Below are 72,089 nucleotides of genomic sequence, written 5' to 3' on the forward strand. Positions count from 1 at the left end.
ACCATAGAGTTGTGGGTTTATTTTTGGGCTTTCATTCCTCTTCTATTGGTATATTTTTGTGTCAGTACCATACTGTCTTGATTGGTACAGCTTTGTAATAAAACTTCAAGTCCAGTGGATGGGGAGATGGGTTAAATAGGTGATGAGGATTAAAGAATGCACTGGTTGTAATGAGCACCAAGTGTTATATGTAAGTGTTGAATCACTAATTACACACCTGAAACTAATATTACACTGTATGTTAACTGGAATTTAAACAAAAACTTTAAAAAAAGATAGCACTACTTCCTGAACTGATTTACAGATTCCATGCAATTCCAATAAGAATTCCACCTAGTCTCTGTCCAGAAATTGACAAACTGATTCTAAAATTCATAAGGAAACTTAAGAGACCCAGAAGAGCCAAAACAATCTTGATAAAGAATAAAGTTATGAGTCATATTTCCTGATTTAAATAATTACGGCAAAGCAAGAGTAATCACATCTGTATGATCATGGCATAAGAAGAGATCTATAAACAAATTGAATAGAATTGAGAACCCAGAAATAAAAATTCACATATACAGTCAAGAGATTTTTGACAAAGTTGCTAAGACAATTCATTATGTAAAGGACAGTTTGTTTGTTTGTTTCTCAACAAATAGTGCTGTGACAACTGGATAGCCATATGTGGAAGAAAATGAAAACGGATCCCTATTTCACACCATATATAGAAGGTCAATTCAAATGTATCAAAGACCCGAATGTAAGAGCTAAAATTATAAAACTGTTAGAAGAAATCATTAGTGTAAATCTTCATGACCTCGGATTTGGCAAGGTATAATTTCTTGGATAGGACACTAAAAGCATGAATATAAAAAAACATAAATTGTATATCATCAAGTTAACAATTGTGATTCAAAAGACACCATAAAGTGAAGATACAATCCAATGAAGGTGAGGATATATTTGCAAATCATATATCAAAGCATTTATATCTAGAATATATAAAGAACACTTACATCTCAATAGTTTAGTCTAAGAAGACAAAAAAAATTGAGCAAAGGATCCAAATTGATATTTCTCTTAAAAAAGAAATACAAATTGCCCACCAACATATGAAGAAAAAAAAGTTTAGTCATAGGGTAGCTTTGTTTTCAACTTTCTAAGGAAAGTTCATACTATTTTCCAGAGTGGCTGCACCAGCTTGCATTCCCGCCAATAGTGTAAGAGGGTCCCCCGTTCTCTGCATCCTCTCCAACATCTGTCATTTCCTGATGTTAATTTTAGCCATTCTGACAGGTGTGAGGTGTTAGCTCATTCTGGTTTTGATTTGTATTTCCCCGATGCTGAGTGATGTTAAGCATTTTTTCATGTGTCTGTTGGCCATTTTTATGTCTTCTTTGGAGAAATATCTGTGTATGTCTTCTTCCCATTTCTTGATTGGATTATTTGTTCTTTGGGTGTTGAATTTGATAAGTTCTTTACAGATTTTGGATACTAAACCTTTATCTGATAAGACATTTGCAAATATCTTCTCCCATTCTGTGCATTGCCTTTTGGCTTTGTCAACTGTTTCCTTTGCTGTGCAAAAGCTTTTTATCTTGATGAAGTCCCAATAGTTCATTTTTGCCATTGTTTCCCTTGCCTTTGGAGATGTGTTTAGCAAGGAGTTACTGCAACCGAGGTCACAGATGTTGCTGCTTATGTTCTCCCCTAGGATTTTGATAGATTCCTTTCTCACATTTAAGTCTTTTATCTATTTTGAGTTTATTTTTGTGTATGGTGTAAGAAAATGGTCCAGTTTCATTCTTCTGCATGTGGCTGTCCAATATTCCCAATACCATTTGTTAAAGAGACTCTTTTTTTTCCATTGGATATTCTTTCCTGCTTTGTCAATGATTAGTTGACCATAGAGTTGAAGGTCTTTTTCTGGGTTCTCTATTCCATTCCATTGATCTATGTGTCTGATTTTGTGCCAGTACCATACTGTTTTGATGATTACAGTTTTGTAATATAGCTTGAAGTCTGGAATTGTGATGACACCAGCTTTGGTTTTCTTTTTCAACATTCCTTTGGCTATTTGGCGTCTTTTCTGGTTCCATACAAATTTTAGGATTGTTTGTTCCAGCCTTGTGAAAAAAGGTGATGGTACTTTGATAGGGATTGCATTGAATATGTAGATTGCTTCAGGTAGCATAGACATTTGAACAATGTTTGTTCTATGACCCAGAAATTGCAGTACTAGGTATTTACCCCAAAGATACAAATGTAGTGATCTGAAGGGGCACTTGCACCCCAATGTTTATAGCAGCAATGTCCACAATAGCCAAACAATGGAAAGAGCCAGATATCCATTGACAGATGAATAGATAAAGAAGATGTGGTACACACACACACACACACACACACACACACACACACACACACACACTGGAATACTACTCAGCCATTAAAAAGAATGAAATCTTGCCGAGTGCAAAGATGTAGATAGAATTAGAGGCTATTATTCTAAGTGAAATAAGTCAATCAGAGAAAGACAATTATCATATGATCTCACTCCTATGTGGAATTTAAGAAACAAAACAGGATCATAGGGAAGGGAGGGAAAAATAAAACAAGACAAAATCAGAGAGGGAGACAAACCATAAGAGACTCTTAATCATAGGAAACAAATGGAGGGTTGCCAGAGGGGAAGGGTCGGAGGATGGGGTAACTGAGTGATGACCATTAAGGAGGGCACATAATATAATGAGCACTAGGTGTATATAAGACTGATGAATCATGGAACTCTACCTCTAAAACTAATAATCCACTATATGCTAATTTAAAAAAGAAAAATTTTGATCATTTTGATAGATGCAAAAAAGTATTCAATAAAAATCAATATCCATTACTGATTTCTAAAAAAAAATAGATGGATAAACAAACAAATAAATAAATATCTGTATAAATAAAAATAAATTTATATTTGTATAAAAAAAGCAAAAAAGTTTAACATCATCAAGGAAATGTGAATAAAAACCAAAATGAGATATCACTTTATATACACAGAATGGGCATAATAAAAAAGGCAGGTAATAGCAAGTATTGGTGAGGATGTGGAAAAATCAAAACTCTCAAACACTGTTGATGGGAATGTAAAATAATATAGTTGCTTTGGAAAATAGTCTGGCAGTTCTATAAAAAGTTAAGGGTAGAATTTCCATATGTCCCATCAATTCCACTTCTAGATACATACATAAGACAAATTAAAATGTATGTCCATACAAAATCTTATACATAAATATTCATACTAGCTTTATGCATAACAGTCAAAGGTGGAAACAACCTTATGTCTATCAATGAACTGATTAATAAAATGTGGCATATCCAAACAATGTAATATCATTCAGCTATAAAAAGAAATGAAGTATTGATAAATGCTGCAGTATGAATAAATCTAAAAAAAAATGCACTAAGCAAAAGAAGCCAGGCATGAAAGACTATGTACTGTATGATTCTATTTATATGAAATGTCCAGAATTGGAATTTCTAGAGATATACAGTATATTCATGGTTGCCTAGTGCCGGGGGTGGGGAAGAATGGGGATTGACAGCTAATGAGTTTAAGGTTTCTTCTGAGGAGTGATGAAAATGGTCTAGAATTAGATTATGGTACTGGTTACACAACTCTGAATATATTAAAAAAACATTGAACTGTACACTTTAAATGGGTGAGTTTTATGATATGTGAATTGTATCTCAGTAAATCTATTACCAAAAAATTGGTACTATCAACCCTCAATATGCTAATACCTTTGGAAATTTAGAAAAAAATGGGCATATCTCTAGAAAAATGTGGCTACAAATCATGAGACAACAGAAAAACTTAGTGATATGCTTTTGAAAAAATGGAGTAATAGTTTAAAATTCTTCTTGCAGGGAGATTCCAGGCCTTGTTGATTTCACAAGTGAGTTTTATGAAATGTTCAAGGGACAGTTTATCCTAATATTTTATAAAAAATCTGAGCAACAAGAAAACAAAACAAAGCAAAATAAAATGATTACACAACAATTCATTCTGAGTACAGTATATGTTTGTTACCAAACCCAAAATGTTAAAGTGAAGGAAAAAAAAACTATAAAACTGCTTCTTGCAATGAATGCAGATATCAAAATCCTAAATAAAATATTTTACATGGATCCAACTCTGAATAAAAAAACAGTATGTCACAACCAAGTTGGATTGATCATATGTATGCAAGACTCATTCAACATTAGAACATTCATTAATATATTTCACCATAGTAACATATTAAAAGTAAAAGATCTCTGTAATTATCTAAATTTTGAAAAGCATTTAAAAAATTAACATCTATTCATGATTAAAGAGTTTTAGTCAATTAAATATAGAATGGAATTTTCTTAATCTGTAAAGTAGTTATTTTAAAAAAATAAAATACTTATGTAGCCTTCTAAATAAGAATACTTGAAACTCATTATTCTAAAGCAAGAAAAAGACAAATACGCTCACAAACTCTACCTCTAGTCAACGTACTTTTGAAGGCCCTAGCAAACAAAATAACACAAGAAAAATACATGATTGGCAAAATGATTGAAATAGACAATAAAATGGTTGTCATTACAAATTATATGCTCATTTAAATACAGGAGCCAAAAATAATTGAAAGACAACTTATTAGAAATAATAAAGAGTTTAATGAGGTTGCTGGATATATAATAGGACAAGGTTATTGTCAAGGTTTTAGATTGTTCTTATGAGTGGTGGGCTCATTGATGGTTATTATGTTATTAAAAAAATACCTAAATAAATGTAGGCTATTCCTTGGCCGATGATTCAAACGTGCCATGATCCAGGAATCATAATTAATTTACTTTTGTGCACCTGAGTCCAAAAATGGGTTGGGGATCATTTTAGAAAACCAAACCACTACCTAATATGTTGTCATAGAGCAGTAAGTGTCAGAGTGAATTTTGGTGATGCCCCCAAAATCAGCTACACTTATTTCTAGACCTAAGACTATGAAGGTAGGAGAGGTTTGTGAGACGGCCAAGAGTCAAGCACATTTGTTGTATGCAGGATATCAAAGTATCTATTGATTCCATCATTCAGTGAAAAACAATCAAACAATTATTTGGCACAAAGGAGACAAAAAGACATTGTCTTGAACTGGCTACACAAGTATCCATTATGAACAATAATAATTATGAAAAACTTTAAACTGGAAAATACACTGTGAAATTTGAATGACTCCATTGTGGGAAAATATAATAATTAACCTCTAGTTGAGTTCATTGGTTGAAGAGATATTTACTGCTCCATCACCAACTCAACTCCCATAAATTCTTCGGGGAACTTCTTCTTCACTTTTCTCTTAGTAGATTTTAAACCTCCTCTATGTTCACACAGCATCTGATACAAACATTAATCCTAGCATCAACAACGCTTCTTGTATTACTACTTACATATTTATTCATAAGACCAAACTAAACTATTTGACTTTCGGAGTCATTCTTATACATCCAGGAGCCAGTAGAGTGTGTATTAAGCATTCAATAATGATCATTTAATCAATTAATAAATGAATGATTAGACAAACAAATAATTAAGTTCTCAGGTTGATGCCATATTTTGTAAGAAACAATCCATTGTCAACAGATGATAGAACTAAGCCAGCTAAGGATTGCCAACATACTCAATATCTGGGACAAGTCCTCCTCATAGATGGAATATCCCTTTTTGTGGCCACTGGTTTCTACTAACATTATGTTCATTTTAGGACAGAGAATTTAAGCATGCGTCTACAATCTTCTATACCAGGCCCTAGTCCAGATTTTTGTCCTAGGTATAGGCTATAATCATTGGAGGGAGGCACTGATGGAACAGTAAGAACAATGTACAAAGAACTGGTTTTCAGACTTCATAACCCATAACTCAATAAACATTTCACCTGTTTCTCATACCCATGTGGTCCAGGATTGGGATATCAGGACTGGTTAGCTGAGGAAATCTGGACGATGGAATTTTGTAAAACATCTAATCACACTTTCACATTGTCTAAAACATTGAGCCTATTTGGAAGACCCAATATTTGGTTATTACTTGGTCACCAAAAGAAATTATTTAGTCCAGAAAAGGAACGATGCAACCAATGTTAAAACCCCACCTCTTCAAACCATCACTTGTTTTCCTATTAAATAAACTAAGAGAGATACTGAGTTGGGTCTTAGAAAAATAAGCTGAATGTCCCTGTGTTCCCTTTACTTAGAGTGTCTGATCCTTCCTTCTCCCTTCATCCTGTTTTCTTACTACCTCTTCTCCATTGTATTCTTCTTCCAAGCTGTTTGCTCTTATGCTGATGGACCAACTCTGAAGACTGGTTTTTTGATCATGTTTATGATTTGTAAGATTATGTTTTTCTTGTTTCTTCTCCATGTTTTATTGGTCTTTGGCCAATGTAGATAATACGTAGAAACAATAATGATAACATTGAGTACACCAGACGATATACTCCCTTTCTCTAGCCTAGAGGTTTGCATAGCCTCTCAGTTATTTTCATATGATGTTAACCCAAAGGATAGAAATGTCACCTTTAAAAATATCTCAAGGATCTAAACTGAATTCACTTTGAAACTTTATTACTGGACATAGACAAGCATGTCAAGTCCTCAATTAATAGATGAAATATTATCTCCTTTTTCAGTCTTAAATGTCTTCCAAAGCATTTCATGGCCATGCAAAATAGTTGGTTGATATTTTGGGGAGTATCCATGGAAGTAATTGAGCGCACTGGCTTAGAGTATTTTTTGCACTAATTAAATATTCCAAACTTCTATCAAGATTATTGTCACCTATTTAATGGCTCATTGAGTTTACGGGCTATGCAAGTTCTCTTTCATCAGTAGAGTTAGGACATCCATTCTTGAAATGATAAATTAAGGCACAGGCTAAAAAGATAAAAGAACATCTGAAGATTATTCACATTTCAGATTTCTAACATGGTCAATTCTGTTCATTGATGGTATTAAGAATCTGATGAGCTTGGAGGACTCGTTTTCTTCAAAGAGTCTACTCCCACTTTTTTACACAACTTAGGGCATTGAAAAGTTATGTTGTGGGAATATTTTGTGCACTTAAATGAAGTATATGCAAAAAAAATCTTTAATACAGTTGCTAAATCTAATCTTCAATAGAAGTCCTTATCACATGTACATAAAATGGTTGAAACATGGAATCATAAATATATTCCAGGATTTCTGGCACAAAAGAGGAAGAGAAAGTTGTCATTAGAAATTAGGCATTATAAAGAATTCATTCATTCATTCATTCATTCATTCATTCATTCAACAAATAATGGTAAAGCAATGGCTATTTGCAAAGGATTATGTTGTGCCCTAAGTATGCACTGGATAATAAAATGTGTATAAAAGATGGCTTCTTGTTGCTTACTATCTAGTTAAGAAAGAAGTAAATTAACACACAAATAAAAATATATTATGACTTTCGATAAGTGATATGAAGAAATAGAGATGTGGTACCATAAAGGAAGGGGAGTGGTACAGTGATATCTAATGGAAATAAGTTGATCCAGGCAAAAATTAAGGGGAAGTGTGCTTAAGGCATAGGGAATAGCTTATACAAAGGCCCTACGCGAGAAATACCTTGGTGCACTCAAGGGTCTGAAAAGCCATCGTTGCTGGAGTATGAAGGGCCAAAGAATGGCCAAAGACTAGGAGGGTATAGAGACCAAGATCTTGCCAGGTTAATCAGAACTTTGTAGACCATGGCAGGTAAATTGGTCAGATTTTATTCTAAGTCTAGGAAGAAGTGGTAAAATATCGCTTGGGTTGCTATTTGAAGAATAGATTGGAAGAGGCCAGTATTTGGAGCCGGGAGAGAAGCAGGTTGATTATTATTTGTGATAATCTAAGGATGAGATGCTGGTGGCTTGGATACAGTGGATGCAGTGGAGATGAAGACACATGGACAAACTCGTGGTCTGTTTTTGAAGGAGAAAGAATAGGAATTAATCATATGTGGGGTAGGGGAGAGTTTGTCAGAAGTGGTAAATGGGGGATATTTTTTTTTTTTACCAAGGTAGAGAAACAGATTTGGGGTGTGTGCACATATATAACTGTTGGGGGGACGCATTCTGGATGTCAAGGAGGCAATTGAGTGTATCGTTCTGAAGCTCACATGAGACTACTACCTTGAAAGTTATCAGAATCTAGGTAATCTCTGAAACTACAAGAATAGCAGACATCATTCCGACAGAAAATCTAGAGAAGGAAAGGAAATTAGCTAGAACAAAGCTTGAGGAATGCCAGCAGTTCCGGAGTAAAGGAAATGAGCCTGTAAAGAAAAGCGAGAAAGCATGGACACAAAGGTTGGAAAGAAAGAGAGTCATCATCGGGCAGGAATAGTCAAAGGGACAATTGCCATCTGAAGGCAAGAGGGGATGGGAGCCATAGCACAAGCCAAAACTTTGGTTTTTCACAGATGAAAGATTTTTCTTGTTTCTAATAGGAAATAAAGAGGTATTGAAGGGTATGGGTGAAAGAAAGATTTTGAATTAGTGAAATGGTATGCCAGGTTATACTTTCTCCATCTACTATGAGTCAGGGCCTTCAGACTTGGAGGAAAATGGGGGACAACAGGCATACAAAAAGGGGAAAAGGGAATGTCTGGCAGAAGAGAGAATATCAGGCTTGACAAGAACAGGAAAACAAATCTACTAGAAAAGTATAACAGGATTGATGGGCAGTGTAGCTTTGATATGGTTTGCACAGTGCTTTCCAATTTACAAAACACATTCATGCCCAAAGTTTATTTGTTCTGTAAACACCAATGAGAACCAGTTTCAATTAACGCTCATTAGAGCCTGTGGGGTACATAAGCCAAGTACTATTGTCTACAAACAACTGGCTCAGAGAATATCTACGTCAGTGGAAGTGCTTTCGCTACCACATGACAGGATAGAGGTTCCAATCTGGATTTTCAGACGCAAAATTACTGTCTTACTCCCCACCAAGGCATACTACTTAGATTCTGTTTTACCTTAAGTGATCATAGTAAAGCCTAGATACTTTAGTCTCCTATGAAATGCTCGGTTGTTATGATTAAAGATCAAAAGACACAAACGAGTCATTTAAAAAAGGCTAGCTCTATCATTTCTTATATAACCAATGCTGGGACACGGCTCTACACAGCTGTGGCCAAATTATTGCACAGGATCATACTTTTAGACTGATGTGAATGGTCAAGGCAGCTGAAGGACCAATTTAGTTGATTTTGTTCCACAAACTTGACTGGTCAGTGGGCTGACCTGACCAGAAGGCACTAGCATGCAAACACAGTGAGGGATGTGTTTCTGGAGGATGCAAGCTATGCATCAGGAACTGTCTCAACTATTTCAGATCGCTTGAGTAGCACTCTGCCACTGAAGTGACAACACATTTTGAATCTGCTTTGTATGAAGAATGTGGTGGTTTTAGAGAGATAAAATTAATATGTGGGTCTTCTCATCGGCATCAGTGGGGCCTCTTCAGTTGAAAACAACAGAAATTGATCCTGGTAGAAAGGAAGAAAGAAAGAAAGAAAGAAAGAAAGGAAAGAAAGAAAGAAAGAAAGAAAGAAAGAAAGAAAGAAAGAAAGAAAGGAAAGAAAGAAAGAAAGAAAGAAAGAAAGAAAGAAAGAAAGAAAGAAAGAAAGAAAAAGAAAGAGGGAGGAAGGGAAGAAGGGAAAAAAAGTAAAGAGAGACGTTAACAGGGGTATACTTAACCACCACACTCCTCATCAAAATCAGATACACAAAATCTTGGCCAAAAGAATGCTGACATTGGTAGACGCTGTTGGAAGCTCTTGGAAGCCTCGAGACTTCTTTGCTGTACTCCTTGTAAACCAATCTTCCACTGTTCATATTTAGCTTCTGGTACAGACAGAAAGTGAGGATACAGAATACTTCTCACTGTAAATTAATTTTTCTATTTCTAGAAAAAAAAACCCTTGGAGTTCAGATTTCTAGGTAGGCAAACACAAGTATATTAATTTCCTCTAAGGTAAGATGTATAGAAAGACCTTCCTGTGTTTTGCTTTGGGTTGTTGTTTTTGTTGTTGTTGTTTTCAAAATAGACTATTCAGTGGATTGAGACACGACCGATAGGAAGAATATATGCAGTTATATTCATTGCATTTGGTTAAAAATATTGTTTCCGTTTGTCACCAACTGATGGCCCAAATTAAAATGGAGGAGGCTTACCTCCAAAATAAAAGTTATTTACATTTCTATCTCTCACTCAAAATAAATACATACCTTCTGTCTGTACAATATGCAAACTAGAATCATTTAAATGAGGGGGGAAAAAAAGTAGACCTGCCGAAAATAATGTTTTGCAAAGTTTTCAGGGAAGTGGTCACAGCCTCTTGGGAACACTTTGAACCAGAGCTCAAATAAATGAGAGCATTGTCACCTCACACAGACTCCTAATCAGGCCTCCTTTGTTCTGCAGCTTCTATTTTCCCTAGAAGTTCCTTCCTCATACCTGCACATATTCTTCTATTCATATGTAAATTGAATTAAAGCTGTTATTCTTTCTTCCCCACAATCTGCTTTTAAAGTAATAATAAAATGTATGCGACAGTGCCAGGAGAGGTGGAGGCTAACGGACACTGGCGGGTTCTGACTCTGCACCGAGCCCCCGATGGCTGTCTTGAAGGAGAAGCTGTGCCTCTCCTTCCCCCAGGGATCTATTGGAACGCGAAGGGGTTATCATCACTGGAGCTGTTATTGGCTTTAGACATTTCCACTGATAGGACATTTGGATTCCAATGGCAGCTTTATGGCTCTCTAGACAGCCGTGAGAGGGGAAGAGGTGTGTACATGGCCCCGCTCCCTGTCAGGCGAGGGAAGGTAGTCCGTTGGCCAGAAGAGGACGGGGAACCACACACCCTGGGTTCAAATTCTGACTTTGCCGGTCACCTGCTGGAGGCCTTGAAAAAGCCACAGGAGATTCCTGGGCCCCCCTTTCTTCTGCGTGCAGGTTAATTGCCTGTGGCAAATGCTGTGTGCAAATTTCAAGGGCAATTGAGTCCTGTGTGCTTTCCTACTGCTCCTCTTTTGTTTATTTTCCTCTCTCTCTTTCTCTCTCTCTCCCTCTCCCCCTCTCTCCCTCTCTCTCTGCCTCTCTCTCTCTGTTTTGTTTTTAAGGTCATGAGATGCCAATTTTATGTGCAATTAAGTTGTGCACATCCCAAGCTAACTCGGGCACCTCAACTGCACTTTAAAAGCATCAATTATAAACGTATTCATGATAGCTGATGTCTTAAGGGAGTAACCTAATTCTGCTTTGCTCGAGTCATTTTATGTGGATGCTTCTTCCTATTTCTACAAGAATGTTGTAGTTATTAGTTTAAACCAAACAGGACATTCCACTCTTATTTGCCTTCCTTTCTCAATCGGTTAAGAGATGTTAAGAGATAAGGAAATGAAGCACATCTACAGAGAGTCTCAATTTGTAAAGAAAGGAAGGGGTTAATAATGCAGTTTCTGTTAATACGGAATAGCTACAGCTCCTGCATATAGTGTCCCAGGTTTGTGTTCCCTATTTAAAATGATACTTGTAAGTATAATTTATTAAAGGACTTGAATTAAAAAAAGAATAAAAAAATAAAAAAGAAAGAACTTGAATAAACTATTTTCTCATAGAGCTTTGTGTCAAGAGGGATAATTGCTGTTAAATCCCTTTTGTCAACTAACAACCGTAATTTTGAGAAAGTTACTCTCCTATAAGCCTTAGTTACCTCCTCCCTCAAATGAGGTGTGTGTATGTGGGGAGACTTACCTAGTAGGATAGCTGCACAGATTAAATTAGATAATAATGAAAAATCCAGCCTCCATCAGAAGCTCAGAAACAGTGACAGTCATTGTTCACAACCTCTCAAAAAGTTCCTTTCATTTTAGGAAGACCGTGTGCCGAGAACCATTTAGAATCATACTGAACGCACGGGGAAAGTTGTTCAGGGAAATTAACCAGGTCCTCCGACAATGGGCTGGCCAAGAAAATAAATGTATATTTCAACGTTTCAACCGTATAAGCGCAGTCGTGTGGGCAGAACGGTGGTGGTGGTCGTCACGCTTTTGTTCCCCTTACCAGCCCGCTTGCCCTGTTACAAACCCCAGAGGCAGAGCAACCAACACTCCTTCCAGGGATGGAGACCAAGATCGCTCCATCAGCTCTGGGTGCAGACCAAGTGTCCATGTCCGTATTGGTGTCCCCCTTCCCGCGTCTTCAAAAGCTTCCCCTTCAGGATTCATATATACATATAAAATATATAATTATTATAAATATATATATATATTTATATGTATACATATATATGTATATATATTTAAAGTATATTTTAAGTATATATATATATATATATTTTTTTTTTGTATAGTGTAAAATTTAACAAGTGATGTTAGACATAATAAATCCCACAACTTGCTATTTCTGTTTGAAAACCATGACACAGTGTGGTGAAAGCACCAAATAGTCTGGGGTTTGTTCCTGTTTGCAAGGGCTTTTGTTTCGCATATTTTACTGTCAGTTTCTTGACATTTTTGTCAGCTTAGAACTGGAGGGCATAGGTGCTGGCGGCAGGTCTCACCACATTTTTATTCTCTGTTGCATTTTCAGAGACTAGGAAAAAAATACAATAAAACCGGGGGGCAGGCAGCAATGGGGGCGCTGAGGAAGAACCTGGAAGAGAGGTGATGGTGTCAAAGGCAGAGCAGCGTGCAGGGCCGACTGTGAAAGTCAGAACGGGCGGTTTTTCCACTGGCAGCTGGTGTTCCCCATCCAAGGTGAGCCCCCCACGACCCCGCCCCTCATCCCCTCCAAAGAATCCTGATGCAGAAGCGCTGAGATTTGCTGTGAAAGACATGTTCTCATTTCCTCCTTATGCAAGGCAGAGGGAAATATTTGAATCTGTTTGCAAAAGAAATCTTTTTTTTTTCTTTCTTTTCAACCCTTGACCCCTCCCTCCAATATACCCCCCCCCCCCCCCCGCCCCAGACTGCATTTCAGGGCAGTGGAGGTGTCTGCACAAAACAGCTATTGTTTTCCTAGTAATATTAGCCTGGCTCAAATCAACCCTTAACATTTTCTGCGTTTTACAACTAGAAGCCTTTTTTTTTTTCTTGTTTTTTCTGGTTTTTAATTCATGTCAAAAATGTTCAGAACAGCATTCAAGAAGTGATAATGTTGGAACATCTTTTCTCCCCACCCCACAGCTTTTGTAAACAAAGGGGGAAAGAAAGAAATGAACAGACTGTCAAGGGGATCTATTCGATTTTGGCCCCCAATAACAGTTAAATAACAACAGTGGCATCAGCTATATTATATATAGTTCAGAACCATCTTTCCAAGGGACCCCACTTAAAGTCTGCTTTAATATCTCAACATTTTATTTTTTATTTACTTTATTCTCTTTTCTCTTATTTCTCTCTATGGGAAGATATTTCCCAACGTGTCCATGAAGGGGGGGAAATGTGTTTTCTTATTAAGTAAGTTTGGGTAATGCATATTCCCAAGGTTCACCTAAAATGGAGCCCATTTTATTCATCAGAACATGTATTAATATGGAAGAGGGGCACAGAGCTCTTCGGTCAAGGGCCTGTAATTCCAACAACGTCGTTCTAGTAGTCGCCTTTTTGAGCATATTGATGGTAGGCTTTATTTAGTGTATCTGATTATTTGCTTCCATTGCCAAGGAAGTTCAAGTATTTGTCAATTTCAGGGAAAGCCGAAAGTTACTCCATAAACCATTACCAGAGTATGGTGATGTCCTCTTGGATATTAGCACAGAGGATTGATGAAAGCTTTAAAAAAATAGGGAGACAAGTGTGAAAATAAGTAAAATAGCTTTTAATAGGCTGCCTAGATGACCCTGTTGACATTAACAATATAAACAAAGTAAGATGGGGAACGCGGTGAGGAGAATCACAGTACGAGTATCTTCGTGAACATCTGCACACACATCAGTAGGGTGACCTCCTATCAGCAGAATTATTGACTCCAAGGACTGCATTTTCACAAATTTGACAGATGTCACAAACCGCCCTCCAAGCAGGTCACATTGATTTATACTTCCCCCAAGATCTTTCTGTATGCCTATGGTTCTTTTCTGTTAATTTTTTCCCTTTCACATTACTTCATTTCTCTGTTGGGCTCTAAATGAACTTTAGCTGATATTTGGAAAGGATTATATCCAATCTATAGATTAATTTGGGGAAACTGACATCATTATAGCATTGACTCTTACTCCAAAGGAGCACAAAATCACTTTTTTTGCCCTTCATAGAATGTTAGTGTTCTGTAAATGGGTAGTGGATGATTCTTGAGGTGCTTAGGCATTTTGGATATTGCCTTGTTATTTTAGATAGGGGGTTGCCTATTGTTCTAAATAAAGCTTCTTGAAACCCAACCAGGCCAACATTTACATGCAGTCTACCCTGCTTAAAGTGTGTCCTTGCAACAGAGACCATATGACCTGCAAAGCTTAAAATAGTTACCATCTGGCCCTTTACTGAAAAGTTTGTTGACTCCTGCTTTACATCATTTATTTCCTTCCATTACATTTTCAGTATTTACTTCTACATAGAAACATTTTTATTTGTAACTTCTCATTACTAAATTCCCTTTTTTGTAGTAATTTCTGATGATTCCCCTGAGGTTTCTAGGAATGTAAGATACCATTCAAAAATAATTATAATTTTATTTTCATATTCCCAACGTATTTATCTATTACTTTCATTTGTCTAGTTCTATTGACATATATATAATAATGTGTGTGCTTCCTTTATTTATATATACAGGTATGTTTATTTCTCTCTATATATTATACTGTTTATTCCTATTTTATTAAAGTACATTTTAATCAAAAATGGATGTTGAATGTAGTCAAGTGTTTTTCCACAACCACTGAGATGTTCATAAATAATATTCTCCTTTGACCTTTGGATATGATGCATTTTATGAATAGATTTTTCATTTTGAAGCCATTGGGGATGAATTCCATCCACTTGGCTAGAATATGTTCTTTTTTAATAACTGAGCTGAATTTTCTTTGCTGATGATGTATTAAGACTCTGCATCAGGGGCCCTGGGTGGCTCAATCAGTTGAGCATCTGACTTGATTTCAGCTCAGGTCGTGATCTCAGGGTCATGAGACTGAGCCCTGCATGCGGTTCCATGCTCAGCAAGAAGTCTGCTTGCCATTCTCTCTCTCCCTCATCCTCTGCCCCTCCCCCTGCTTGCACTCTGTCTCTCTCTCTCTTTATAAAATACATAAATAAATCTTTAAGAAAAAGACTGCATCAATATTCGAAAGTAAAATACACCTGTATTTTTATAGTCTTTGGTTTGTAATTTTAAGATGTTAATGTCATGTTGGGTCTGTAAAAATAGGTTGACTATTTCCTCTCTTCCCATGCCTTGGATTAGTTAAGAGCATTGGAACTGTTTTTTCCTTGAATAGTTAAAAGAATGTACCTGTGAAACCATTTGGGCAGTGGGGTTTCCTGGGCAATATTGCTGTAATACGTCTGCCAGTTTTCTACATTGCTAATGGACAAAATGCTCTGTATTTATAAGAAGGAATTGGGTATCTTATATTTTTATTAAAAACTATCCATTTAATTTAGACTCTCAAATGCATTTGGACAAAATATATTTAGATAATGCATTTTTCCCAGATATGTAAGGATTTTTAAAATTTACTTTGTATGTATCTTTCATGGTATTATTTGTATACTTTAGGAAAATGAGGGTGAAATCAAGACAGAAAAGGACATTTGATGAGAGATACAGTGGCAATACCCCAGGATGCGTCACCGAATATATTTCCCTGGGTCAGAGCTGCCTAAAAAAGCAGTCGGCCAAAAATAAAATCAGTGGGCCCCTGGACAAAGGAAAGAATGAATTCTAAGTAAAAGAAAGAATACAAAAATGGAAGTTCTAAATGAGAAGGTGAAGAAGGGTCTTTCAAAAATAATTGTAATTAGATACTTAAGGATAACAAACAAGGTTGTACAAAGAATCTCTTTGGACAGTTCTGAATCAAACCATAAACACTGGCATGGTTATGAGCTTGTTTTACAGGAGGAGTTTAAGCAAAGAAAATATGTATGACCTGGAGATGAGGGACATCCTTCACTCACGTGGGCATTACAAAAGTGAGTCCCTAGAAAAGAAAATGTAACTAGAACACCCTATTGGTTCTGCAAGGGTTCAATGTTTCTACAGCCTTAATGTGTCTTATTTATTTTTAAATTTTGAATCAACCTATAGACAACACTTGAAAGGTTTTGATATGGTCTGAAAGTGATTTATATTTGCTTAAGTGTGGAAAGAAATAGAGGTGAGGCTGGCCTGGAGGAACATAGGAAGGAAAGTTAAGGGCTTCAAATCCCCATCTTACACAGAGGGGAGCAAAGAGATTCCTTAACAAATAATAAAACATGGAATAGACTTTGAAGAATGTCATTTAAAATTATAAAATAACCAACAAAAACCAAAAATAGTAATTTGATCTACCTGTCCAATGTTGAGGAGGTAGGTAAGCAGGCTATATCTTCTTTCTTAGTGAGAATCAATCCTTGGTGTCTGACATTGACAAGTCACATATTTCTTTTCTTTTAAAGATCTATGTATTTATTTTAGAGAGAGAGAGATCGGAGGGAAGGCCAGAGGGTGAGGGAGATAACGAGTCCTGAAGCAGACTCCCAGCTCAGCGTGGAGCCCCACACAGGACTTGATCTCAGGGTCCCGAGATCTGTGACCTGAGCAGAAACCAAGAGCCAGATTCTTAACCAACTGAGCCACCCAAGTGCCCCTTATTTCATTTCATTTATTTATTTTAAGTAGGCTCTACACCCAGCATGGAACCCAAGATGGGGCTTGAACTCACGACCCTGAGATCAAGACCTGAGCTGAGATCGAGAGTGGACGGCTCAGTCGGTTGAGCCACCCAGGTGACCTGACAAGCCAAACATTCCTATAAATGTTTACTAGAGCTGTTGTGGTAGCTCTAGAAGGACTAAGAACATAAAAAAATAAGCACGGTTGCCTTTGGAAAGGAGAACGCTTGGGTGGGAGAAATTTACTTTGCAAGAGAGAATATAGCTTTTCCATTTTAGTTGATAATTTTTTTCCTGCTGTGTTCAGATATCCGTGTTGTAATAGTGTAGTCGTGTGTATAAGTATGGAATTTGTTTTCGGATAATTGATCTTTTTAGATTTTTTTCCCCAAGACCGGAAAATATACAAATGCGGACAATTCTTTGAAATCTAAAAACAATTCAGGTTACCCAGCAGTCAGTCTTCATTCAGAAAATCTGCATACTATTATGCAGACTTCTAAATCTTATTGCTGTTACCACGGTAAAGTTAGTTTTCTCATTTATTTTTTTGCTTAATTAGCCCAACTTTATTCAAAGGATCTGAAAACATATTTTTTAAAGACTTTATTTATTTATGTGAGAGAGAATGAGAGAGAGAGAGAGCAAGAGGTGGCAAGGAGCAGAGGGAGAAAGGGAGAGAGAAGCAGACTCCCTGAGGAGCAGGGAGCCCGATGCCAGGCTTGATCCCAGGACCCTGAGATCATGACCTGAGCCAAAGACAGATGTTTAACCGACACCTGAGCATCCAGGTGTCCCCTAAAAACACATTTTATGAAACTTACCATGGTAAACATTGTTGAATATATTTTGCCCTATATCACTATGTGTTGTATGAAATGAGTTAGATAAGTTTGATGAATCATCATAAAGGAGATTTAACTTCTGGAACATTCTAATTCTTTGGAGGAACTGATATTATATTCCTTATTGGGAAAAGAAGAAGAAGGAGGAGGAGGAGGAGGAGGAGGAGGAGGAGGAGGAGGAGGAGGAGGAGGAGAAAAAGAAAGAAAGAAAAAGAAGGAAAAAATGCTAGTCATTTAGCCCAGTGATTTCCAGAGCTGAACATCAGGTTCACTTGGGTAGCTTAGAAAAAGCACAGATATTTTGGGTTCCCCCTTGAAAATGGCTGGGTAAGTCTGTGGGGACCCCAGGAATCTCATTATTTTAAAAGGATTTTGAGGTACATTCAGTCTGGGAACCACTACCTGCCCTGCTCTGGTTTCCTTTTTCCTGGCCAATAGGAAACGTCAAGCAAAATTAATTCTTCAACTGTAATAAACATGTGAGCCTCCACAACCCCTGTATCTTTTCCCCTTGACCTTGGTTTTGTTTTGTTTTGTTGGTTTTTTGGTTTTTGTTTTGTTTTGTTTTTTAATTTCATTTGGCTGTTTCCTAGTCTTGATTTGATAAAAGTGAATGGACTTTCTAAACAGGTGGCTTAGATGGAGTTTGTTTTTGTGCTACTTTTGTAAGCCAAGAAAATCTGCTCTGCTAAAATTTATAGCTGCCTGGGAAGCAGGGCCTTTAGCTGCCCACTTAGCATGTTTCCCCCAGGACTGGATATGGCAAGTTGGCTATATGCCCAAGTACAATGGTATGTGAGTGTGAGCTCATCCAGCAAGAACTATGTATTTGCACTGTGTACAACTTGCAAAGAACAAAACTCTTGAATAATGTGGAAGAGAGGCAAGGGTGTCCTAAGGAAACTCTCAGTGAGAATTCCATTGTGGGTAAGGGAAAGATAGCACTTAGAGTCTTGTGGCTAATATGGTGCTTAAATGTTCTGAGTGGGGAGGAAATGTCATGCTTTGGATTTTTCTGTGACACAGATAGCTCTCTGTGGTGTCTGCTTTTGCTATTTCAAGCGATTTTTAAAATCTGGATGTTGAGAGGTTATGTGTCAGGAGGCTCTCACTTCAGTGGGCTCTCAGAAGCAAGCTAGCTGAAACTTCCGGAAGTGACTAGAAAGTGTGATGGCCGCCACTGCTTGCCCTGGTTTCAGAATTCTTTCTCCCTTGATCTTCAAAACCAAACTCCTTCTAATTAGCATGTTTACAAGATACAAGGGAGAACAGAGCTGGTTATCAAGAATTCACCTTGATGTTGGATTGTCTAACCCACAAGGGTCACTCTTTCTTTCTATCTTAAAAGGCATTGGAGGTGGAAGGCGGTGAGGGGGTGGGAAGGAGACTTTCAAGTCTTGAAAGCTGTGTGCTAAGCAGACTCAGACAAGCGAACTACTCTGGAATCACTGATCTTCGACTGGACATCGCATGGAGGCTACTGAGTTTGAACAATGACCCAAGCCTTCTGCAGCCCATTAGCCACAAGCCCCCAGGCAGGTGTCTTCAGAACTCTGAAGAAAAAATTAAGCATGAAAAGTTTGTTGTATGTCTTGCTTGTGTTGTAGTTCTAGCTGAGACAAAGTGAGTTTTGTGGAGTCCTGTCCTCTCTTCCCTAGTGAGCTTGGAATTGGATATTAAAGAAGAAAAACAAAGAGATATTTGTCTTAAAGCTTAGAGCGCTGAACAAAACAGAGTGTGGGAGGCAAGTTAACCCTTCTCATGTGCTTCCAGAAAGCTGTTGCTTTGCTCTTTACATCCACATACATGCTCATAGAAAACACAGAAAACACATGATATCATGCTCATGGGTACAAGGAAATACTGACTTGATGTTTACGTGACACTTCAGTGTAGTTAGGAAAAAAAAATGGTGAAGTTCATGGATTGGCTACTTCCATAAGAGATGTTTGCTTTCTGCATAGATCAAGGTAACGAGATCCAGATTGGGGGAAAATGTGACACTACTTAGAGAACAAAATAGCATTTATTTCTCACTGTCCCTAGTGTGTGTGGGTGAGAGGGGAGATGCCCTTTCTCTAAGTTATATAATTAGCAAAAGTACTAGTGGTGGGAGAATTCTGGACAGGTTTGTGCATTTAGGAATATTTCTAAAATCTCTAAATATTTAAAATAAAACCAGAATCATGATAGATGGCAAAGTAAGTTCTTACTCTACCAAACGATCTTCCCCTTGCTCCCATTCCTTTCCATATGTGCCCAGAGAGAGGGAAAAAAAAAAAAAAAGGTAATTCAAAGACTTCTCTAATGTTTGAAATACTAGAGGCTAAGAAATTCTAAGAGAATTTAGATAAATCAAATATTCTCTTCCTTTCATCTCCTAGAATACAGAGTCTCCAGCAGTGGTACAAGGGGGACCCATGTGCAAAATACACTATGGACCCTCCTTGTCCTCATTCAGTTGTGGGGATCAGCGTTTTCAGAAACCAATAATTCTTGCAAAAGAACAAGCCAGGGGCTGTGTGTTCTTTCTTTCACATCTATGGGCAAAAACAGCTTTCCATAATAAAAACAAAAACAAAAACAAAAACCAATGCAATCCTAGTGCCTTGAGTTGCCTTAGGTAGAAATCATCTCTTTTCACCCCCCTCAAGGAGAAATTTTTAGCCACTTGTCGAGTGCAATAAACGCAGTTTTCCTGTCACTGCAATTTGTTCCTACTCCTCACTTGAAAGGCCTAAAGCTAGTGCATTTCCAGGAATGTCCCCTTTCTACCCCCTCAAAATGTTGCCCTACCCCTTGCCCCATTTAGCCATGGGAACATTACAGACGACTAAATGAAGTTTATATGTGATGGCAAGATATTACATTTACAGCCTTTTGAACTTTCTTCTACAGCACCCTTAGGTCATATGAGAACATCCAAGTAGGGACTCCGAGAAGCAATAACCGAAGCCCTCTCTCCTCTTCGTTCCACCACTTTCCCAACAATGAGAAGGTCAAGGTTATGACGAATGAGCTTCCACCACATGCCGGCTGCAGGTTTCAGCAGCTGTCACCAAAGAGGGTTGCTTGTCCCTCATCAGGTCGATGAAGAACTGAGAGTTAGCTGACCGTCATGGTATGTACAAGTTCTGAGTTGTTGCTCATGGCCATTAACAAGGTCTTGGTTCAATAAGGAAAGTTACCATTTAGGGACCATTTTCCCTATGCCAGGCCCCAGACTTATAGCTCCCCTACAATTCCTGTGTCATCTTTTCAACAACATGCAAAGTAGGGTGGTTAGCCCCATCTGCAGGTAAGAACCCCTGATTTCTCTCTGTACGTAAGAAATGGTGGATAAATGGGTGGATGACCGCCTACTTTGTACATTGTTGAAAAGATTATACAAAAAATGTGAGAGAGCTATGAATACAGGATGCTTAGATGGCAATTCTAGTTATAATATGCATTAAGACTGTATAAATTTTCTTCCTGCTACAAACCACCACAGAGTTAGTGACTTAAAACAATCCCCATTTATTACCTCAGTTCTGTCAGTTAGAAATCTGGTCAGGGCTCACTTGGGTTCTCTGCTCAGGGTCAAACAAGGTTGAAGTCAATGTATCAGCTAGGGCTGAATTCTCATCTGGAGCTCAGGGTTTTCTTCTTCTTCTTCTTTTTTTTTTTTTTAAGGTTTATTTATTGATTTTTGACAGAGAGAAAGAGAGAGAGAGCATTTGAATGAATGAGCATTGGGAAGGAGGGGCAGAGGAAGAGGGAGAGAGAGAGAATCTCAAGGAGACTCCCGGCTGATAAGGAGTCTGACACGGGGCTCAGTCTCACAACCCTGAGATCATGACCTGAGCAGAAATCAGTGGGCAGACATTTAACCAACTGAGCCACCCAGGTGTCCCTGGAACTCAGGATCTTCTAAGCTTATTCAGGTGATTGACAAAATTCAGTTCATTGTGGCAGTAGGGCTTATGGTGACTTGTTTCTTTACAGTTGGCAGGAGAGTGTCTGATGCTGCTGTCTCCATGAGAACTCATCTAATTAGGTCAGCCTTGCTCAGTATACGCTCCATTTGAAGGGACTTACAGTCAACTGATTAGGGACCTTAATCACATCTGTAAAATCTCTTTTGCTTTATATCATAACATACTCATGGGAAAGATGCTCCATTATATTCAGTGGTCTTGCTCACAATTAAGTTGATGGGATTTTAAAGAACACATATACCAGGGGCCAGAATCTTGTGGATGGGATTTTAAAGAGCACATACACCAGGGACAGAATCTTGGCACCCACCTTAGAATCCTGCCTACTACAAAGGGTGTTATGGCTTTTTATCACCATTCATCACAGTATGGATGTCGACTGGCAGAACTACAGATTGTTTTATTTTAAAAATATTTAATAAGATGTGGTTAAATTGTCCAAAAGCAAATACAGAATATTCAGCTTTGTGAGTGTTATCTGTATCTTATTTTCATAGGTATCTTATCTTTTAATTATATGTATAATTTAAATATTTTTAAAAATAACTTTTTTAAAAGTATACATAAAGAATAATTCTAATTGGTTGAGGTTGTTTTTTTTTAATACTTTCTTGATTCACATTTGTGGGGTGAGACAGTCTGCTGTGGGCCTGCAGTATCCCTCCTTGTGCTTGCTGGTGGGCCAAACCACAAGGCCTAAGTGTCCTCACCCTGAGATGGTTCCGTAGCTAGTCACGTAACTAATTAAATGGGTTAAGTTGACCACAACGTGACTCCCCTGAGTCTGTTCGCTTCTCAGGGGTATTAAGTGAGGCTACTGAGTACCTTTTGATATATTGTTTGCCATTTGAATATCCTTTAAATCAATAAAAGGCAGACTTGTCCAATTTAATAAATGGGCAAAAGACTTGAATAGCCACTTGACAAATGACCCATAGTCCCTCGCCTGGGGATGTGCTAGGGTTAACTAAGAAAACTAACGTCACAACACCAAATCCCACTAAATTGGGCTCCATTGAAACACAGGTTGGAATTCCAGGGGACAAGAGTGTGGACACCCAACCTGGCTTTAGTCTTCTGAGGAGATGATGAACCCATCAAGGTGAGAAGTAGGAGAGAAGAGAGAGACACTAGTGTAACTTGAAGATGGAGCTCTTTGTTCCATCAAAGAGTTCTCTTAAAAAAAAAAAATAGTTGTTTTCCCTTCATTTTTCCCTTCCCTCTCCATGAGAGACTATGGACTCCACGAAACAAACTGAGGGTTTCAGAGGGGAGGGGGTGGGGGATGGGCTAGCCCAGTAAAGGGTATTAAGGAGGGCACGTATTGCATGGAGCACTGGGTGTTATACGCAAACAATGAATCATGGAACACTTCATCAAAAACTAAAGATGTACTGTATGGTGACTAACATAACATAATAATAAAAAAAAAGTTGTGACATTAGTTAGCAAAATGTATAGATAAATTCAAAGAAAAATAAGACCATTTTGAAAAGATTTTATAATTTGAGAGAGAAAGTGCAAGCATGAGTGGGGAAGGGGCAGAGGGAGACAATCTCAAGCAGACTCTCTGCTGAGCAAGTATCCTGAGGCAGGATTCAATTCCAGGACCCCGGGACCATGACCTGAGCTGAAGGCAGATGCTTCACTGACTGAGCCACCCGGGTGCCCCAAGACCATTTTATACTATATTTATGTCACATTCTGCCAACTTGATGAAATAGCTTGGCCTTATTTTGAACTAATTATACCTGTGAAATTATTACCACAAAGCAAAGAAGAAAAAGAATGTGACAAAATAAGCTAAGTATTAGATCTGAAAGATCAAGCTAAGCAGTGATATATAAATGAACAAAAATCAAAAAACTGGTTTCTGAAATCAGTTTTTCCTCTCTTCCAGTGGAATTTCAGACACTTTTCCAATATGTCACTTAAATATTTTTGCTTTTATGGCAGTAATTTTCCCTGGGTAATAAAACGCTGGTGATTTTGGTGTCCGATGAATAGATATGTTTGTAGCAATTTACACAAACCATAGTTTGAGGAAGATAAAAGAAAGTCAATTGCAAATGAAAATTACACTCTTCAAACGTCTTCCGCACCACATACAATCACCATGGGGTTAAAAAAAAACCTCTCCTTTCCCACAAAGACAGCCACTTTCCCAATGTCCCTTTCTCAATCAAGTTAAGAAACAAAGCCCTCTTGGGTAAATCATTGCAATGCTAATGAAATCCAGACAGGCAACTTGAAACTTGAAACAGAAAAAACAAAATTATCCAATGGAAATCATTTATTAGCAGTCCCTGGTTCATTGAAACTAACAAAATGTGGAAGAAACATGCCCTGAATGTGTCACGGATGATAATGATCTTATGCCTATGCTGTGTTTTCTACCAAATGGATTCAAAACACTCTTCTGAGTTTCCTAAGGGGTGGGAAATCGGCAGTTGACCATTAGTACAAATTAATAACTTCTGGGATAACTAACGGCATAGGTTAACAACTAGATTCATTGTTACCCAAGAGTTATCAGAAACTCAACACAACTCTAGCTGCAACCTGTTTCCTCAAGAGGCACTGAGGAAAGAAAATGACCCGCTAGCAATCCACATTCACCCCGGACCTGACACTTGCCTTTAGAACCAATCATAAAAATAATGAAAAATTCCTATTGCCTTTAGTATAGATACTGTTTACTTGTTTTTATCCATGAAGCTCTTTCCAGAATTGCACTTGCAAGTATGAAACCATCCTAGAGTGAATCAAGTAAGCAGGAGCAACCCCGTGTATTCTACTGTTCTGTATAAATGTTGGCCTGTGTCTCTCCTGCCTTGCCATCCACCCACCCCCACCCCCACCCCCACCCACACAAACACACTCACAGAATTGAGCTGAGAAAGAGGAGTAAGCTTGGAAAAGTTATCAGAGCAATGAGAAAGAGGAGAAGAAAAGGACTCCCCATAGAGTTAGAAGCCAACCTCTGGAGAAAAGTCTGCTCACTCAACATCTGTCCAATCAGCTTTTGAGAACATGCACCAATTGCCTTCTGGAAAATACTTCCCCCACTTTACATGGAGTCTGATGAGACTATGTTAATCAGGCGCTCGGCTCACCCTTAGCGGAGTGGCAGGTACATGTAGATTTGGCCAACTGAATACCTTTATCATCAGAATTTGAACTGTGAGTAGAGCGGCAGAATGATTCAAAGTGCTTAAGGTCATTTATTCCAGCAGCAGTGTGTGGACAAGTCTGTTGAGTTCTAGCTCACTACAAAAATGCACCTAACATTTCACTTCAGGTTTTCATTGCAAGAGGCATTTATTTTAAATAGACTTTTAACTAAGTACGGAAAAATGCACAAATCATAAACACGATTTGATGAAACTTTACAAGTAAAGCTGTGTATCCACCACTCAAAAGATATCAAACTTAGTTACAAGGCATGTGATCCAAATTCCAACAGCCTTGGCATTATCTAGAAGCTTGTTAGAAATGCACTGTATGGTGACTAACATAATTTAATAAAAAATATTATTAATAAAAAAAAAAAGAAATGCAGACTCTTGGGTCGCACCTAGACCAATTGAATCAGAATCTGCATTTCAACAAGATTTCCAAAGAGATCCATACGGACACTGAAGTTTGAGAAGCATAGGTATAGAACATGTCTAGCTGTCTAGAAATCTCCGTTATTAATTTACTCAGTCAGAAGGCCCTCAAAAGTAACCACTTTTCTAACTCTGGATTAGTTTTATCTGTTCTTAAACTTTCTATAAATTGATTCATGATATGTATTTTGGGGGATCTGTCTTCTTTTCATCATTATGTTTGGAAATCCTTCTATGCCATTGTATGCGGCAATTTGTTCTTATTTTTAATTGCCGAATGAACCTACCGCATCTTATGTATTCCATTGTTGATAATCATTCGGATCGTTTTCAATGTGGGGGCTATTACGAATAATTCTGGTATGATCGTGGCCTTTGGAGAACATATTTATGTATCTGTGGGGTGAATTTTGAAGATTAGAATGGCAAGGTCATGGAAGATGTGTATGTTCAGTCATAGCAAATACTAACAAAATGTTTCCCAAAGTGGTTGGCCCAATTAACACTCCCACTACCAGAGTATGAGAATTCTGCTTATCTTGCCATCCACTAACCAAGCTCTCCATCCCTTGGCACTATCAGATGTTTGCTGGTTGTCTGGTGATTGGATGGTTGGTTTAACAATTCTGGTGGTTGTGTAGTGATCTCCCATTGTCATTTGAATTTGCATTTCCCTGTTTATTGGAGCTATTGGGCACATGTTCATATTTTTTGGCCTTTTGGATATCCTCTTTAGTGAAGTGACTGACTGTTAGAGTCTTCTGCCCAATTGTTGAACTAGGTTCATCCATCATTTTGTTTTTGAATTATAGGATTTCTAAAGTGTTATATAATCTCTAAATGAGTCTTTTATCGGATATGTTTTGCTATATCTTCCTCCACTTTGTGACTTGGCTTGATAAACAAACTTTTTGTAAATTTTAATAAAATCCATGTATCAATCCTTTTCTATTTGGTTAGTTCACAAAATAATTCTGTTTACAAAATAGTGGTCAAAGCAATTCTAATCTGATTTCCCTTTTTGGTAGTGGAAGATAGGGGAGAAAACAAAACAAAACAAAACTGGAAGATGATAATCCATCCAATTTCAGAAGATGATATGTTGCCCTGAAAAGTATGCCTTTTGCTTACACTGATATTATTCATAGGAATAAGACATTACTTTTGTTTGTAATCTCTAATGACGCAATGGATAATTTTTACTCAGATACCTCTAATCCAAGAAGTAATACACAGTCACCCTGCCTAACTTATGGAACTATAAGTCAAATCTGTTGTGTTTATGTTACAAATTGCTTACCAAACCATGGTTTCATTAGCGGAGGGCAACTCTGGTCCCTCAGAAGTTAATGCTCATGGATTTCTTACCAGGAATTCCCCCCCCCCCGACATTTTACTTTAAAAATAAAATTGAACAATTGCTAATACAAAATAATCAATGGCCAGTTTTACCTGTCAAGTCTACACTAGTGTAATTATCTAGATAATCTAAACAAACACGTCATTTTACCTCTATTTCTTGGATAACAGCTTTTCTTGTCAAATCTTTATTATGCACCTGTGGTGTATTAGAGATGAAGAAAGCCACCAAGGTGAATATTTTTCTCTATGGGATCATATGACATTAGGAGGGTATCTATGACATGGAAGAGAAAAAGTTGCCCCATCTCTCTTCTAAGAAAAGATGTAATATTAAAAACCAGAAATGCGATCATATCATCCTCAACTGCTATAAGGAGACGAATTAAAATGGCATGCTTTCTTTTCCCCAGTGCATATTGATTTAGAAAAGACATAATTTATTGTGGCCAGCAGTGTAGAAAACAGGAACTGTGTATTAAGAACCATTTCATGCAGGACACTTTATACAATATTATTTTATTTAGTTTGACATCAAAACTGACAGGATGAGGGGCGCCTGGGTGGCACAGCGGTTAAGCGTCTGCCTTCGGCTCAGGGCGTGATCCCAGCGTTATGGGATCGAGCCCCACATCAGGCTCCTCTGCTATGAGTCTGCTTCTTCCTCTCCCACTCCCCCTGCTTGTGTTCCCTCTCTTGCTGGCTGCCTCCATCTCTGTTGAATAAATACAATCTTTAAAAAAAAAAAAAATGACAGGATGAGTAGTGTTAGTACTGTTTTACAAGTGAAGCAACAGGGACTCAGAGAAAGTTAAATGAACAATATGGCCCAAATCCCACAGCTGGTAGAGATCCACCTGACCTGAAGGGCATGACCGTCTGGTTTCATCACACTTTCATTCTGGTTGAGATATTTCCTCAACTCAGTTGAGTCCCTTTCCCAAGGAGGCTGGCACTCTACATCCGTGACTACCCCCTCTCCAGCAGAGCATTCACATCAGCCCATTCATTACAGCCCCTGAAACCCACAGAAGAATCTCAAGTGTCAGCAGAATTCCGAGCATGCCTAGTGTGGCTGAGGGGCCACAAAGAAAGTCCTCACTCAGTAGACCTTCCCCGTGCAGTTCGTTGTGCGTCTGGACATATTTCTCGGGTTTTCTCTCTCCACCTTCAAGGCTCTAGCCTTCTTTCCAGGCTTCATCATTTGGTTTGCTTATGGAAAAATTTTCCATCTCATTAGCTGTACTCGACTTTAGGAATCTCTGGAACAAAACATCCTTTGTTCAATAAGGAATGAAGTGAAGACCATAAGAGCTTTTAAACTTTCGATGGTCCTGGAACACTGGTTTTAATAATTATGTCCTGTGTGAATAATGAACACACCTGGACTACACCCCACCATACTTCATAAAGAGTCCTATTGTAGTTTGCACTGTCTTTGTATAAAAATGAATCATAAACTGGAGTGTGAAATAGCAGGAGGAGGGGATTATAGTGGAAACAACATGGGCTTTGCCATCAGATCATCACCCAATTCCAGGCCTGTCTTCACTTGTGGGACTTCGGCCATGTCACCCAAGGCTTCTGACTCTGCTTCTGAATCTCGGCATGGTGATAGGATGCCACGAGGACGTGTGGCAAGCCATCCAGAGGAAAGGTTATAAAAATACTATGCTAGAGGGTATTTTTGTTGTGCTGTTGTTTGGGCGTTTGTAAAAATCCTTTTAAAACCAAAATTCATTTAGATAAGCACCCATTGTGTCAAGACACCATACAAATATGTCAGATCTTGCCCAGGAGTCTGGCCATCTCCAGATATGAATGAAGGAAAATTGGCAGAACAGAGAATCAGTCGCCGGACGAGAAATGGTCAGGGGAGCCTGAGATAAATGTGATGTAGGAGGCCGGGCATTGAGGTAAGCGTGAGGTCATGAAGTCAAGCCAGTCCTGGGAGGGGATGGAAGACCACAAGTCACCAAATCCAAAATTCAGGAACTGGGGTCAACGTCGAAAGCCCGACTTATGAAGGAATTTAAATAGAACCTCTGTAGGCTTGGTAATCAGCAAGAAACAGCCTCCTCTCTCAGACTGTGCTTAGAAGACCCAGCGGCAGAGCCAGGGTTAGGCCTGGGGCATTATCCCAGGAGCAGAGCAACGACATTGGCACAGGCTGTAGAACTGCAAGCTGAATCTCCAGGTGCACCCATCAGGGTCATTCAGAATGTGTCTGGTTCTTCTTGTATGTTAAGAAATCTATTCTGTCTGCCAGTAAGCAGTCTTCCCCAAGTCAACATTCCTAGTTTCTTTACGTGGGTTTCATGTTATGATTTTCGAGTAGCCATTATGGTCACCTTCTTCTGAACCTATCATGATTTATCAGTTGCTATCTTTAAACGAAGGGACATGACCACAGTAATATTCTTCTGTGTTCCTGGAGGCTATGCTTCCGGAAACTCAAAACTGCTCCGGCAAGGGGGGACAACTTAGATGAGAAGGTCTGCCCTGCCCACCCCCATCTGCGGCTAAGCTCCATCTCTAAACTGAATCCGTGCACCGGCCTGTTTGTGGGTCTCAGTGTCAGACTTCATTTACGTCTGGAAAACAGAGTCTAAACTGTTTTCAAAGCTCTTCCTCGAAAGAGGGGAATAAAGGCTCCCTCCTGCTAATACTTCTTGTATCGAATCCTTATATGCAGGTTGCCAGATCTCTGACTAGGCTCATTAATTTACTTAATTATTAGATTTTAGAAATAATTGAACCCTCAATTTAAAAAGCCTCAGGGCATAGCTCAATAAAAACTTGCATTAATATACCAATGAGCATCTGCAATAATAACAAAAATAAAATCTCTCAGCATAAAACTACAGACTTTGCTCACGACTTTGTCTGGACAGACCAATTTATAAGATTAGTTTAGCCTCCTGCTGTGAAATGGCTTTGTCGGAGCTCCCTCAGGCCTGGAAGACATGGCTTCCATCGACACGTGCTGCCTCTGATACCTTCAGAAAGATACGGGGAAGAGTTGGGTCTGTGAGCTGGGAGGCACGGATTTATCCATCGTGTACTTTGGGGACTAGGGCAGACAGTATCCCAAGTCCCAGGTGGGTCACATAACTTATCTGGGCCATAATTTCCAAATTTTAAGATAAAGTTATTGGAATAGACAACTTCCATGTTTCCTTCCAGCCCCAACCTTCTTTGCGTCTGTAAGAAGAGGAGCTGATGAGTTAACAGCATTACCAACTACAGCGAATTCTGTTGATGTTTTATACCTTCAATATTATTCACTGCGGCTGGCTCTCTGATGTGTTTTCCAAACTTCAGAACCACGTTGCCATTAGCGGTTCATAGTCATTTAGAATCCATGGGCCCGAAGTGATTTATGGAAGTTTTTAAAACATAGAGAAGATGTGATCCCTGCCCTTGATGTGCTTACAGCACAACTTTTGTTTTGCAGCACTCTCGATTATAATAACAGACTCCTTCTCCATAGGCAGAAATATCTCCCAGAAATAATTAGCTGCAGACACAAAACAATTAGGCGGTGGCAACCTCATAAAATGCGGTTGTTCGTTAATTGGCTCATATTCACATGGTGATATTTGCATCGACCACCTTAGCACCTGCAAAATTTTCACTCACAAAAATAGAAGCGAGGTTTCGAAAGCATGGCCTGGCAAGTGTCGTCTAAATAGTCCATGTGACCCGTGCTGTCTGTGGGCATCCTTCATGGCACTCAAAAATATTCAAGCATATGGAAATATAAAATGTGAATCTCTGGACTGCAGACTCTTTGCGGGAATAATGAATACCGAGGGCTTCGGAGCAACACCCAGACCTCACCTCTGTGTTCTGTCCAAACCCGTTTCCCTCTGTGGGTTGTATTTTCTTTTGAGTTTTGTGACAAATGAGAATGCGTCTCTGGTGGAAGGGCCTGGTGTGATAAGCAGACTGCATATCAGTAAAGCATACCTGCTTCCAGTGCAGTTTTCTCCTTTCCCTCGTGGTTCCAGCGGAATACTTCACTCCCCCAAGTTCTGCCTAGTGACCAACAATATATTAACCACACCGAGCTTCAGAACCCCAAACCCAGAGTTGCTTGTTGTTGTTGTTGTTGTTGATTTATTTTTCTGAGACCTCAACTTTGGAGCCAGAATCCCACTATTTAGCTCTAACTGATTAAGGTAACCAGACCTGGCGCTCAATATACCAGCAATGACTCTCTCCTTGACCGACCTTTAGCCAGGCTCCTCTGAGTGCTTTCTCCACGAGGCTCGAATCTTGGTTTATAAAGAATGGAACAAAACACCAAATGTAGCTTCTGCCAACTCAAGGCCACATCCCTAGGATGACCTTAGTCCTCTTAAAGTGCCTGCCTGAGAAAACTCAAGACTGCCCGGGGAAAGAACTGTGTGTTCCAGCCAGCACCCCAGGCTATGGCCCCTGTCTGGAAGCATCTGGGGGGGGGGAGGCATAACTTTGATAAGCGCCAGTTAGCCAACCCTAGTGGGTTTCGCAGGGACCAACCCCACTTTCTGCTTTTTGTAATCTTTCGCTTCCCTGATCTGAGGCCCCAGGCACCCCTTTCTAGTCCCTCTTCTCCCTTGAAAACACCTATTATCTCTGTGCGAACTGCATTTGAGTTCAGTTCCTACTGGATTTCCTTGCCTATCGCAATCATAGATTACTGATTAAAACCTGTTCTTACACCTTTTGCTAGTATCAGGCTCTGTTTATCGTTAACAATACCTACTTAAATGCCCCAGGGCACACGATGTCCAGAAAGTTGAAACAGTTACCAAAGAGATGTCTTGACATCACCTCAACCATGTCTGGCTTTGGAGTTACTGACCGCACCTCTCAAATCCATATTGACCCAGTATGAGAGTGCTCACATCAGGAAGACAAAATCCTCTGTGTTTCCAGAGAGATTTTTCAGCCTGGAATCAGGGTGCCCAAGGAGGGGAGCTTGGCCTCTTTGAGAAACCCAGGGATTTCCCAACTCCTTCCCTGTCAGTTTCCTCTGCGGAGCCGCCCAGTATTGGTTCCAAACGCCTTTGGCTTGTTTAAACTGCTGAGGTGGGTGTTTTCAACACCTATTTGTTCTGCAAATCTTTGGCTCCTAGCCATCAACTTTTGCTGGCCCTGATAACATCAGATTACAGCTGCGTGGGGTTGAGAATTCAAGCTACTTATCAGAAACCTGGCAGCTTTTGTGAAGTCTTGATATGTGAAGAAGTTCATTTCAGAGGAGGAGGGAGAAGGGGAGACAAAAGGATGGGGGGTTCAGAAGAAAGGGAGAAGGAAAAGGTGGGAAAAAGAGAAGGAGGAAGGAAAGGAGAAGAATCCAAGTCTGAGTTTGCGGTAGATCTCCCTATTCAGCAAGCCTAGGCAGGGTTTTTTTTGTTTGTTTTTTTGTTTTTGGTTTTTTGGTTTTTTTTTTTTTTTTTTGGATTCACAGAGCAATGTGTTGGAGGAAGGAGGAGAAGAAGAAAAGAAAGAAGACAAGCAGAGAAAGACAATTATCATATGGTTTCACTCATTTATGGAACATAAGAACTAGGAAGATCGGTAGGAGAAGAAAGGGAAGAAGAAAGGGGAATGAAGCATGAGAGACTATGGACTCTGGGAAACAAACTGAGGGCTTCAGAGGGGAGGGGGGTGGGGGAATGGGATAGGCTGGTGATGGGTATTAAGGAGGACACGTATTGCATGGAGCACTGGGTGTTATATGCAAATAATGAATCATGGAACTTTTTTGCATCAAAAACTGGGGATGTACTGTATGGTGACTAATATAACAAAATAAAAATTATTAAAAAAAAAAAAAGAAGAAGAAAGAAAAGGTGCAAGAAGGCACTCTGAATATCAGAGAATGCCAGTATGGGCCAAGCCAGATGCAGAGGGAATAGACGAAAGCCCAGTGCAGAGCAGAACGCCACAGCTGATGTCCCCAAAACTGAATTGAGAAGAGGGAACCTGGACAGCTGTCCTGTTACTCCAACACGGGCTCTGTTTACCCTTTACTGACCGGAGAAAGCTCTCCGTTGACATAGAACGCGCGCTGCTTTGAGATACTAGCAGACGAATGCTGTACTCATTTCTTCATTGCAGGACCAAGATTGTTCTAAGTATATTATGGAAAAGATCAAAATTAGATAGACTCAAAAGACTACAATGAAAACATCTTTTGGAGCAGACAAAAAAGAGGGTTGAGGGATACGTGCCACGTTAGAGAAGGAAGAAACTGAAACGCCTTCTCTCAAGAGCTATTTCTAGAAAAGACAATGGCAGAAACCTATTTGCCAAAGGGAGAGGTGAGCATTGTATGGATCAAGGTTAATACAGCTAAACTTTTAAAGAGGTGAGCTCTGGTACCTAGTCCCTTTATTTCTAGTATGATCACTTAGTAACTTATTGTTCATGGAGAGGGAATAACTAAGAAATACAGTGACACCTGAAGGTTCATTAAATGGAAGTTGAATTCTAGTTTCGGGTAGGTTACTAACCGTATGAACTTTCTTCTTCTGTCTCCCAAACACCCAATAAATGATAGTCAAAGATGATAAGGAATAAAAATAGATATAAATCTACAAAACCATGGGCCATCAGAGAACCAGAGATTTTGCACATTTCTGGAAACAGGAAGTGCATGGGAGATGTTGTATTATAAAGCCAGCAGGGAAGACACAGCACAGAATGGGTGTAGAGGGAGATAATGCTGGGGAGCTTCCAGGCTGGCTGGCACAGAGCTTCTGGTGTTAGACTGGGAGGAAGAAATGAGCCTGAATGGGATGGATTGTGTAATGATCAAGAGTGCGATTTCCCCACCACCCCAGCAGGCATAACTACTAGCAATCTGATGTTTACTCCAGGAAAAAAAAAATCACACTGTCATACTCTAAAGGGATTAAATTGTCTAGAGAACACTTAGTAGCTGGTGAAAGTTTAGGTCTGTAGGAGAAAGCTATTCTTCGTGTATCCTTTATGGCTCTTTGTCTATGACCTTAAATCAGAGATCCAAGTCAAACCTGCATGCTCAGAAATTCAAATCAAACTTCGACCTTCCTCGTTCTTGAATAGGGACAGATTGGCATCTCCAGAAAGTTAAGGAATATTTCCATATGGAGGAAATGATTTTTTTGAAAAGGAAAAAAGCAAATAGAATTAGAAATGGGCTCCAATAGGGGGGTGGGGGGAATAAGACAGAAAATCTCTAGTAATTATCCTCAGAGAAATGTGAGAAGATATCATATTCATTAAACAAGAACAGGCTACCATGAAAAATGAACTATTGTTGAACCAGAAGGGTTTCTAGAAATTTGAAGTATGCTTGCAGAAGAAATAAAAAAAGAAAGAAGAGCTGAGAAATAAAGATAAATACATCTCTCAGAATGTGGAGCAAAGGAAAAGAGGCAAAATGTTGGATAAAAGAAAAGAAACAGGAGAGTTAATTACCAACGTGTGATGTCTGATCAACAGTTGCATCGGAGAGAATAAAGCAGATGAGGTGGGGGAAAATCATCAAATCAACAGAAGCAGAGACTTTACAGACTTCAGGGAGACATGCCATTTCAAAACGAAAGGGCTTGTTAAGTGCCAAGCACAAGGAATGAAAATGAAGCAAAAACTACACACATGAATGTGAAATTATAGAACACCAAAGATAAAACTGTATGATCTTAAAACTTTCCACCCTGAGGAAAATAAGCCATCTAAAAAGATAGAAGGGGGGGAGGGGAAGAGATGGAGAGGATATTATTATTATTATTATTATTATTATTATTATTATAAGAAATATCATGTTAGGGGCACCTGGGTAGCGCAGTCGTTAAGCGTCTGCCTTCGGCTCAGGGCGTGACCCCGGCGTTCCGGGATCGAGTCCCACATCGGGCTCCTCCGCTGGGAGCCTGCTTCTTCCTCTCCCACTCCCCCTGCTTGTGTTCCTTCTCTTGCTAGCTGTCTCTCTGTCACATAAATAAATAAAATCTTTAAAAAAAAAGAAAAAGAAATATCATGTTAATAATAATAGAGGCAAAGAAATTTCACACAGATTTGGTCATTATTCCTAGACCTCACACCTGAAAGTGATGAAAGTTGCTACAAACATACCTTTTGAAGATCATGCTAGGGGCGTCTGGGTGGCTCAGTCAGTTAAGCATCCAACCTCTGATTTCAGCTCAGGTCATGATCTCAGGATCGTGAGATTGAGCCCCACGTCCAGTTCTGCGCTGAGCACATAGTCTGCTTAAGATCCTCTCCCTCTCCCTCCGTCCCGTCCCACTGCTCCTGCGTGTGCATGGTCTCCCTCTTTCTCTCTCTCTCTCAAAAAAAGAAAAAAAAATCTTTAAACACAAATAAATAAATAAAGATTATTTTAAAAAGCAATAGAACAATTGGTTGTATTGTGGAGATCAAGAATTTCTCTTCTAGATTAAATGAAAAAATGTACTTGATAGTTTGTAGTTGGGGATAAAATTACAGCCGCAGCATGTATGGATTCAAAAAAATATGCCTGAACCAAGATGGAAACAGAGATGATTCTGAAACAGGCTTTTGAAAAAAAAAATTGCTCCATAGAAACATCAAAGTAGGAAAAGAATTTCTGAATTAATAAGATGTCTATGTAATATACTTTCATAGATTCCTCTATCACTAATTTACTAAATTAAATATAATAAGTAACCAGCTGACTCTTTTATGACATATAAATGTATATATATTCAAGTTAGGTCATACCCTCTGAAAAAGCTTTTTCACTTGGAAAAATAGTCTGAAATGATTTCAGAATATAATAGAATTGTGTTATTAATATTAATAAATTAGAAATAATATTAGGTCTGTCAGATATTGAAAGGTAAAAGGAGGAAGTAGATAGAAAAAGATATAGAGGTTTAATTATATTAAATAGAACTACAGAAAGATAAACTAGGTTGGATACATGAAATCCTCATCTATAATAATGGGAATTCAATAGATAAATTTCAGCAGCTAATGAAGAAATAGAAATAGAAATAGCATACTATCTAATAATTTGAAGGCAAGAACTTCTAGAATTTTAACAAAAATGGACAGAAGTGATTGCCTCTGGGAAAGAAAGAATATATCTGGGGGAATTGTGGGATTACATTGAGTGTTCTTCATTAAAATTAAGACTGTTTAAATGTCATAGATTGTATTCAAATATGCTAGGACATACTTATAGCCCTTATTGTAAGTCTGAAAAGTAGGTGTTATTGAAATTTCAGGTTTACAAAGAGAAAATGGAGACTCAGAGAAAGTAAATGATTGTCTAGTTATAGCAGTCTTATAGGTGGTAGAAATGAAGCTTTTATAACCAGATTTTCCAAATGCTATTCTCTTTGGAAATCTCAAAATAGGGATGGGTACTGCATAGCACCATTCAAAAATTGTTCAGATTTCCTTTCAACGATGTAGAGAATGTAGTTAAATCCAGGTGTTGGTAAACTTTTTTTAAAGGCCAGATAGTAAACATTTTTGACTTCCAGCCATGTGGTCTCTGTCACACAATCACTCAATTCCACCATTGTAGTGACAAAGCCACCACAGACAATACATAACTGGATGGGTGTGGCTTTGGCTTGTGGGCTATAGTTTGCCAATCCTTCCATCAATAAACCAACTTGCTCTTTTTAATTTTTACTTTCAGTTTCACTTCTGGGGCCAGGGGTAGGAATATGTTTTCACTGAACCTAATCTTCAAACTTCCACTAATGTCTGGCATTATCATATACACATATTACTTCAAGTATCCTTACCATTTATGGCTGATTTTCTTCTCCCATAAACTATATCCCATAAACTGACAGTTACATAGCATTTTTTATTGGAGGGGGTTCTATTGACATATTCTTAATTATCAGATAAAATCTCAGTAAAAGGACTAAATCATTGTTTTCGATTGTCAAGAGTGACATGCAAGTGGCAAAATTTCATCAGTCCAGAGACTCTTGGAAGTATTTAGTGAATATCATGTAGGGTAGGGCATGGCCATGTTGTATTTATAGGACTAAGTAGGCACAGAAGCTGAAACCAAGCCAGGAAGGGCCTGTTCATTTGATTGGTTGATGCAGTCATGATTCATTTGAGATGACAGAACTAGGGCATATGAATGACCCCATAGATTCTATAACTAGGTTCTTGAAATACCATCAAAGCAAAGTAGGGAAGGTCATCTCTGATGTGTCAATCAATGGCCTGAGAACTGACACATGGTCTCTTTATGGTACTTCCCACAGAACAATCAACTCTTGCTTTCTATACCGGTTCTCTATGCTAAGATTCAAATTCCTGGGACAGAGAATATTGTTAGTATAGCCGCTGCCCACTCTCTGGGCAAGGAAGAGCAGACACCGATGATCCTTCGCCACTCTTGGACTCTATGCAGTACAGCTGGACATCTCCTCAAAGAAAAATCAAGGTGCTGCTACCAGATAAATTAGGAATAAATACATGGTGGGCAGACAAAAAAAAATGATATCTACTACAGTTTAGAAGACTCATTATCAAATTTTTGGAAAGGTAAAATCATTGCTTATTTTAACAATCTGTCTGTCTCCCTGGTTAAAAGGAGCAATTGATAGCTTTGATATCATGTAAAGGCCCCTTTCTCCAAATAGTTCTGATTTTCCTTCCTTCTCTTCCTTTTTTTCCCTTCCTTCCTTCCTTCCTTCCTTCCTTCCTTCCTTCCTTCCTTCCTTCTCTTCCTTTCTTTCCCTTCCTTCCTTTCCTTCTCCCTTTCTTTCCTTCTCCCTCCCTTCCTCCTTTCCTTCCTTCCTTCCTTCCTTCCTTCCTTCCTTCCTTCCTTCCTTCCTTCCTTCCTTCTGTTCTTTCTTTCTTTCTTTCTTTCTTTCTTTCTTTCTTTCTTTCTTTGTTTTTCTTCTTTCCTTCTCCCTTCCTTTCCTCCTCCCTCCCTCCCTCCCTCTCTTTCTTTCTTTCTCTGTCTCTCTCTCTCTCTCCAAACTTTCCCGCAAGTATTCTTTTTTAATTTCTCTGATCTGATTGGGAAGGTTTCTTAATGCTATGGAATTTGGGGCTTTTCAATCACGCAAGTACAGACTCTACAGAGTAATATAATCCAATCTCCTCTTTTATATCATCATATTAATTTAAAGTAGAAAAACAGCGGACCTATGTTTGTCTTGCTTCCCGACAGAGTTAAAGACATCTCGCACATTAAATTGAACATACGAATAAGAATTTTAGTAAAAACCGTAGACTTGTCACAATGAATGTTACCAAATTTTTTGAAGTTTACTGTAGAAGTAACAATATGCTGATAACATAACGTTCAAATAAATAATGATTTGCGTATGTCAGTGGAATGCCTGTTGTTGCACATGGCTACTCCATTGGGAATGGTTCAGTTCCAGAGCTGTGACCACATAGTTTCAGGAAATGATGGAAAATACATTTCCTGGATTTCTTTTCTTTTGAATGGTGTTTGGAATGCAGATTATCTGATTTGATTTGGACATAGTGGCTACATGAAAAGGCAAATTGAAAATCTGTTGCACAGCCCAAAAAGAGAAGTGCTGAATCACTTAAAAAAAAAAAAAAAAAAGAATGAATAAAAGAAAAAACTCTATAATTTACTTTAAAGCCACCTTGGTTTGAATCTTGGGAGCAATTAACACATATTGTGTAGGGACATGTGTGCATTTATCATTAGTATTAACTTTGACAATGGAAAGCAACTTCCCAATCTAACCCAAATCTTACCAAAATGCTTCAACTGGCTTTTTATAATTTGTTTCTCAGTTCTATTAAACTGACTTTAGAGGGGCGTCTGGGGGGCTCATTTGGTTAAACAGCTGCCTTCAGCTCAGGTCATGATCCCAGGGTCCAGGGATCGAGCCCCACACCGGGCTCCCTGCTCTGCCTGTTGCTCCCCTTGCTTGTGTTCTCTCTGTCAAATAAATAAATAAAATCTTTAAAAGAAAAGAAAATGTTGTTCAAGGTTATATGTAAAAAGATGTGATACAGAAAATTTGCAGTGAGACTTTAGCATTTCTGGAGCTCTGATCCTGGCATTCCAGTTTGGGCTTAGAAGGTCAGAACAAAATAGCGGAGAAAGGAAAGAAACAGTAGCCTTGTCCACTACCTCTGTCCATTTGATAGTAGTCCTTAACACAGGATCATAATCCCACGACGAGATCACCTAACTATAAACAAAATTCCGTTGTCTGGGGACCCACAAGTGTATGGAAAAATTCCAAGTCTTGAAATAAAGAGTGTATGCATGTTTGGGAGTGATGGAAGTTTTGAATGAGGGTAAAGCAGAAGCTATTGACCACCAGAAATGCTCAAATAGATCCTTTGAGAAGTCAGCCAGGATACAAACATAAAAAGAAATGGTCAAGTCAGAGTGCCAATTAATCAGTTCACTAATCAGAAGGAGCAGAACATTCCAATTGGATGCTGCTTTCTATGGAAAAGAACTTTGGAGGGTGAAAGGAAGCAAAAATCTACAGGAAAAGGAGGAAAGATAAAAGAAAGGCAGTGTGAAGAAAGAGCACAGTGGAATGAGGACAGCAGAAGAGATGGCCCCAAAGGTGAGCAGCAGCTGCTCTGACATCAGAAAAGAGAAGGGCAAAGAATTTATTAATTGAGCATCAACTAATACTAGGTGTTAAACTGGGTCATTTATTTCACAAGCATTTACTATCATCAGCAGTTTTTCTGAGTGTTTATTTTAAATCCACATATGAATTGAGGCTCTTAAGGGTTAATTAATTTGCCCGAATGTCATATATAGCAAGTGAATTTGCAATTCAGGCCTTCTGACTTAAGTGTCCACATTCAGGCGACTGCACACACACCCCTACCTCACTTCCAACAAAGAGGAACTAGAACATGTGGCCTCAACATAAAACCGTTTTTCCTGACTGTGCTAGCAGAAGGCAGTCCATTGGAGTTAAGGGGGATTTGCCCAGATGGGTATCTGTACCTCCATGGCTCTGAAGCAGACACTCATATGACATTCTGGAAGGATGTCAATCAATATAGTCCATGGATTTAAGGTACCAAGTGAAGAGGAATTATTTTACCTATCCTCACAACGAAGATATAAGGTCAGTTGACCCTATTTGTAAATTCAGGCAAATGTGTTATCAGTTTTAAAATGCTTTTCATAAACAGAATTACAGAAAAAAAAAAAAGAAGAAGAAAGAAATGTAAATCATTTAAATAACCAGATGCAGGTATTTATTCAAAATGGCACGTTCTCTTTGGATCTCAAGTAAGATAATTTTTTTTAAATATTTTTTTGTCTGTAAATATTATATCTTGTAGCTCATGGACAGTTTATAATAAGATTGTCCATAGGAGGACACTTAAGTTTATTTTCCCACTAATGTTATTTGTGTACAGGGTTTTGGAGCCTCCCCCATCTATCCAGAGTATCTCTATCAATAAATACCTCTTACGGGATAGGAAAACTTACAAGGTACAAATCTTATCTGCCATTGCGTTTTCTTTAAGGAAAATATGTTAGATGCACAAAGACCAGGTTTTTTGGAGCACAGTAAAAACAAAGGCTGCTTTACCTGTGGCACAGACAGGTAGACAGATAGATGGACAGAAGAAAAGAAGGAAGGAAGGAAGGAAGGAAGGAAGGAAGGAAGGAAGGAAAGAAGGAAGGAAAGAAAAAAAGAAAGAAAGAAAGAAAGAAAGAAAGAAAGAAAGAAAGAAAGAAAGAAAAGGAGAGGGAAAGATAGAAGAAAGGAAGGAGAGAGGGAGCAAAGAAGGAAGGAAGAAAAGTAATGCTATGCTCTGGAAGAAAACATTCTTTTAAATAACTAGCATTTGTAGATTAGTGAGGATATGCTTAAGGGGCACTGTGTTGTATGTAGCATACAGAGTAGTGACCAGGAGTCTGAAGAGATGAGTTCAGTCCTATTCTTTGCCACAGACTTTACAGCCTTAAACGAGTTTTTTAACCTTATGCACTTCCTTTCCCAACTTGAAAATCTTAATCTAGAGGAAAGCATGCTGACATGGTCTAAGCATGACAGAATGTCGACATTTGAGAAGACCTGAAATAGTTAAAGGCATGGCGAGACTTGGGAAAGGCTTGTTGGGGCCACATGTTTTCTCAGAGTGTGACCTGCAGGCACACACCTGGGCTCGGTCAGGTTACACCTCACTCCTTCCCACCCCCAGGTCAGGCCCTGGTTGATGATAGACCCAGGCCCCTCCTTAATTAAGTATACCAATCACCTAAAGCAACAAGAGGGTATTAGGGAATATTGGATGTCACTCAGTCTCTCTTTAGACTTCCTTTCCCTTTAATTATTTCAAAAGAAAAACACTAACTTTAAAAAAAAAAGTCAGAAATAACATAAGCAGAACCCCTTAAAGGAATAGATATCTGTAAAGATTAAGAAATGACTGCCTGGAGTTTTAACTGCCCAGTATTTGCCACTAAATTTAATGCTAGGTTGAATTTCGGCAGCTTTCTCGTCTCTCTTTCCACTTATTTGCCCCTTCTGATGCCTCATTCAGAGAATATCAATGATTAGTCACCATGTGTTTTCCTAAAATAAAAGTATGAAAATTCTTATTTGATTTTTCCTTACAATCTTTTTATTGTTGTTGTTGTCCCTTAAATTTAAGGAGCTAGAACATACTTAAAAACATTACTGCTGTTTTCCTACCCAAGGAGTGCTTTTCTTCAGAAAGTTCCCACAATCACCAATGGTTGTGGGAATTAACCACATTAAAGAGAAAGAAGGGGAGTTTTCAGTTGTCCAATGGGAAATGTAGGCAGGTGCGACAAACTCTCTCTCCAGTTAAAAATTTGATAAGACAATTAACAATCTATCTCATGCAAAACATGTCATGAGGATTTCAATAGAACAGAGGCTTTGCCTTTCCCTATTTTGGAAAATAAAACTCAGAAGATAAACTAATGGAATTTTTTTTAAAGTTGGTCACTATGAATCTACTCAAATTTCCTTTGTCCTCTCTTGTTTCATTTCATAGATGAATATTCCATCGAAACATTACAGAATGGTGTTTACAATATCAGGTCTACAATATCACTTAACACATTTCCTTATCTGAATTTCTTATCAACCCCTTGATATCTCTACTGTTATTAATATCCCCATGAGGAAACAAATGCTCAGAGAAGTTATGACTTGCACAAGCCCACACGGTGAAACCCACTCTTATCTCAAAAAGTCCATTGTCTTGCTAATATAGAATCCACAAAAGTGAAGTCTGACTTCAGTAACTTCTAGAGCATTCTACTTAGTGCTTTGCCCTTTCCAATCGCCTGCTTCTAGGCATCCAGTGACTTTATATTTCTCTAGTCACTGCCAGCTCAGCCCTATTGGCTGATATAGTTACCTCTAAATTTTTACCACAATGCATCATTTGTGACAGTTCATTTCCCATTCTCTATTCTTCCTCTCTTTTCAATATGATAATTACCTAATCTAAATAGCTGCACAAATATCGCTACATGATAATAGCATATTTACCTGACATGTTTTACATTTTTTCAGTTTAGTAGAGTTCTGCTAGATAAAAACGCTAACCTAACAAATTTACTGATTATGAGAATTCAAAACACAGTGGTTGGATAATCTAGAAAAAGTAAACCAATTCCTTGAAAAACATATTCTGCCAAAATTCACTCAAGAAGAAATAAATTATCTGAATAGACTTATACTTATTTAAAAAATGAATCAATAATTAATAACCTTCCCAAACAGAAAACACAATGTCCAGATGGGCTCACTGGTGAATTCTACCCAACATTTAAGGAAGATATTACAAAAATTATTTTACAATATTTTCAGAGGACAGAAGAAATAATACTTCTTAACTCATCTATGAGACCAGTATTGTACTAATACTAAAACCAGAAGAAAACATTACAAGAAAAGAAAACTAATGACCAATATCTCCCATGGACATAGGTGCAAAAATCCTCAACAATACATTAACAAATTGAAATTTTAAAAAGTATAAAAAGAGTTATACACCACAACCAAGTAAGGTTTATCCCAGATATGTAAAACTAGTTCAAAATTAGAAAATCAATTTTGTAATCCATTCACATCAACAGATTAAAAAGAAAATCACATGATTATATTGACAGATGTAGAAGGAGCATTTGACAAAAGGCAGCACTCTTTCATGACAAAAAGTTTAAGTAAAATAGAAATAGAAAGGAACATTCTCAGCTTGATAAAGATTATCTACAAAAGAAATCTACAGCTAACATCTTAATGGTCAGAAACTCAAAGCTTTCCTGCTAAGATTAGATATAAGATAAAGATATACACTCTCACCACTCCTTTTTGACATCATACGAGAAGTCTTTGCTAATGCAATAAGGTAAGAAAAGGAAATAAAAGTATACAGATGGGGAAGGGAGACATAAAACTAGCTTTGTTCACAGATGACATTATTGCCTATCTAGAAAATCCAAAATAATAAACAACAACAACAATAACAAAAACCCTCATGGAACTAATAAGCAATTATAGTGACTTTGCATGATATAAAAGCCAACTGCTTTCCTATATACAGACAATGAACAACCAGTATTGGAACATTAAAAAAAAAAAATCAATGACATTAGTACCCCCAAAAAAGAAATTCTTAGGTGTAAATCTAAAAAAAATGTATATGAAGAAAACTACAGAACTTTGGTGAATGAAATAAAAAAAAAAACTAAATAAGTGAGGACATAGTCTGTATTTATAGATAAGAAGACTAAATATTGTCAAGATTGTAATTCCTTCCAAATGGATCTATAGATTCAATGTAATTCCAATTAAAATCCCAGCAAGTCATTCATGGATATTGACAAACTTATTTCAAAGTTTATATGGAGGGGTAAAGACTCAAAATGACCAAACAATATTGGAGAAGAAGAACAAAATTGGAGAACTCATATTATCCGACACACTATAAGGCTTACTTACTAGAAAGACTTACTATAAAGCTATAATCAAGAAAGTACTCAAGACATAGGTAACAGTAACATATTATCTGATTAACAAATGGTCAAATGACCTGAAGAGGCATTTTTCCAGGAAGACAGAATGGCCAACAGATGCATGAAAAGATGTTTAACATCACTAGTCATCAGGGAAATACAAATCAAAACCACAATGAGATATCACATACACCTGTCAGAATGACTCGTAACAAAAAAGGCAAGCAATAGGAGGTGTTGGTGAGGATGTGGAGAAAAGGGAACACTCATGCTCTGTTGGTGGGGATGTAAATGGTGCAACCACTGTGGAACACAGTATGGAGCTTCCTCAAAAAATTAAAAATGGAAATATCATATGATTCAATAATTCCACTACTGGGTATTTACCCAAAGAAAACAAAAACACTAACTCAAAAAGATATATCCAATCTTATGTTTATTGCAGTATTGCTTACAATAGCCAAGATATGGAAGCAACCTAAGTGTCCATTCATAGATGAGTGCATAAAGAAGATGTAGTGTATATGTATACAATGGAATATTAGTCATAAAACAGGTATGAAATCTTGCCATTTGTGACAACATGAATGGACCCACAGGGTATCATGCTAAGTGAAATAAGTCAGAGAAAGACAAATACCATATGATTTCACTTATCTGTGAAATCTAAATAAATACAGAGAACAAACTGGTAGTTGCTGGATGCATGGTAGGTGGGAGATGGATGAAATGGGTGAAGGTCTTCAGAGGTACAAACTTCCAGACATAAAATAAGTCACAGAGATGAGAAGTATAGCATGGGGAATACAGTCAATACCATTGTAATAATGTTGTATGGTGACGGCTAGTAACTACACTCACTGTGGTAAGCACTGTGTAATGCATAGAACTGTTAAATCACTATGTCGTACACCTGAAACCAATACAACTTTGTATATCAACTATATTTCAATACCAATTTTGTTTTAAATTGGTGATTTCTAGTCATAGACAAAAACAACAGTTTACAAGGTTGCTAAGTTGTGTATCTCCACAAAAAGAATGAATTTGAAAAAAATATGAGTACAGGAAATGAGAACACGAAGTTCAGAAAATCAGAGCCTAATATCTTCTTGAAGATCTGGGTTTTCTCTGGGGTAAGTATTTTCACAGATAGGCAATGCCAGTGAGCAAACCACTCTACAAGAGAGATGTAGGGTTTTGGGGTTTTTTTTGTTTGGTTTGTTTTTTTTTGTTTTTTTTTTGTTTTGTTTTGTTTTGTTTTTTTGCCTCAACAATTCATAGTGTAGCTTCAAATTTAGTTCACAATCTTTAAAGTGAACTTGATTTTACATCTTTCCTAGTCCTTACAATAAAAGTTAGGTTAGACAGAACCTTCTGTCTATTAAACCCTAAACTTCACTGGCATAATTAAGACTCATTTGAAGTAGAATTAACTTTGACATGTGGCAGGAGAGGCCATAGCTAATTCCTATTTCTTATTACTTCCCAACCTCACATGTGTCAAGATGTGTACCTGGGATGGAGCAAGGGGGCCAAGTGTTCTCCACCCACTTTGTAAACATCTTTTCCCAGATTCAGGTTTTCCCTCCAGAGTGAGCCCCTGAGCCGCTGGCACACTCCATACTTCTCCCGGTAATTTAAGAACTATCCAACTTCAGCACTGGATGGCTCCTTAGAAGCCATGGAGCCCAACTTCCCTTCAAGTATAGAAGCTCTCTCTGTGTCTACTCTCTAGAAAGGGAATAGGAATATTTACATGAATTTACTTCCCTAATCAAAGCATAGAACTCCCCTTAATCAGCTACTTTTAGTCCATGTCTTGGAAGATATTGGGAATTATCTAAACTTATGGTAAAAAATCAACTTCACTTCTAAGAATAGCAGTAAGATAACTGGGAGATGACTTTCCAAAGAAAGAGGGAAGGAAATTTAAATTAATATATAATTTATACTATAATATATGCTATACATTTATATTATATTATATTATATTATATTATATTATATTATATTATATTATATTATATTATATTATATTATTATATATAGGCTAAGGGGAAGCTGAATGAAGTTTCCTGTGATCAATTTTTTAAAAAATCAACAAATGATTTGTTCTTTTATCTAAAACACAAACAAATAAATGTGAACTTCTAGTTAATAGAACTTTTCACGGTATTGAATATTATAACTATTCAAGTTATAATACAAACAGTATTATATGTCTACTGTAGATAATTTGGAACACAGAGAAAACAGTGGAAAAGAAATAAAACACACCCATTATCTTTTTATCCGCTCAGAATTTCATGTCGGTAATATTTTGAATTTTTCTTCCCTCTTCCTCATGTGTGTTTGTGCATATGTATTGATTTTATAGAATTAGGGGCATAGGACATAGGGACATGTTGTGTCACATACATTACCTGATTTTTTCACTGAAAGTAATTTCATACATAATTCTTAATATCATTTCATATCATCAGGGAGGGATATTACTGGCTAGATGCTGTACAACAATAAAAATGCAGGTCGCCTAATTCCTGTTACATAGAGAGCAGCAACATTTTCCATCAACTGGGGAATGCTGAACTCATTAAACACAGTCAATGCAAACTTGGGTTGGAGGTGGAGTTAATATCCTCCCTTGCATTATATACCAAAATAAATCACTGGCAATTAAGGTTAAACGTAAAAAGTGAAATGCAAAAATTTTCTAAACATGCAGCAAAGCATAGAACAAAAGACTTAAGTTACAACTTAAGGAATTTCTATTTAGCAAACTATAAAATCTTAATCAAATGAGGAAAAAAATATTTGCAACATTTAGAATAGCCAGCATATGTAAATATTTAATACATAAATATAAGTAACACATAAAAATAATTACAAGTTAGAGAAGGATGAACACTCAAAAGAAAAATTCAAAAATCACACGGAGGCAAATTTGAGAAAGGAAGATACAAAATATTCAACTTCATCAGCAATCAAAGATATACCTCTCACATGCCATTTTCTATTGTTTGTTGATTTTCTTTCCATCAAATCAAGTGATCAACTTATATATATTAATAATATTGTTTATATTGTATATTTTTCTCCCAATGCATTATAAACAGTGGTGGCATATTCTTGCTTATGGTTGTATATGCCCAGTAACAGGTGCATGTTAGGTATATATAGCAGATGACTCCTGCTGTATAACATATCTCACACTTTCAATGGTATACAGCAGGAAGCACTTCCTTTTTGTTCATGGCTTTCAGAGTCGGCTAGGATGGTTTGGCTTCATGTTACAAGTTTGCTGGGGTAACCTTACCCTACTTGCAACCCATCCTCTTCCTCGGACCAACATGCCAGGTGGGCCATCTGCATCGACCAAGGATATGGTATAACTACAAGAAAGCATAACCAGCCCTAAAATGTCATTTCAAATCTTTCTTTCCTCGTATCTTCTAACTTCACATTGACCAAAGGAAGTCACACTATAAAGTCCAAAGCCAAAGGGAGGGAAGAATACTCTACCTTTTGTGGAAGTGTATTGCAAAGGTATATAGCAGACTAGGGGTATAGGTAGGATCAAGAATTGGGGCCAATAATCCTCCCCAGAATTGTATGTATGTGTATATATATATGTTATATATATAAAATACGTTTATATGTGTAACATGATATGTATTTATATACAACATAAACCAAAATGGTGATATCACTTTCATCTAGCAATTATCAATAAATTTAATTACAATAGATGTTTATAAGAATATGGAAAAGTGAGATTTATATCTTTGGCTGTGAAATTTAACATTATAGATATAACCTGAGACACATTCAAAAACTTATTTCCATGGTTGTTCATTACAATATTATTTATATTAGAGAAAAACTGAAATCAATCTACCCTTACCCTGAGATAGCTGTTTTTTTTTTTTCTTCCTGTATTTAATTTTACCTACAAAGCCAATATTTCTCATCACTGCAAGTGATGGCTTGCGACTTTGGCCAAATAAAGAGAAATGCACTTTTCCCTACTAAATTTTCTATAACTATTTGAGTTCATTAACTAAAACATCACTTACTGAGTATCTACCAAGTTTTAGGAATGAATTAGTCATATTCCTTCTGCCCATGAATTGCTCAGATAAACAGCAGAGGGCTTTGGAGAGAGTGTGAATGGATTTTAAAAAGTGCAATGGTAGATAAATGTTCGTGCTGCATCTTAAAAGGTCCAGATGGAAAGACAACTACCTCAGTTGAAGAATCAGTGCAGATCCATAAGGAGGCAAAGCAAAAATTTAGGCTTTGGGTCTAAGTGTGACAAGAATGGGCAACCTTGGGGCACCTGGGTGGCTCAGCCGTTAAGGGTCTGACTTCGGCTCAGGTCACGATCCCAGGGTCCTGGGATCGAGCCTTGCATCAGGCTCCCTGCTCGGGGGGAAGCCTGCTTCTCCCTCTCACATGCCCCCTGCTTGTGTTCCCTCTCTCGCTGTCTCTATCAAATAAATAAATAAAATCTTAAAAAAAAAAAGAGAAAAAGAAAAAGAATGGGCAACCTTACCAAGAGTTCATCATTATCAGTACCTCTGAAAATGCCCAAATTACTTTCGTGTGTGTGCCCATGGATTTTGATTGATGTCTCTACCCTACTTCTGGAGAGAGAAGTGGGTGCCTTCTTCTAGGTCCAAAGCCTCTAGAAAAAAATGGGAAATTGGCTTTGATAAACAACTCGAAAGGGAGCAGTGATAGATTTCAGGCTCCCTGATAAGCTCTGTAAAGCCTATTTTTTGTGGCGCTTATTCTGACTTCTGATTTTAGGCCGAGGTTTTAGTTTCTATTCTGCAATCCCGAATAAAGTTCTACAGGAGGGAGAGAGAAGGGCTGGGAGGGTTTATTCACTTACCAGGGGTGGTTGGAAAAGACACTAATTGTAATTTAATAGTCGTCCTTTATTGCATTATATCTAAAATGGAAACTCAAGGAAAACATTGCCTCCCAAAGGCCACTGTTAACAAGCAAAAGGCTGTCAAGTAGGTGGCATGGCAAAGGGCCCTGGGAGACTTGTAGGCCTTCTATTTATTTTGCTCATCCACATATTAATTTGTTGAAGAAATAGTGCCGCAAAGATTGGACAACTTGACTCCTTTGTTTCTTTTAAATGGTTTAGGAACATAAACAAATTGCTAGCACCAGAGAAATGACAGGGAGAGGGGTAAGCCATCTTCAAATCAAAGTCCACCCATGCCCTCGCTTAATTGGTTAGAAACACTGCATTCAAGACATCGAAGTCGGCCCTTCAATCTATCACGCAAGACTCAAGACCAGGTCAGAATTGAGTGCACCAGGAATTGTCCTTCTGCCCTAAACATATAAACAAATGGAGACTCCCTGAAACGAAACCAGCCACCACTTCTTTTGATCACTTTTGAGTAAAAAGGAGCTCTGAGGAGGGGGGCTGGGACCCCTGATTTGAACAGCATCAGCAAAAAGCAACTCATCTTTATCTGGAATTAACTACAAATTCAATTAGAATAAAAACCTTCGCCCACCTCGTGGAAAGGATTTTACACAAAGAAAACCAGATGTTTCAACAACATTGAGAGTGCTTTGCCTAGCGGCCCAAGGAATTTTCCATCTTGTAAGCCCAATCGCTGGTGAAAGTTACACAGATCCAGCGTCCTTAACTCACAAAACGGCTTCCATTTCCCGGGCTCCTTTAATTAGATTTACTTCTTTAACCAAAGTAAGATTGGGTTGAAAGAATGGGTGGGGAGGAGGGGAGGAACTCGATGAACTTGGTGGGCAGGTTTAGAGAAGGTGGAAGGGTAAGGGGCGGAGGTCTCTTTGGGGGTTCTTTTACAGATGAATCCTTTCTTATTGATTGTGAGCTTTTTCAGTTGGAAAAAGAATAGTAATAACATTAATCACTAGAGGTTGTGCTAAGATCATACCTTAGTTCTATTTTCAGCTTTGAACAGATTATAGGACAATGAAGCATAAATGGAAAATGGAAGAGATTTAGAACAGACACAGATGTTATGCAGCATTATTTTTTTTTTTTTCCGCATGAGGGTAATAAATGTGGGGGACAGTCTGTGAGGAAAGGTTGTAAAAGAAAGAGACACCGGGATCACTCCTACCACATGGAGGAAATAGAGCATTAGCACCAAGGGAGCTCCCGAAGGCTTCAGTGACCTCGGCTTGGTTTATGGAGGTGTCTTAAATTTATATTTTTTAAGCCTGTCTTAATTTGTGTTGAACCAGAGTAGAGACAGAGCCTGGGAGTCAACGGTAAGCTTTTGCCAAAGAGAAACAGTGAATTATAAAGCTCTTTCATAGCTCTGTCACTAAATTAGACAAAACAAGCCCATGTGGGGCTCAGTTTCCATTTCTTTCCATAGTATGGTGTTCAAATGTATCCTATCTTCGTTCAGACTTTTCGCATTATGATTCCAAGAGTTTCCTAACAGCTATTTCCAGTCCTTTTAGCCCTATTGTGTGGTAATTCATCCCCCAAATACAGTAAGAATGAGTTTCCTAAAATACAGATCTGGTGAGGAGGGCCTCACATTTAAAATGGTTAAAGCTGGGGCACCTGGGTGGCTCAGTCAGTTCAGCACCAGCCTTCGACTCAGGTCATGATCCCGGGGTCCTGGGATGGAGCCCCACATTCAGCTCCCTGCTCAGCGGAGAGTCTGCTTCTCCCTCTGCAGCTCCCCCTGCTTGTGCTCTCTCTCTTGCTCTCTCTCTCACAAATAAATAAATAAAACCTTAAAAAATAATGTTTAAGGTTAAGGTTCCCCATCTTCTTAAGGAAAACCATGCTAGCCTCCTCCACTTTTCTGGATCATTTCCTGTTTCGTGTTGCCATTCTCAAGCCACCTCCTTGAATGCGTTATACCCTTCCTGACTCACCATTGCCATTTCATCTGTATTCAACCTTACTGACTTCGTGCCTTCTGTGTACCCGGGTACTTGGATAGGCCCTGGGAACAGAGGGATACACAAAAGAAGCAAAATCTCTGACGTCGTCGGCTGATCTTCTAGAGGGGGAAGAGGGACTTAAGCACATGAGCCAGCAAGTACCTATGTACGTTATGAAGAATTTCATGAAGAAAACCAAAGATGCAAAAGAACGGAAGAGGGTACTCGGTCCCAGTGTCAGGGAAGGTCTGTCCACAAAGCTAATGACTTGACCTGAGGAGAAATCAGACCTGGATTAGGAGGGTTGTAGTAGACATGGCGATAAACCATATGGTCAGGTGTGAGCTCTACATTGTAGGTGAAGCCCGTAGGATATCACCATCATTATACATAATATTTCTGGTTTCCAGAATGCTAGGTTTACTTCTATGTATTGGTTACATCAAATTTGGTGAGAACAGTTCCTTCACTCCGCACCATGAGAGTTTGTTACATGCTTGGCCGCTGCAAGTACCTGAGTATGCCATTTTCTCTAGGCGCCCTGAAGACCCCACAACGAAGTGCTTCTTCCTCTGTTCCCAAGCGCCCTTTAAGCCCCTTGTGTCATGTACCATTTTTCCATTATTCTTCTTCTCCTGTATGGCTTTCCAGATTATATTTGACTCATCTTCCTATCCCTAGGGTTCAGCACAGGTCCTTACATTTAGTGGGTGTTAGGTCATTGTTGAATGAGTGATGAAATGAATTCATGAATGAACACATGAGGAAATAAACAAATAAATGAAATTTTAGTAATGTAGTCTAAGGGCAGGAACCCCAAAACAGAAAAATTCCGCACAAAATGTGGAGTATTCATCCCTTTGTTAATTAAATATTTCCAAAGTATCCTAAATGAACATTGCTGTATGTTCTTGGTAGATCACTAATGTTTTCTCAACTGTAAAATGGTGACAATAAATGAAATGTAGAAAGGATCACCATGACACATACAACAAACTCTTCTGTCTTTCCGCAATCTACAGATACAGTGTTAGGGGGGTTCTGGAAGGGGAAAAGGACCAAGTCCCCTGGCCTAACTCTCCAACAGAAAGGAGCCAATGCAGAGGGAGAAATGCAAAGCAGGGAGGCTGTGTGCTGCTGGAAGCATATCCTGTTGGGCCACGTGCAACAAGCAAGAGAAAGGAGGGGGAGGGGCCAACATGGAAACTTCGGTTTGGTGTGTTTAAGGAAAGGAGAGGGAGACAAGCCCTGGAGTTGCAGCATGTTGAAGAAATCAGAGGTAAAATTAGTGCAGACTCTAGACTTGGAAACTCTTGAATACCTGAGACAGATACAATGAAAGATTAGGAATTTCTCTTTAGTGGTGCTGGTTTAAATGTCACATACTCTGGCATGAAGTTATAGGAGCCATGTTTTGAAAGTTTCACATAAAATGCTACCATAGAGATACAAAGTCAGGAATACATTCAATTTAGCTTACAGCAGGTGTACTGTTTGTGTCCAACAAACCAACCAACACTAGCTCTTTTTCTTGTTGTACTTGAAGAGTTAGGAAACACTTCTAGAATTGTTATTCTGTTGCCATTTTATCCTGACTACAGCTAGTGAAATAAATAGGCAGGTATCATTACTCCTATTTACCTGACAGGGAAGTAGGCTCAGAGTGACTGAGCATAACTGTCCGGGGCTGTGGAAAGTTCAAGTGTCATAGTCATTTTTTTTTTTTTTTTTACCTTTACATGCAGGACTTTTTAAATTATTTTTTATTTTAAGATAATTTTGGATTTACATGCAATTATAAGAAATAATACAGAGTGACACTTTACCCAGTTTCCCTCCAATGGTAGCATCTTGGAAAATAATAGTACAATGTAATAAGCAGGATATTTATTTTTATTTATTTATTTTGGAGGGGGGAGGGACTGAGGGAGAGGGAGAGAGAGAGAATCTTAAGCAGACTCCATGCCCAGTGTGGAGCAGGACACAGGCTCAATCTCACAACCCTGAGATCATGACCTGAGCTGAAATCAAGTCAGACACTTAACTGACTGAGCCGCCCAGGTGCCCCAACAAACGAGGTACTGATATTGATATAGTCAAGATACAGAACATTTCTACCATCATAAAGATCCTCCATATTGCCCTTTTGTAGCTACACCTACTTCCCTCCACCCTTCCCTCCTCCTTAACACCTGCTCTGTTCTCCATTTCTGTAATTTTGCCATTTCAGTAATGTTACATAAATGGAATTAAATGGTAGGCAACATTTTGAGATTGACTTTTGCCACTCACTATAATTTTCTGGAGGTTCATACAGGCTGATGTCACATGTATTAACAATTAGTTCCTTTTTATTGTTATGCATGTACTATAGACTCTTTAACCATTTGCCTGCTGAAGGATACCGGAACTGTATCCTATTGCTGACTTCTGCACATAAAGGTCTGATAAGCATTCATGCACAAGTTTTTGCGTGAACATATATTTTTATTTATCTTATATAAATGCCCAGGAGTACAACTGCCAGATCATATGGTAGTTGAATATTTAGTTTTTTAAGAAAATGTCAAACTGTTTTACAGAATTGTTGTACATTTTACTTTCTATGAGCTGTATATGATCAGTCCAATTCCTCTGCATGCTTGTCAGCATTTGGTATTTTCACCATTGTTTATTTTAGCCATTCGGATGTGTATAATGTGGTTATATCTCACTGAGGTTTTAAATTATTTCTCTCTAATAACTAATGATGGAAAACATCATTTCTTGTGCTAATTTTTTAACTGTTGAGTTTTGATCATTCTTTATATATTCTAGATACCAATCATTTGTGGGATATGTGCTTTGCAAAATTTTTTCCTAGTGTGTAGCTCATCTGTTAATCTTTTTAATAGGTTGTTGCTGAGCAAATATTTTTCTCATCACTATTTTACTGTGTCCCACAATTTGTGGAGGTTTGTTTTATGGTCAGAATATGGTCTATCTTAGTACATGCTCTGTGAGCACTTGAAAAGAGCACACATTATGCTGCTGTTACATGAAGGGTTCTATTCATGTCAACTGGATCCTTTTGGTTACTAGTGTTTTTCTATATCCTGAGTGATTTTCTGTCCAGGTGTTCTATTAATTGCCAAGAAAGGGATGCAACTCTACAATTGTAATTGTGAATTTATCCATTTGTCTTCCAAGTTTTATCAGTTGATACTTCATATATTTTTTTTAACTGTCATTTGGTAAATACTCATTTAGGATTCCAAGCCTACCTTGTGTATTGGCCCTTGTATCACTATGTAATGTTTACACAATATATCTTTTTTCTCCCTTTTACTTCAACCTATCTATATCTCTATATTTAAAGGGAGCCTCTTGTAGACAGCATATAGTTGGGTTTTTTTATTTTAATCCATCTTACCAATCTCTGTTTTTAATTGGTATATTTAGACCTTTTACATTTAATGTAACCAGAGATCTTTTAGAGCTAAAGTTTGACATCAATTTATTTTTTGTTTTCTGTTTTTTCTCTTTTTCCTCTGTTTTATTTGTTCTGCTTTCCTGTAAATTATTGACATTTTTGAAATTCCATTTTTATTTATTATGCATTTTTGAGTGTATCTCTTTGCATAACTTTTTCAGTGGTTGCCCTAGGTATTACATTTTATATACATAAATTATCACAATCTACCCTTATAATCTTTTTACTCATGTGAGTGAAGTGTAGAAGACTGACTTCAAAGTTGCCATTTATTAAAACAGTTGTCTGAAATAATTCTTCTGTATATATTTAGAACCACATGAGGCAGTTATAGTTTCTGCTCCCACTCTCAAACATAATTTAGAAAAATCAAGTGGAGAAGAAAAAAATAATTGTTTTTACCCATATTTTGCTTACTGTATTTTTTATCCTTTGTGATGATCCTAAACTTCTTCTTTTATCAAATCCTTTCTGTTTAGAGAATTTCCTCAGCTATTCTTTTAGGGTAGGTCTACTGGCAACATATTGTCTTAGTTTTCTTCTAAATGAGACTACCTTGATTTTCCTTCATTCCTAAAAGATATTTCACTGAATATTGGATTTGAGGTTGACAGTTTTTTCCTTGAAAAATGTTGTGCCACTTTCTCATGATCTCTCTGTTTTCTGATTTGAAATTCAGTCATTTGAATTATTTTTGTTCTTATAAGTAATGTTATCTTCCTCCTCCCACTATCTTTCGAGGTTCCTTTAGTTTTTGCTTTTGTTCTGTCTTCAGTTCTCAGAAGTTTGACTATGCTGTGTCTTGGTAAAGATTTCTTTGAGTTTATCCTGTTTAGAATTTACTCAGCTTCTTAAATCTGTAAGTTTATGTATTTCGGGAGATTTCAGCCGTTATTTCTTAGAGGACATATTTAGGCCTAACCTCTTCTTTCCTTCTAGGATTCTGGTAATGCAAATGTTAGAGCTTTTGCAATTGTCCCACAGGTCCTTGAGGTTCTGTTCATTTTTCTTTTCAATCTATTTTCTCTTGGCTGTTCATTTTAGGCAGTTTTTATGATGTGATCTTGCAATTCACTGATATTTCCCACTGTCTTCTCCATTCAGTGGTTGAGCCCATACATTGAGTTTTTTTATTTGTTTGTTTTTGTATATTTTTCAGCTCAAAATTTTTCCATTTGGTTCATTTTTATATCTTTTAATTTTTGCTATGACTTCCTATTTCTTTGTTGAAGCTGAATATTTTTTTCATTAGTTTCAAGAATGTTTGTAATTGCTCACTGGAGCATTTTTATAATAGCTACTTTAAAATCTTTGTCAGATAATTCTAACATCTGTGTCATTTTGATGTTAGCATATATTTATTGTCTTTTTTTCATTCAATTTGAGTTCTTCCTTGTTCTTGGTGTGATGAGTGATTTTTGATTGAATCCTGAACATTTGGGTAGCATGTTATGAAACTCTGGATCTTATTTAAACCTTCTCTTTTAACTGGCTTCCTCTGACACCATTCTCGTAGAAGAAGGGTGATGTGCTCCCTCATTACTGCCAGATGGGGGTAGAAATTCAGCTTCCCCACTGGGCTTCTGTTGACATCTGGGAGGGAGAGTGTTCCTCATTACTGTTGGGTGGGGGTGGCTGTTCCAGCTCCCCACTAGACCTCCAATGGTATTTCCCTGTACTGGATGGGTAGGAGTGCCTTGTTACTGCTCTGCATATGACCCCCATTCACATCACAGGGGTGGGGCTCTTTACTGTGGCAGGGATGAAAGTCCTAGCTCCCTATTTAGCCTTGTCTGACATTACCCAGTTATTTTTTGTGGTGTTTGCTAGAGTAGAGTGGTTATTGTCCAAATGTTTTATGTCTTGCTAGGTTGCCCTTTTCCTTGTCCTTTGGCTAGAGAAAACAGGCTTTCGTTGGGTCTCCTCTTGTCAGTGCCTATTACTATTTTTGAGTTGTTGGCTTTTTTAACTCCAGGCCTAATATATATGAGGAAAAACAAAAACTCTGAAAACTCACCATCATGTCATTCCTTGGGTCCTGAGATCCTTGGCCGGTCTGCCTTCCTCTCTTCACCTTTTTGAACCTTCTTATGTTTGTTTTATACACAATTTCCAGAGTTTTCTCTGTAAGCAGCAGGGGGGAAAAAAAGTAGGTGTACTCCACATTTCACAGGATTTTGTAAAATAACGCAGGGTAAAAGGAACAGAAGTGATGATCATAATACTATTTAATGAGAAGACAATCTGATTATTGTATTGCTACCATGTCTCTTTAGGAGAAAATTTTTTTTCATACTGATACGGAAGCTTAATCTTAATCAACATTTTCATTTTTAAAGACTAATATATTAGTTATGGCAAATCTAAAAATTTACGAAAATCCTAGAGAAGTAATTCTGAGTCCTTCTATTCTTGCACTAAAGTAATTATTGCCCCTGACACCTCATGAAGCTATAGAGGGAATCTGGAAGATGGTGGATCAGCAGTTTTTAACCTTTAATTTCCCTCTTCATATAACTGCATCACGGCACTTAGTTCAGAAGCTGTTAAGACGAATTTACATCTCTCTGGACCTATAAACTTCAAAAAGGACTCTTATTCTAAGCACCAAATTAATACCATAAGTGAAGGGATCTAAGAATGCCTCCAAGAATACATCTGATGATCGTCCCAGACACAAAATTCAATCTATTTTGTTGTTGCTGGTGCTTGTTTTTTTCACAGACTTAATGCTTCTTCCCAATGCAGAATGGCAAAAGGATCTAATGCAAATTTAATACAGAATATTTTAACATGTGGCAGGACAACGGGGTGATGGTGAAAAGGTCAGTTAACCAATGGGTTGGTTTGTCATGATGGCATGAACAAATTCTTTTAAACGATTCTCACACTACATTTTCCAGATGTTTTGGCCATGGGCCAAGATAATTAATATTGCTAATCCACTGGCTGGAATTAAGTTGGCAAGCTAATTCACAGAATTAGAAATCAGAACTCTGGGTTGGGTTGTTGGTAAGCTATGGGCATTATGTTGAAATAAAACGTGATTGTCTCATCGCGGACCCAGACCAAAAATTTGCTGAGGTACTTGAGATGATTACTCATTTTTCATCCTCAGAAAGTAAATCTAAGAAGAAAAGATGCCATGTCTTTGTTTAATTTTTATTCCCAGGAGACATCTCTTTATATTCATGACAAATTTTATGTTTGACGCTTCTGTCCCTTAGAGATTTTCAGTGGAAAAGTTTAAAAGATAGACATTTATTTTGAGTGGAGAAAAAATATATATGTCTATATAATACATATATATATATATATGTTTCTCAAAAAATCAAAAATAGATTCGCAGACTTTGCTGAGGCATTAAAAAGATTCAAATCTTCAACTACCAACCAATTACCCAATGTATTGATGTGTGTTGTTTTTGCTTCTAAATATAATAATGCTGCTGGAAACGGTCATGGTACGCATTTACTTTAGGTGACTCCACCCTTAAAATGCATAGATGACACTGCATATGCTTTCTGAGTTTGTTTTAAAGTAGAAAATGTGCATCCCACGCCCACCTACGTGGCACACAGAGAAAGTCTAGCCATCAGGATAAAGCAACTAAATTGGGATTAAAAAAAAAAAACTTGCCTTTTGGACACAGTTTGGCACACCACTACCCTGGATTTTATACAGTCTCATCTCCCCTTTCACAGACCCACTCACAAGAGGGTATTACAATTTTTGCTGACATCAGTGACCTGGCATCGCTGATTTATTCCCTGCTTCGGTTTACAGAGGAATAAACCGGTAATTAATTATATATCAGAACATGAGAATCGACCTGGCAATAATGTACAGGCTAAGAACGCTCTATTTACATATGTAGGTTATTTAAAATATGTCTTGTTAAATAAATATTTAAAATACCTCCTTATTTAGCTTATAAACTGTTTGGACTGAGGCTGCTATGTGATTCGTTGCAGAATGTTCGAAAGAGTGAAAGAGTTGCCATAGATTCTCATTTCTGCCTGACCTGCAGAATTTCCTGCCCGTGCACGCCGGGGCATACAGCAAGTCTCCAGAAAAACAACATAAACTCTCTCTCTCTTGCCCCTGAAATATGTAATATTGGTAGAAACATGATCCTCAAAAGAATCATCAAACTTACCGTGACGTTCAGAGCGGGTATGGAGAACAGAGATCTAGGCATAAATGAACCACAGTCCCCAGGAACCCCTCATTGACAGGAGGTAAGCAGACAGGAAGTAAGAGAGACAGATGATTTTACAACCAAATATTCTCCCGACCGTGGGGCATCTTCCCTGTGTAAATGTCCTGAATTATTTCTTAAGGAGAACACAAGAAAATACAGCACGGGAGTTGTCCACATCTCTCAAAACAGTAGAGAGTCACAATTTCAAAGCAACTGTAATAAGAAGCACACGTGTGACAAGGCCAACAGTGTGGGAGGACAGACCCTTTGCACCTTGCGGGAGGACCGTGCTCAAAGTCGGGCGCGGGGCCGGGCTCACCCTGCAATTTGGTTTTGGTGCTCTGACAGCTTTTTTCCTGAAGGATCTCTCTCTACACCTGAAACTGACGGATTCTCTCCGGAGCACGTTTGTTCCCTGCGGAAGGGAATCGCAAACATATCAACTCCGGTTCCACCAGGGGGCGCAGTTCACCAGCGCAAAACAGCCCTTCCCCAAAAGAAGCCGCTGAAGGCGCCTCTTCCTCCCCGTTTACACAGCTGACAACGACCCTGATTTTTATCGGTTCTACTAGATGTGGCACTCACATAACCTAATCCTGATTTCATATTGCCTAATCTCATGCTGGGGGATTACGTGTGGCTCCGTCACGGACGCCAATGCGCGCAGCAGATTTTTCAGGGGGACTTGAAAATTACTCATTGTGATTTATAGAAATTCCTTGTTTTATTATGGGAAATAATTTCGTCCCTGCTTCCGCACCAGCTTTTGTGGACAAAACTGATAGATGTATCAAGCTACTTCTTCTATATGTGTTCTACTGCAAGCATGAAATTAGGAACCTGATCTTTAACGTGGCGTGTGTATGTGTGTTTGTGAGAGAAAGAGACAGACAGACTCCCACAGGTCTTGAAGCCAGGCATCTACCACAGCTTGCTGATACCACCACTCCTTTCTTCAGCCAGCCCTTTGGCCGGAGCCCTGTGGCTGGGAAGGAAAACAGCTGTCAGAGAAAGGCCGGTGTTGATGATAAGCCCTTTGTGTGCAAGCTCAGACTTCACCACCAGCCTGTCCAAACAAAACAGCTGTGGAACTTACTGGACCTGTGTACGGATAGGAAACCCCAGGCCTGCTGAGGAGAAAAGACAATCCGAAGGGTATTCGAGACCTGAATGTGCTTTGCAAGTGGCTTCAGAATCCGTGGAAGGAATTGCCCTAGGGGAACCAAGTTTTACTTTTCATAAGGGTCTGTTGCTTGGGTTCCTTATCCTAAGCCTTCCAAGCACTTCCATGTCTACTCTGCTTGGAGTCCCCCTGCCACTTAAGAGGTAAGCTCTGGGTCAACAGGGTTGGCATCACTCGGGAACTTACTAGAAATGCAGAACCTCAGGCCACATCCCAGACCCCCAGTGTCAGACTCTGTCTTTAACAGAACCCCTTGGTGTTTGGAGTGCATGTTGATAATTGCAACTCTACTCCCAGAGACTCTTGTCTTTAGATTGGTCTGCTTTTGTTAGAGGGCAGACAGGACTCATAGATGGGACCTTCTAGGTAGGCTACAGAGGTGTCAAAATTTTTACATGGCCCCATGTTATGTGCAGCCAACCCTTGAGGGAACAGCATGAAAAGAGAGAGTTCGGTCTTTACGGTAAAAACCAACCAAACAACAACCCTCAACCCCCAATCTTATCTCCAGCACTTAGAGCTCTTACTTTCCTCATCATCCTTCATAGGCATGAACTCCAGTGTGAAGGGTAAACGAACACCCGACAGTCGGAAGATTCGGCGGACATGTTTCTTTCCCTTCTGAATTGTTTCCAATCTGAATGTTATCCAGTGATTTGGTTATTAATTTTTCCCTCTTACAATTCTTTTTTTTTTCCTGTTAGTTTTTTGCTTGTTTTATTACTTCTGAATAAAACACAGGGAAAGAAATAGTGACTCTCAAGTCAGCCTACATATTTACTCACTAGTTGCTTTGTTGAATGATTTTGGAGAAGAAGAAAATTGAAAGAACTAAAATACTCATTTGGGATTTTTGATGAAGTTCCGAGACCTGTCCTTAACACTTTCGTATCAAGGATATCAAGGGTAATCGAAGGAGGAGAATCACTCTAGAGAAAGGAATGGAAAATACCCATTAAAAATACCGAAAAATGAGGAAAGAACAAACACATCTGTTACTACTATCACAGCACTGTCACAGCTGGATGGATTTAGTGACAGGTATTTGTGTTGTTGTATTATGACATATTGTCTATATTTCTTTGAAGAATGGGACTTAAGGAGCAGTATTCTACATTGCTCGTTTTCTTTCTGGTTCTTTATATTATTCCTTGGCAAATTCCGTAATGTGATATACTGAATTTTGGCACAAATTCGTTAGAAGGTAAAACCCACCTGGCTATCAGCTGCTTGGTCACCAAATTGGATGTCATTTCTTCTGAAGAAAAAATCAGTTATGAAAGAATTACAATAAGAGGTTTATTTTCTGTCAGAGTAGAGATTTCACATGGCAAACGGAGAGGAAGAGTGGTCTGAGTCTGATGCCCCCGTTTTGCTCAGGCCTGATGAACCAGGATATCCAGATCCTTTCCACAAGAAGAGCCCTACAGCCCCTCAGGAAGGCCCCCGATAAGGGTGGGAGGGATGGAGGGACACCACCGCCCTGAAGACTGTGAACATAAACACTTTGGGGGGTGGGGGGGGAGGGGGAGAGTTTGACTTGCAGGAAGGGAACCCATCTCCGGAGAGTTTTTGACAGCTTCCCCCAAGATCTTCTGTCCTACCCTTCCAGATGGCCTTCCTCATACTGTTTTCTTCTTTAGGCTCTCCCTCAGCTCAGTCTTCAAAGGAAATAGCTACATTTCAAAGAATGAACTAAAGAGAAGTGTACAATTCTTATTCCAGACTCACTTCAAAGCAACCTATAGATTTCATAAAATAGAGACGACATGGTTGTTGACTCCCCTTCCCTAAACTAACCTCATTGTTTAATTCTGTAGGCCAGATAATTTCATCAATATTCTGTTTATACGCCAGGGCATCACCTTAATCTATTTGAATTTCTAGACATCCAGTGGGACCTTCAAAGAGAGTCAATGAGATGTCCCCCCACCCCAGTTTCTATTGCAAGCTTCTGTGAGAGCTAGTAGTAGGAATGCTGAATTATCATAAAAATGTCTGATTTAGTAGAATTTCATCTTGATGAGGAATGAAGATGATAGGCAGAGAGAGGGAGATGGTCCTCATCCCTCATCCTATTTTATACTCACGGCCAACAACAAAAAAAGGGTAACCACCACCACCCCACCCCCCAGGCCTGGTAGGAGAACAGGGTCTACCAGGCCTAGTCTGACCTGGCTTACATAGGCTGGAAATCTGAAAGGATGAGCACCTTTATTGCTGGGTGCTGGTGATGATTTAGATACAAGATCTCTGTGACATGGAAGCTTTTTGCTGTCAAGAACACAGATCTTTCAGTACCTCCTGGGTTTCTTAATTTTTACAACCATCATCAAGGAAGAAAAAGTTCCTTTCTTTCTTGTCAAGCATTATTATACGAGCTGAATAATTAGTATGAGTTATCATTGCTCTTGTTCTAAGCCATGTAGCCACATTCACAAATATCAAAGTACTTTGCAAGATGAAAACAACCTCAGACATGTAGGAGTGAAGTACTGCCAACATCTAGGAGAGAAAATAAAATGTCTTTCATTCTTTCATTCCATCTCTGGACCAAATTTCTTTGGAGAGGAACTTTTACTGGAATGGGGTAAAAATATGGGAAGGCTGAATATAGTCCATAACTGGCTTTAATTGGCGTCCTTTTTGACCTTCTGGAAAAAAAAAAAAAGAATCTAAATATTGAGAGGGTTTGGGGGACTAAGCTCTTCTCTTACCCCTGTAAGTGCTTCCAGTCTGCAAAGGAAAGAGATGAATTAGAAAAAAAAGACTGATTCTCGTGATCGATCTCATAGTATAGTAAAGAAGTGGTTTCCGTGGCTCAGATTCTGGTGCGTTTCATCCCAGACTTATTTACAAAACATCTGCAGTAAGAAGACAAGAGAAAGTTTAGAAAAAGGAAGACTCCTCCGGAAGAAATAAAACTGGCATTCTTAGAAAGTTTATTATCAGAGCAGAATTTTCCAATACAGGATACATCTTTCCATGTCAATTTCACTCTGAAATCTTCAAGTGATAGTAAACCCACAGGAAATGTCCCTTGCTGAATTACAATAAACAATTAACTGCTTCTAAAATAATCTTAAAATGAGGTGTCCTGGATACGAGTTAGGTAAAACATTTTAAGTTTAAATACGTATCTCACAGGAATAATTGCCTTACTTCTGTATGCAAAAGTACCATTGAAATATACCAACACGGGGTCTGTCAACCCTAACACAGTTGATATTTGAGGCCAGATACGCTTTGTTGTGAGGGTCTGTCCTATACACCGTAGGATGTTCACCAGCACCCCTAACCTCTGCTCCCTGGACCCCTGCTGGGAGCCTCCTCCCCCGTCCCCAACTGTGACCATTGAAACTATCTGCAAATGTTGCCAAATGTCCCTGGGGCTGAGAACCACAGCATTGCTGCTTTGCTAAACCAACACCAAACCTTCTGTGGCAAAATATCATTCTGTGGAAAATTATTTAACAACCCTTGTGTTTTAATTATTTTGTTGTTTAGATCGTTGAGACTAAGTTTGTGATCCCTCTTTAAAAGAACATGTTTTGGGTTGAGTGGGCGCAGTCAGCTCCTTAAAAACATATCCCAATGGCTTCTAATGTAATCTGCTATCAGATTTCAGACAGGTCCTGCCGCCCTGCAACTCTGTTGTCTCTGATAAAACAATGATACTACCAGCTTTCCTTACAAAGCAAGATCAGTGATCCCAAATAATGGGCTAAATGGTCTGACTGTGGGAAGTAGCTGTGAGAAGCAAAATCACACAAAGTAGTAATAGAACAAGTATATGAGAGGTTACACAATTATTAACTGTTAAGGATTCCTGGCATAATGTACTTTTGCTCTCCTGAAAGGGTGAAAGCATGCCGCCAACCATTTTCTAGAATGAACTTAAACACCTGCAACAGAACAGTACAAAACTCATCTTAAGAAATACCTTTCGTTCAACGTACACGTATTTTTAAACTCGGTTCCCAAAAGAAAATTACCCTCTCTTTTCAAACTAACCTCGGTACATAGCCGGGGATACAGTCAACTTGGAAGGTGTTTTGGAAATGACTTTTTCTTGGAAGATGGGACACAGGACAGACGTCCCCGTGGGAAGATCCATTTTGGGGGGCTCACCTCTCTTGCAAGGAACAGTGAAATCAGGTAATAAACGTGAGGAAGGGGTAACATAGACATTGGCTCACAAAAAGAGCAGCAGCCGAATCGTAGCTGGTCTGAATCCTGTCCCGACTTCAGTCAACTGTGCCTGGGCTATAGTTGCGTCCAGAACGGGGTGCGCTGTGATGTGCACTCGGGGTACGGCAAGTAGGGCAGGAGTTGGGAACAGAACACCAACCTTACATCTCGGTGTTGATTAAGCCGTATCATTTGACGCTCACCTCCCTAAACGGTGTGCACGGCGTGTCACAGGATACTGTGATGTGTAAAAGAAGGTAATGGAGGCAGAGTCAGTCACTCACACCAACAAAGACTTCTTTCTTCAGCCCTTTGAAAGGGTCTTTGGACACAGTTGCCTTGTGTAACATCACTAAACCCTATTCTCTCGGAATTGTGATCCATCCCTGCTCTTGGCTACCCTTTGAGTAACTTCTCCCCTTTCACTTGTGGTAGGTGACCTATTTTACAGGACGTTCACCACACGTTGCTCTAGTTACCTCCAAAATTAATTCTAACAAAGGCAAGGCCATCTTGGGGGAATCAAAGGGTTCATGCCACATCCCGGGTAGCTTTGTCGGGGGGGTGGCGGAGGGGTGCCCACTTAGGAAACGCTGCTGGTTATGTCTGTTTTCACATTCTCTGGATGGAACCTGGGCTTAAATAAATCTTATCCTTTAAAACAAATGTGTGAAAAGAAAGTAAAACTGTCTCAACCTGCAAGCTCTGATTGTTGCGTAGGATTTGACAGCCTCTTCAAGGTGAGGCCACTAGAGCCCAGAACTCAGAAGGCACACATAAAAACTCAGGAAAATCTGTTCTGACTTTCTGTCAAAAGAACTGGAACCTCTACGTGGGCCGGACACGCCGTGTCCACGGGCCTGTGTGAAGAACAAGGTCATCTACTACTAATAATGTCCTCATAAAATCTGACCGTTTTTGCCTATTAATACAATAGCATAGTTTCAGAGGCAGAGAGTAGGGAGTATCTGTTGGTCAAATCAGTATTTGCTCGTAAGGGTCATTCTTAGAGTGGCTTAGAGTCCAAATCAGTCTGAAACCAAAATACCAAATATTCTGCTGTTGGTTGGAAAAATTATTTTAAAAACCAATGAACAGAAATGCTTTTAGGTCATTTGCAGAATAATGGCAATAATACCACATTTGTCTCCAGCACAATTTTATGGTTTTCTTGCGCACTGTAGGGGAGAGCTGGTTTAAGAAACGAACGATCTCTTGTCGGTTGCTATCTTGCCTGTGTTTGTCATGGATCAAAAGGGGGCCAGTGAGAACTCACAGTGAGACAGATCTATCATTTCTCCTGGATAAAACAGCCCAAGTGTAGTTCTGTGGCTATGTGAGTAGTCCATAAGATCTATGCTCCTTCGAAATACCATCTTCAAGCAAGGGAATTTGCTGTTAATACAGCAATGAACTTTCTTCTTATTCCATCTGAATCCGTCACCATGGGTGTATTGATTTCAGTTTCTTTGCCTCAGCATGTCCTTCCTTTCCTTTCTGAAGTAATCCCCCTTGAAATTTGTAGTAAAAAATGGAATTCATCATGTTCCTTCCTCGGGTCCACTCGTCTTGGAACTGAACCCTGCTTGAGTACTGACGTCCCAGAGAGTCCGAATTCGAACTTCTGCTTCTGGGCTGGGAACTGTATCAGTCATACCCCAGACTAAGAAATGATTTAGGGTTTGTGGAATCTTTCCTTTTTCTCTTTAAACTAATCACAAACAATACTCAATCGCAAGGTCATTGTCAACGGCTTGCTCCATTTGTCCTTTTCGAGAACCGTTCCTTCCAGGCTTGGACAGCTGCAAACTCTTCACTTTCATGTGTTGCCATGTAGCAGCCTTGGAACTCGGTCTGGCCTTGCATTTCAGCTGACTTTATAATTTAAATATAATTGCTGATGCACTTTCAAAAAACTTCAGGAAATCGTAAATGCTTATTTTAGTTGAGAACAGCAACGGTATTTTATGTTGGAAGACCGTTAGCACGACTACCAGAAAAATGCACATTCATCATCCTCTATAATCTCGGACTTGTTAGCAGGTTTAGTCTGGAGATCGTTTCATAGAGTGTTTTGTCTATTTATTTTGGAGAGTCCAAAGTGTCTAAAGTGGGTTTGTGACCTAATAGGTGAAAGGAGGAGCCAGGAGTCCGTCTTCTAGTCCCAGACTTACTGTTGACTCATAAAATAGCCATCCCTATTCTTCCTTCATGTGTCCCTTCACTACGGAGCTATAAGATGTGACAGTATGTCCCCGACGTCAGTGCTCTGGTAGGAAGCAAATCCTAGGTAATTGCCACCCACTATTCGTGGGCGTCTATAGCATGGCTTCTGGAATCATCTTCACAGTCCAGTGGTATCCCCAGACTGGCCACTGGTGAATGGATGGTGCCTCTTGTCCCCTACCATCTGCATCTTCCACCTGGATGGTGACAGGGTAGTCGTGCTGAAGCACACGTTGTGGTAGCTCTGTGTTGGTAGGATTAAGACCAAACTCCTAGGGATGGCGTTCAAGGCTCCTCACTCATCTACACCTTCCCTTCAAGGCACTGTGTGTTTGGCCACTCAGAGTTCCTTAGTTTGCCCTGATGTTGTTCTCTTCTCTTACACCTTCAAGTCCTTCCAAGTACACTTCCAGCTGTTTTAAATGTTCTTCTTTCCTTCTTAGCCTGATACCGGGATCCATACACTTCAGTATCTATAGAGCTATGTCTTCTTACTTCAATGAACCCCTTTAGTCCTAGGGGAGGAAAGGTGGCCTTCCCTTCATAGTTCCCTAGTCCCTTTACACCAAGTTATCATCACTCTGCACTCATTCTCATTAGTTTACTTGTCTCTGTTCCCACTTCTACCTCCTGGAGATTGTGATCTTCTTAAAGTGAGGACCTGAATCCTGTTGATTTTTGTCCCCCCAACCCATATTGCTTAACAAGTATGGAGGGGGAGAAAGAAAGAGAGGAGTGAAGGATGATGGCTGTGGGTGTCTCACAAATATTATATTTGGATTTAACAGGTCCAAATGGGATGTAGCAATTTTTCTCACCCCCACGTCCCACACACCATTGTGATCTTTCCTTGGACTCCTCCATGTCAAGCACCCATCTGTTTAAGCCTTATCCCTGTAGGTCTTCCTTGGGCCTCCCTTTCTCCTTCTATGGCCAGGCCCTGCCTAATCTGTCTTCCAGGCCTAGCCCAGTGTGGACCCATCTCTCCTTCTGCACTCTCACATCTTCTCTTCCTAGGCTATAGGGCACCAAAACCTCTGACAACTTGTGTGCTCATGATAGCCTAATGTTCTTCCTCCACACCCCCTCAGCTAGATCCCTCTCATCTGTTGTACTTCAGTTTAAGCATTATTTCTGCAGATACCTTTTTCTTCCTTCCTTATTGAAGTACTCACCCTCCTTCTCATTCTCGTCCTCCTTGTTAATTCTCTATGGCAAACCCTTTTGTCCCTTTACAAATAGTCTTTACCACCCTGTGGCTCAGTAGTTCATCCTCATCCTTGCTGGTCACCATTTGGATTCTCTTATGTGTTTGTCTGTTTATATGATATCTGTCCCTGTCTTCAGAATGTGTGTTCCGTGAGTCCTTGAGATGTCATTCATCACTGGGTCCCTAGCACTTGGCTTTTTCAAGCTCTTCTTTCCTGCTACCTGCAAAGGAATCTGCTTTCCAATGAGTCCACACAACCGTCCATGGCAGTATAATTGTGAGTGGGTTTTCTTCACATCTTTTTTTCTTACCCGGTGAATAGTAGCCCCTATGAGACATACTCACTCATGGCACTTACTTGCTTTGGGGGAGTAGAACTCCAATAATGCGTGCAGCTTTCTACCAGAATTCATTGATAAAGTTAGAGAATTCGAAAGCTGTCAAAAGCCTAGATCCTAAAGAGTAAAAATGCCCCCATAAGAGAACAGCTCGTTAATATGTAAAATCGAAACATGTAACATTGTCCTGAAGTCCACCTGTGGGAAGTAATGCAGATCCTATTAAAGTGTGAAATGATAAACATTCAGCATGAAGAAGAAGGAAAGGTCGACTTCTAATGGGCCCTAAAGACTTTAATGGGGATCCCCCTATTTACAATTCCCTAGTTACACTAACCAAAACAATAGTTCCTCTTTGAAACTTCTCCAACTGGTTTTACCTCTTAGTCCATCTCATGACAGAACATTATTGTTAAAAATATTTAAAAAATATAGTGGTGTTGATTTGAAACCCTATCTCAAGTGGGTGTCAGGTACGAAAGATAGTGTATTTTTATTCATCAAGATTCCTCGCGTTGGGCTCAGGAAGGGTTCTGGGCTCTTCAGACTGTGAGGTTTTGCCTCATGTGGGTCCTGTGTAAATAGATCTGGTCGTACTTCACTTCCAGCTGTTGGTGCTTAACAAAACTGAGATGTTCTCGAGGGCACCAGATGGTCCAATCACGGCAGTGTGAAGAGGGGATCTCCCCCGGGGTTTGGGGTACCGTTAGAAGTTTACCTATCCCCTTTGTCTGCTAAATTGACGTCGTTACAACACCTTCAAAGTAGCATCTGAATTGTTTCTCACTGGCATACTTCAGGGAAGGGCAGCAAGTCTTAATTTTATTTATTAACCATTATGTGTTCTGGGGCCTTTTTCTCTTTGGAAACATAGGCTTTTGACAGAGTCATTGAATTCTCCCATTAAAAAAAAAAATGAATGTTTTTTTAAGGCATTTTAGATCTCATGATTTTATGATGAATTCATGAGACAACAATCCAGATGGAATATTAGAAAAATATTCCAGCTGGGAAATAACACCTCAGGGGAAGAGGGAGAAGTCCCGCTGCTTGAGTCAGACTGGTTTGGATGGAATTGGGCGGGGGAAGGAACAGGGAGAGCAAGCCAAAGGGAACGGGCTCTGCATAACCCAACATGGTCTTTCCATCTCTAACTTCTTTTTTTTTTTTTTTACAGATTTTATTTATTTATTTGACAGAGAGAGACAGCCAGCGAGAGGGGGAATACAAGCAGGGGGAGTGGGAGAGGAAGAAGCAGGCTCCCAGCAGAGGAGCCTGATGTGGGGCTCGATCCTGGACCGCCGGGATCACACCCTGAGCCGAAGGCAGACGCTTAACTGCTGTGCCACCCAGGCGCCCCTCCATCTCTAACTTCTGAGTGTGTGATTCTTGTGGGAATTTTTCAACCCATAAAGTGTGCCCTTCTTCTGTCTCTGGTAATGGCTTAATGAAGTAAACACTCATAAGTATATGGAGTTCCTAAAGATAAGAACTGGATATCAACCTTTTCCTCTCTCAACCTCTCTCTCTCTCTTTTACCTGGCAATGGATGTTTTACCATCAGTGTATTGGCCACGTGATCTCTTTGAGGTTTTTTTCTTACCCCATACCACAGTGAATGTCAGAACTCTTGACAATTTGATTCTTTTATTTTTTAATTTTCAAATTTTTTTCACGATTTATTTATTTATTTGAGAGAGAGAGGATGTGTGCGTTCAGGCACGTGTGCACGTGGGAGGAGAGACAGAAGAAGAGAATCCCAAGAAGGCTTCCTGCTGGTGGAGGAGGCTAACCCGAGGCTCAATCCCATGACCCAAGAGATCATCACCTGAGCCGAAACCAGGCTCAACCTACTGAGCCACCCAGGTGCCCCAACATTTGATTTTTTTAAACTTTCTGATGCCTAAGTACCTAGTGCTAAGTCATTAAGTAGAAGGGAGAATTCCAGATTGGGGTTGTCAGAAAAGCTTTGTTTAAACAAACAGGGTTGAAGAAGGGAACTGTGTAACCATGAGAAATGAAGGGTGTGGACATTGTGGACGAGGGCCAGTCAGTAGAGGCAAAGGGACTGCAGCTTGAGCATTTTCTATGACATTCCTTGCTGCCCTGGATTTAAATTCTCTATCCTGGTGTCCACCACTAGGCTCTGTGAGTGGTGGGCATTGCTATTAGCTCATGTTCTTTCTTGCGCCTGATGCATTTCTTGCCATAGCATGACATATACCTTCGGGCATGCTGGCCATGCCCATTGTGTGAATGAATGAATTTCAGAACTCTTCCACCTCCGGAATCTCTCCAAGCTTCTGCTCTTCTCTCTCCTTCCCACTCCCATCTCTATAGGACAAATCCCTTTTCATTAGGACCCCCCCCCTTTTCCAAATTCTGCTCTCCTGGGCTGTTTTCATGTGCCTCTTGCTTCACCCTATGCAATGTCAGAATTTGCAACATTCCCCCTTCTGGCACTCAAGTTTTTTACATCATTGTCATTTACCACACTCTTGTACCTATTCTCACCTGGAGTTTACCAGCCAATGTGTTTCTGTGTCCCAGCTCTCAAGCTGCCTGCTCATCTTGGATGTGATATTGGCTTTACTAATATTTCCAACAGCATCTCAGTCAGTTACTTCTCACACACAGTTCCATAGTAAAGAGTCCAAAAATATAACTCCATGCCTTAATAGTTTCCCTTACTCTCAGAAGGAGACCTCACTGCCGATGTATTGAAGACAGTGCCCGCCTCGTTTAGACACCATCATGCTACCATTCTCTCTTCACTGGTCTTCTTCTTCCAGCAAATCCGCTACTACAAAGCACTCCAAGAAATCTGGGCTCCGTAGTCCATTAAGCTTAGAAATGATGACAGCCCATGTCCTCATTTGGGATATTTAGAAGACAAATCTAGCCAATTAAAAATGATAAAGAACTTTGTTCCACTTAGTTTAACTTAGAATCCTTTAAATGTTTTGAACATGAAACTCTATTTTTTTTTCCTTTGAGTAACACCCATTAATACTACAATGCTCTTGAAATATGGAACATACTTTGGAAAACTGCCTTAGCAAATAACATGTCCAAGTCCATACTGATACATTAATTAAAGTGAACAAATTAAAAACCCTTCATACTGTTGATAACCCTCAAGATTTTGTCTTCTCATTTCTCCTTTTTTTGACCACTGTGCTTATTGAGATGAGGTCTTGTTCTCTAACCCCCTTCAAGTAATTCTCTTCACTTTACGTACTTATCGCTTACATGTAGACATCCCATCGGTAGCTCTAGTCTCAAACTCTGTCCTAAGTTATAATGCTCTATTTCTGACTGTGCACTTGAAATCTCCACTGGGTGACCTCTTGTAGCACCAAGCTAAATATGTCTAACTCAGCTCATCATGACCAACCCCCACCCTGAACCCACCTCAGTTGGTGGTGCCAGAATCTTCTTTGTCCCAACATTGATCATTTGATTTAATAGGGAAAAGGGGAAGTGAGCATTTTCTTTCAAATCAGATACACCTGGAGTTCAATTTGCGCTGTGATTTACTAATCATTTCAGCTTCAAGATCCTCATCTATAAAATAATGGCTGGAATAAACAACGCTTATCTAGAGAGTTCTCATGAGCTTAGTGGATGCTTCATGAATGCAATGTCTTGCAAAAGGAAAACTCTTTGAAATATCTCATAGATGCATTTCTTCTTTCTGTTCTTCCTCCATTCCTGGTTCAGACTCTGATAATCACGTAATAGTCCCAATATTTGTTTGTAGGACTCCAATATCTCTCTTCCCTCCATATTCACTATGCACAGTTTTATTGCTTATATATAAAATATAAATATGGAATTATGCACAGTTACATAGTTGTACTATAACAATGATATCCTTAGAGGAAGAGAAGACGACATTTACATGATATATAGCCTTTCCATCATATAGTGAGAAAGGGATGCTTTATTTCACTGGGTATTTGGAGTCATCATTTGACTTAAACTATAACTAAATATTTGGAACAGTGGGGTTCTTTAGAATAGAGTTTTGCTAAGTGCATTTCCCATTGTCTCCTGGGAACAGAGAAGGCTGAGAAATGTCGTTTAAGATAAGAGCATATCATCCTGTCAATACTACTGATTGTTTTACCAACTCAACTTTTAGATACATGGCCCACACCCAAAACAGGAGAGATAAAAAAAAATGACAGTGGCTGAGAGATATAAAATTTCCTTCTAACTCCACAACTTGGCATTTAAAAAATATTTATAATTTACAAGAATAAACAATGAGGTAATGGTCCATAGGGTTCTCTGTGGCCAATTTGGACTTAAAACAGTGGTGGGTCACTCTCAAATATCTAAAGTTCACATTCAGTTTGGATCATGACCAAGGCATTCAAAAGAATAGATGGAGTTTTTCAAACCACTGGAGACTGGAAATATGAGTTGGAAATCTCGTGCGCCTTCATGGTATTTTTTATTCTTCTGGTTTAGGCAGAAATGAGAAATTAAGTTTTAGTTAAACATTTCACATTACTAAAAAATAGACTGATGGGTGTCCAAATATGGACTCCATAGTATTCATTAAGTGCGCCCCCTTTCCAAAGTTCACCATTATTTTTATAAAATGGTCTTCCTGATCTGCGTTAACTTAATTTTAATTCATCCATTCTTTTGGATAGTAAACAATAGGAGAAATCATG

At 38.8% G+C, this 72,089-nt stretch overlaps 1 long non-coding RNA gene across 1 annotated transcript; it reads right to left on the reverse strand.

Annotated features, from left to right (window-relative positions):
- Positions 1–27,217: 27,217 nt before the first annotated feature.
- LOC148107560 (uncharacterized) lies at positions 27,218–58,421 on the reverse strand. The gene is made up of 5 exons (XR_015722110.1): positions 58,209–58,421; positions 56,067–56,173; positions 34,494–34,667; positions 30,651–30,719; positions 27,218–27,411 (listed from the first exon to the last, which is right to left on the reverse strand). It is a non-coding gene; the product is annotated as an uncharacterized LOC148107560 (long non-coding RNA).
- Positions 58,422–72,089: the final 13,668 nt, after the last annotated feature.

Source organism: Ursus americanus, chromosome 28 (assembly GCF_024610735.1).
Source record: "Ursus americanus isolate L20-20 chromosome 28, mUrsAme1.1.p, whole genome shotgun sequence".
NCBI lineage: Eukaryota > Metazoa > Chordata > Mammalia > Carnivora > Ursidae > Ursus > Ursus americanus.